Source organism: Periophthalmus magnuspinnatus, chromosome 18 (genome assembly GCF_009829125.3).
Source record: "Periophthalmus magnuspinnatus isolate fPerMag1 chromosome 18, fPerMag1.2.pri, whole genome shotgun sequence".
NCBI lineage: Eukaryota > Metazoa > Chordata > Actinopteri > Gobiiformes > Gobiidae > Periophthalmus > Periophthalmus magnuspinnatus.
In genome coordinates, this window is record NC_047143.1 from 10,328,249 (window position 1) to 10,400,337 (window position 72,089).

The following is a 72,089-nucleotide window of genomic DNA, read 5'->3' on the forward strand; positions in this document are numbered from 1 at the left end:
ATCTAATGGTTAAATAAACATAATAAGATCATAATCCCCAAACATCTTTTAGGGATTAAAGTAAAGACGTATTATCAATCGACAATGGAAGAGCAATTACTCTATAATTAATTAATAAACAATGATGCTAAATGACTCGCTGATATTTTTTTTCCCAAAGATTCAGAATGTGTCTATACACAATTTCTGATAATTGTCAATCAGGATTTATGTAGGAGACATATCATTAACAATATGAGAATTATATATATATATATATATATATATATATATATATATATTTTTTTTTTTTTTTTTTTCCACTGATTACATTGAGTTAATAACTCATTTATAGTTGTATTATCTTTGTAGATATTTACAAAGCCTTTGACACATTATAAAAGCAGTCAAAACTTTACACGGTAACTGTAACAACTCTGTGGCACTACTCATGGATTTGACATCTCCAGAGGGATTACACAGGGCGATCAGACAGCTCCACTTCTGTTTTTGTTGGGCATGCAGCCACGGCATTCACAAAAGAACTAATTTGAAGGTATCAAAATCTCAGACCAAGAAATAAAATGTTGCCAGTTATCTGAGGACAGAGCTATTTTCTTAAAAGATGAAACTCAGATTAAAAAGATCATTGACTGTCTGAAGGCAAGTCTCTAGTCTGTCTTTAAATATAAGAAAATGTTTCCTTTTTCTGTTGAAATATTGCACATCAACAGAATTAGAAGACATTCAAGTAAAAAGTGAAGTTACCTATCTTTGAATTCATCTTTGAATTGTAAAAATCAGAAGAACAGAATGCAATTAAATGTTCAGCCCATTGTAGTAAAGTTCAAAATGGATATAATATGTGGCTTATGAAAGACTTATCTCTCAAAGGACCGATTCTTCTATCAAAAACTGAAGGTCACATCTAGTTTATCAAGCCAAAGTATTAGATGTTCCACAGGTAATTATAAAAGTAATTGATTCTTCACTATTTACTTTTGTAAGGAAAGGAAAGCCTCACTATTTAAAAGGAGACATTGTATTCAATTCGCATGACAAAGGAGGCTTAAATGTTATCAACGTGAAATCATCAAATAGAGCTTTTAAAGTAAATTGGATAAAACATTCCATTTAAAACAAAGATTACTTGGTACATTCAGTTTACCTATCGCCCCATGTGAATATTGTGTGGTATTTGATGCGAAGTGTCCTGCAAGATGACCACATTCCAAGTCCAAAGATGACAAACATAATAACACTTAGACAAATAGTAAAAAATAAAACAACTCCTCAGTGCAAAGTAGGTTATTTATTTTATTTATTTATTTATTGGTGTGAAATTGAAAACTTTTACAATCTTTATGTGGTGTGGGAATTTTGTTTTGATAACAGTCTAAAAAAACATGTTACATATTTTCTCATGTTATATGGAAAGTATTTTATTCATTGTTGTAAGTCGAATAATACTGACCCCATTATCTTTCATTTCAAATACAATCTAAATATTATTTTAAATCTACAGAAAACCTTCTGAGTAAACGAGCTAAAGACATGTTATCTATTTATAAAGAAGTAAAATTATCAATTTGAATCATTTAATTACCCGTCATGTCATGTTTGTGTATATGTTGTTTGTCTGTTTTTCTTGTATGTATATCTATAATTGTTTTTTTTCTAATGATCTGATATATTGCGTTTAGTTCAGAGTTGACACCTTCTGTTGTTTTTGTGTGTATGTGTTGTTAATGTGAATTGCTTTTGAATGTGACACTTGGTTGCTCTGCCGACAAGTTGATGTGAAGGTTCTTTTTGTCTGTTACTGGTCTGTTTTGGAGACTAACTCTAGTGAACTGAGTCGTTTTGCTCTTGTTTTAGCATGGGTTACAGCCTACAGTAGCCCTTATGTTCAGAAAATAAACAACCAGAAGATATTTGCAGTTTTCCTTACACCAGAACACTGCAGTATGATTTAAACTTTCTATTTCCATGGAATCTTACATGTCATGTACCTTCCATCAGATTATGTACACAGCATTGTGCATCTTTATATATATATATATATATATATATATATATATTTTTTTTTTTTATTGCATCTAACATCAACATTTTTTATTATTATTATAAGAAATTATTTTAAATATTTTTAGATCAATTTATTGAAACAGTAAAAATTATAATATTCAAAATAAATATAAATAGTACTATGAAAAACTATAATCACCTGCTTATGCAATCCCATATGAAGCCAGTGCATTCTAATACAAAACACTGGTATCACATCGCCCTCTGTTGGATCATGTGTGTGTTGCACTTTGAATCATACCCTCGGCATACTACAAAATAAATACAAATTTATTTTTTTTTTCAGGATGTAGTGGTTTATTTCATGCTAAAGCTAAAAAATTAATATAAACTTAAGTAATAAATACAGCAGATTATGATGCAAAGAAAACATTTTGCACTGGTTAAAAAATAAGATAAGAAAAGTGAAATAATTCGGTACAAATTGAAATCAGCACTTTTTGAGAATTTGATTACATTCTTTTTGCAGAACTCAGAAATCTGTACACGAGAACGTAAATATGGCAGTAATGAAAAAAGTAGAAACAAGTTGATCAGTAGTAGCATACAGTATAGGATTGATTGGACAGGCTAACTGAAACCAAATTGAAATTACACTCTGAATTGTCGCAGGTAATAGACACCTAATGTGTGTCCCTGTGTGTCAGATGCCCTCCCTGTGTCTCCATAGGGTCTTATTCTGTGTAAAAGCTGCTAACCCTGTAATTTAGGCCTCAACAAACCCGTTCTGAAATGTCCCTGTGTGTCAGATGCCCTCCCTGTGTCCCCATGGGGTCTTTTTCTGTGTAAAAGCTGAAAACCCTGTAGTTTAGAACTCTATAAACATGTTATGAAATGCAATGAATTTGTTTAGCAATTCATATTTCAGTCTTGTCTCAAAAACAATTACATAATTATCAGTCATTTTAAACATTGTGTTTAAAAAAAAAAAAAAAAAAAAAATCAATTTTCATCTGACAAAATAACATTTGCATTAACTTTAATGTACTCAAGTACCATATTTACATATAAAGTGGCAGCCATATTAAAATTAGAGAGTTGAGAACTAAAACCTTTGGGGAAATAACAAAATGTATAAGATCTATTGATTGGTAAAATATGTAAACATGTGCTTTACCAATTTGTCTGCAGTTTTTGTGAACATTTATTTTTAAAAACTAAATCCAAAATCAGAATAGTTTTAATAGTTTTGATTCTGAACTCTCAAATTCATTCATTCCGTTTAGCACAATTCCACTTTGTAAACCAAGGCTGACATTGGTGCTTTGGTTTTCAGTCTCTCAGTAGTATGCACATTCAAACCATTACCTTTTTACCACTCCAAAACAATATGCAAACGTATGTAAACTTGGCTTGTGCTTTTAACCATAGAACTATATCCAATAAGGGTCTCCTGCCTGTGCACTCACAAATGTCAACATTCATGAGTTTGTCCTTCGAAGAAACTCGCAACACTTATATACATTTGAACAGAAAATGAAATACTACAGTAATGAGAAAGAGCTGCAAAAGTAGAGTGTAAACAGATTGTGGAGTACATTTAAGATTCTGTGAGTAACGCCATTCTATGATAATTGAGTAGATTTTACACACAAATATAAACATTGACTTAATGCTATGTTGGATTTCTCTGTTAAAATATATTTTATATTTACTGCAAAAATGAATGTGTCAAAAGGAGTTATTTAGAACATTAATCTTGTATTGAGTAGTTTTTACCTTTTAAAAGATGTATTTAGTAATATAAAAAAATAATAATAATAATGAAAAGTTCAGTTTATCCATTTATATAGGGGGTTCCCCAAAGTGAGGTCTAGTGCCCCCTGTGGGACGAAGCATAAACCATGGTGGAGTACATCTACGTACATCTTTAGGGTAGTTTAACCTATTCAAAGTATAATATTCACAATGCAATTTTAAAGGCACTGTAGCTGATTTTTTATTTACCATTTTAAACTACAGTGTTGAGTTTACAATTACTTTTCACAGCTCTCAGAGACCAAAGACTACAACTAGGCTGCTAACACATACTTCCTGATTCTCCGCCTTCTAATTAGATGCATACAGCACACTTGTAACTTATTTTGACCTCAAGAGCTGCTTATATAATATATCTGTAGTGGGGCAAATTTTGCTCAAATACATGGGGGGGGGGGGGGGGGAATCAGGTACAAGGCCTTTAACTTGCATAGGAATATCTTATTTGCTGTGTTAAGAGAACACCCATTTCAGAGTTACAAGTTATAAAGACTCCTGTCCCTCATGTCCCCACGTCCCCCTGCAGAGACCAGTGTGTCTGCTGAAAGGAGATAGGGGGCAGAACTAACTCACTCCAGTCCACGCTTCACTGGGACACTACAGAACAAGGCATTTCAAACCAGCTACAGCCAGACAATAGCTAACTAGCACACCTAGCATATAGATGCCAACATGGAAGTGATGAGTAAAAAGTGCACTTGCATTTTGATGTTTCACTTAATAAGTCAATATTCATCAAAACATCATGAATCAAATTGTAAAAAAAAAAAATGAATGAGTTTTAAAATGCCAAAATGTTGATTGTGTGTAGGATTTTTTGCAACTTATTCTTACAAAACAATACATTGGCCAGAGTTTTGTGTCAACAATGAAAATTTTCCAAACTGTAAATAGCAATGGCAAGAAAATACAACCTTGAGATCTTCCACCAAAGGTTTACCCAAGCTAAAATTAAAATCTAGCTTTAGTTGTGTTCATTTTGTCTTCATTTTTTACACTGCTTAACTGTACATAAAAATTGCACATTTGTAATCATCAAAATGCAAGTACTTACAACTATGATATATTCAAGACTTTCAGTACATTGCATGGTACCCATCTTTGAGTTATTATTACAAAAACACAAAAAATAAAATAAAAATCAACATTCTACTTCTATATTTTGTACATTAATAGCTCTTTGGTGCGCACTATAGCCCGATTTTGCGAAAGAAATTAACTTTTTTTTTTAAATTCAGCAGCACAAAAAATGACAGTAAAACTTAAAGACTTCTAAGAATACCTGAGAAAGATCAAAACAGTGAAAAACAGATAGCATCAGATGAGCTAAGAGAGAGAGAGAAAGAGAGAGAGAGAGAGAAAGAGGCTTAAACTCGACGTTGTTACAAAAGTCCAAACATTACATTCTGTTTCATCAGCTCACCTAGTCCTGCTCATTTCACCCAATCAGATCTCAGGCAATAAAGGGGACTTCAAAATACATTGTGTTCATGAGATGTTATTGCATTCTGAAGAGCCACAGGATTGAAATTAAGATGGGGGGCAGAATTTTTGGTTAAACATGAATATCAAAAAGTTAATTAAAATACCTGGTTTCTGGTTAAAGGTAGGGTAACATTTTGATTTTGAAATCCATAAACATGACCAATGTTCTGGTTCTCAAAATGATCATCCAAGCAGAAAGCAGAATGAACCTCACATGAGTGTCTCATTTGGGTTGCAAGTTTCAATGTTGAAATCCAGCTGGTGTAAACCTAAAAGGTCTCTCTGATCTGAATCGTCACTACCTAAACCCAAAAGTTGTGGGCTTGTGAGTTTGGTTAAATTATCACGTGTCAAAATCTAGCAGTCTTATTCAATCAAAAAGGTTGACAGTTTGACAAATATCTCTTGACAGGACTTTAAGCCGCTAGATTTAATAGTGTGACCCAGATGTGGAAGATTCAGCATTTGTAGATTTTTTATCAATATAAAAAAAAATAATAATAATATCTGTTGGCTCTTTCATGCCATCTTTGATTTTAACAAATTCTAGAACACTAACCCATTTGCTTCGTACCAGAGCTGATGAGTTTCATTAAGGCCAGTTCATCAGGCAGTGGGGCGTATCCAAGACAACGACCCCTCTTCTTCTCCACCTAATTTGTGCAATATTAGCCCGATTAGACAAGGTTACCAAAAAGTTCATTTGGTTTGTTAAAGTCAGGCTTGCACTTGCACTTGGATTGTTCAGTGTTACAGCAGGGGGCAGCAGAGTTCACCGCCCTGACATGTGTATGAAATGTTCACTTTGTTGCGGCTACATTAGGGAAGTCAGTATTTACCAACTTTACTATTAGTATTATTAGTTGTAGATGTCACAGTACTATAATCGTACAAATCTTAGCAACAATATCTGATTTTGAGGATATATACTGCAAAACATAATAAATACATTTGTAAATATCAAGAAAAATACAGTGTCCCCTTGGTTAAATATTGTAGGTAAGTTTTGGTGCGTTCCAGGCAACTGGTAAGTGAGATATTTCTCACCTACGACTTGAAAAAATGCCTTGCAAGTTCCTTCAACTGGTGAATCACATTTGTAAATTGTTGACTGGAGGACTCCCACTTCACACGAGTTAAACTGTGCTGCATTACAATGATCATGAGCACAAAAAGTGGTTCTGCGTGGATAACCACCACTTAATGTAAACATTTGATACAGGCCAAATCTGTCAATATTCTGCGACATTCATATAACGTTTATATTTCTTTAACCTACAGTTAAGCATTAGCCATATTGTTTACAGTTAATTCTGAGCTACCATGTACATCCATGTCTGGAACGCTCTGAGGTCAAAAGTCAGCTGTTCATTTGGGCAATATCTGACCTCCCAGTTGCCTGAAATGCAGCATTTGTGTACTTTTTGGAGACTATATATAATGCTGCAATGTTAGCAAAAAGTAAAAAATAATAAAATCAAAAAACTCAAAATCATCAAAATTATACTACATCTCTCTTTTGTCAATGGGACTATTTTATACTAAAACATGAATAAACAAATGTTGGATTTTGTTGTTGCTCATGGTATATCATATCAATCATAACAATTGTAGAACATTTTAATATTCATACACTCTATTACTGTACCATTTCTACCATTTCTCTTTAGTAAAACTTATCATCAATTCTGAAATGCGGCCGTGTTACATCATCGGGATTTAGAAACACCGATATGGATTTGCCGGGGTTTTCTGTGACTAGCTGCTGCAGTCTTTGCGCTAGCTTATCCTCCGATGGAGATATGATCCCGTTTGACTGATGCCCTGGTGACCCATGTCCGTTAGCATTAGCCATTAGCTCCTTTTTTAGCTGCCCTGCCTGCTGCGCTGCGCGGAGGTGCTCCAGTGGGTCCGACCTCACGCACGCCAACTTACGTGCTATGAACAATGCCTGACTGTCGGACAGGTGCTCTAGCATGTTGCACTGTGGTAGGAAGTAGTTGGGACAGTTTTTGCTCAGGATGCAGTGGGCCAGGTCATCAAGGAGGCCCAACATGAGGCGCCCGGGGGTGTCGGGGTGGGGGCAGGAGAGATAGGCTGACGGGAGACGGTCACATGCCCAGAAGAGGAGGGTGCGGAGATGGTACAGGCTGAGGCCGGAGCGCGGGCGAGCTAGCACAGGAGCTAAGATGGATTTAGCTGCTTGGAAGGCCTGGGCCATGGGGTAAGGGATGCATTTCTTCAGCTGGACCTGGGGAGAAGGAAAACAAAGTCAAATTTTATGGATGATGATCACACCAGTCAAAAAGTTTGGACACACCTTCTTATTCAATGCTTTGCCTTTATGTGTACTACTTTCTACACTGCAGATAAATATAAACATTGTATATATGAAGAAACGTGGCGAATTTTGCATCAAAGAAAAAATGTCTCAAAATAAGTTTTATATTTCAGATTCTGACTCCTCAAACTTGCCACACTTTGCTTTGTCAATAGTGCTGCAAAACCTTTGGCCTTCTCTCAGTGAGCTTCATGATTAAGTCTCCTATAATAGTTTTCACTTCACAGGTATGCTTTGTCATGGTTCATTGGTGAAATGCCAAGAGTGTGTAAAGCAAAGCAAAGGGTGGGTTATTTTACACTTTTTTGTTTACTACATCCCATGTGTTCATTCATAGTTGTGATGCCTTCAGTGAAAAACCTACAATGTGAAAAATCAATTGAAAAAATATGCCCAAACCACTGACTGGTAGTGTAACTAGACTAAACTCATGGCTCCAGTTGAGGCCAATACTTTCGATGAGCCAAACTAAAGGAAATAAATTAAGCTTTGTATAAAAACTGTAGTGCAGAGATTAACTTAATAGTAATTAAATAAACGATTTGGGAAAAAAACCAAAAAAAACAACAACAAAAAAACATCTGCAGAGATAATTGCCTTTTGGTGCCATGAAAAAAAGCAACATTAATCTTCACAATGGGCTTAGCCAGAATGATCATTTACCGGTAACTGGCTAGAAAATCATCAGATTCCTTTTTTTCTCCCAGAATAATTATAACAAAAATGTGACATCATTTATGAACCTATATTATCCAAAATTGACTCTTGTGAGCTTTAAGCCATGTTATAATGTTATCTCATCAAAAAAATTAATTTGGCACATTTTTGAGTGATATTTTATTCCCTTTATCATTATTCTGTCCACATCTTCAAAGTTCCACCTTGTGATGTCATGACACAGCTTTAATTTAACAGTTAAAAGCTACCTTTTACCTTTTGTTCAGTAAAGATTGCCAATTCCAGGGCAGAAATGATCCAAAAGGTTCTAGTGAAGGTGTATGGAGTTTAAAAACACACAAAAAAACTCTTCCTGTATTACCACATGACATCATTAGGTGGAACAGAGTGTGGGAGAAGAAATTCAGCTTAAATATGCAGGATTTGTGTGTTACATGTTTGAATAGGAGAAAACACAATTGCAGGTTTGTTTGCAATGAGGAAACAACATTATAACATAGATCAGTAAATAGGGCAATATAAGTTAAAAAACAAAACAAAACTAAAAATACCATTTTGGACTATAAGGACTATTTTTTCCCACGCTTTGAACCCTGCAGCTTATACAACGGTGCGACTAATTTATAGATTTTTACTGGGCTGATGGCCACTGGATGCACATCATGCACACACTCTCATCACAGAAAACACACGAAGAAATGTATATGATGCAGCTTTTAAGTTAAAGACAATCGTTTTGGGCTCAAAGAAGGAAATAGAGCCAATGCACTTAAGTTTAGCATCAGTGAATCGATGGTGTAACGTTGGAGGCGACCGCGGAAAGAACTTAGTCAATGTAAAAGGACGACAAAGCTCTCAGAGGAAACCAAAGCAGATCGTGCCATTTTATTTTCTAAACATGCATGCATGTTCATGTTGATGGCATGTTGGTGAAGTACTTCAGATTTTCAGGCACAGTTAGAAAGCGAGCGTGTGTTAAATTAAAAAAAATAAAATAAAATAATAATAATCATCTTTCTGTGTAAATATCTCAAGTTACAACGTATTTGTAACATGCAGCTTATATTCCTATAAGCCTATATATGTACAAAATGAATTATGTTTTAATATTTAGCCGGTGCAGCCTATATGTGTACAAAATGAATTATCTTTTAATATTTTCGCTGGCGTGGCGTATATTCAGGTGCAGTCAATAGTCTGAAATTTACAGAAAATGTACTGAAAAACAAGGATCACAATCACAAATAAATAGGGAAAGGTTTGAATCAGCTACCATCTGGTGGTGGGTATACGGTTAACCCACTGTACCACTGCTACACAAATATTTTTACATCCTAGAGAGCACATATGCATTATTTGTATTGTTATTGGCCTTTAAACACACTCTTGAGTACTTTTGCTTTGGCATCTCATGTTTTAGAACTTAAAATACTTACTATCTTCTGACAATAGACACCTTGCTCCACCACTTGCACTCCCTTTACTGGGAACTGGGGTTACGATGCCATCAACTGGCAGCGGAAGGAATTACATTTGAAAAATTGTAACAACCTAAAAACAACTAGGGTTAGTAACTTTTGGCATGATAACAGAAACACACAGTTGCAATGATTTGTGGACTGAAAAACAGCTCAGGAGACCTACAGATCTTTGCCTGTGACACAGCAATACTGGAAAATTTTAAATGCTTTGTTTTTTACTGGGGTTTAGAAGGAACAGACTTACTAAACAATGATTCATCAAACAAGAGTGAATAAAGCAAAATACAACTCCAAGTATGTTTTTGATGAAGGAACAAAATGGCTAAAAGTTAAATAAGTCAATTTTGCCTAATATAGGGAAATTTGAGTTTTAGTCTGTTGGGATGTAAAACCCAGAGGCAGTAGTCGAGATCAAAACAGAATCAAAGGATGGCTAGTTCCAAAAATGAAAACTAAAAAAAAAAAAAAAAAAAAAAAATGTATCAAGTCTCCATGCTCTGTTTCCCAAAGTGACAAGACCAATACAATATAAAAGGAACAAAATATTACAGTTCTCCAATGAATATACAGTTGCCAATTCCAACATAAAACCAGAGTCGAGGCCAACAAATGAGTTTATTATCTCAATCCCATTTCTATTTCTATTGTTTTGTACCAGCGCATCCAGAGCAGACAAAGACAGTTTGTTTTGACAGTTTAGAAAATATGAAATTGCAAAAACTGAAGAAAATGGCAACTAACTTGGGAGAATACTAGAATAAAAAGATATGCTGCAGAACAGTTATTCCTTTATTTTGATCTTGAAGAAATTACATCTTCTACGTCTTAATCCTTTCTAAATACAACATTTTAAATCAAAGTAGCCTTTTTACCAATACTGTTAGCCTACACGTTGTACTTTAATAATTATAGTATTGGTATGGATAACAACTGTAATGCAGATTTATTCTTAAGTACAAAAAAACTGACATGACATACAATGACAAATCCAATTGGTTTAAATCTAAAATGATTCAATCTGATCCTAAACCCCAGGAGCGGCAGCCAATCAATAATCAGTGCTAGTGCAGCCTTTGCAGATCAGAGAGTGAATGACCTTGTCTTGATGGAGATATTATTGGTGGAATGTGATGATATCATACTCTCAGCCCAGGGGCAAGAGCCAGATTTTCCTATTGGTAACATTGTACTTGTACATTGTACTTCCATGAAAGATCTATATAAGGTAAAAGATTCACAAATATTGAACCTGATAATTTTTATTAGTGACTAGACCCAGTAACATCTTACATATCAGCATTTTAACAATATAAATTTTCTCTACCCAGCGTCTGTATTAAATATTATTGGCTTGTGGAATGTTTTGATGCGAAACCCTGCAATTGGCAAAGCAATTGCAGGGTTTCAATTAGGTGTTTTTGTTTTTTTTTCTTTTTAATTTTAAACGATAAAACATGTGATAAAGTAAATACTAAATACATGAGTTATACTGCTAGTTTTACATAGTTTGATAAAATTAAGGTATGTATAAAAATGTTGCATTCTCCCGCCAAAGCAATTCATCCTCATTGAATACTGTGGAACATTTCAGGCAACACAATATCTTCATCACAGAGACTAAGTAGCAAACCCCTTCCCAGAAAAGTTACATCGTTCATCTTTAACTTTAACATGGTTAGCATTGTATTTGGACTGACCTCGCTGCGGGAGAAGGCCAGTCTCCATTCACGGTCCGCTCTGCCTCCTGCTGGCGCACAGCAGGGCAGCAGGTAGAAGCCCGAGATGGCCTCCTCCTCTGTGATCTTTCCATCCCAGAAGTGGTTTGCCGTGAGCCAACCCTGAGCCACCGCAGGCCAACCCCGAAAAGAGACTACAGGGAGGAGGTCGTACAGGACACGACTGGAGCCCGCCTACCACAAGAGACACACTGTTATCAACTCATGAAAGACATTTGAACAGAATTTAGCTTCTTTGAAGGTTTGGGTGTCAAGTATGAAATGATCATGTTTGCTAGAATTTGGCATATTTACACTGTAAAGCCCGACACACACCAGAGCTCATAGTCAAATGACGTGAGTCAAGTGCATATGTAAACACACACTGAACGCCCATCATGACTCTTAAACAGGATTTAACATAACTTTTGGGGTGGCTTTGAATAGGAGTGCAGTGCCATCTGCATACTGACTTCCTCAGAACTGTATCGCAGGCATGAGAGAGTTGGTACGCCCCCTCTCCCCTCATCAATTACAGTCTGATGAGCACGTTCCCGGATCTCAATGGCCTCCCTGATCCAACAATGGTACTTGTTGCTCTCTGTGCCAATGACCTATGAAGCTTTGTCTCAATCCATGAGATGGGTTTCCCTCTTGCTGTGTTTTAATATTGGGCTCTTAAGCTGTTCAGTGGCTTGGGAGCATTTTTTGGTTGTTTCATTTTTATTCAGTTTTGTGTTTTTTTTTTTTTTTTCTTCCCGTGTTGAAGGCTCTGCCTGCTTCACCTATGTGTGACTTTTATATTTTATATTTCATTTATTACACTGCATTTGCGGTGTATTTTGTCCTCGAGGTGCACCAGTAGCTGTTGTAGTTTTTTGTGAGGCTTGACAGGAGTACATGTTATTTTTGTTTATGGCCCGTTGTTTTTTGTTGTTTTGTTTTTTTTCCCTTTATGCCCCTGATATATTGCAGTGTTGTTGTTTTACTGTGCCTGCGGTTTCCCTTTGTTTATGGTCCATTTTGGATATTTGCAGGTTTTTTTTTTTTGGTTTTTTTTTTAACATAGTGGTGATAAATTCCTGAGTGAATTTGTTGTGGTCTATCTCATGGTCTGTGTGTGTTCTGATTTGATTTATTTCAAGGATGTCATCCATGTATCTCTTCCACAGAGAGAGACTGCAGTGTAGAGATGCCGTTTTGAGGACCCACTCTTCAAGATCTTCCATGAGGAAGCTGCTAATGATGGCAGACAATGGGTCACCAATCACAAATCCCTCCTTTTGCCTGTAGATGGCTTCTTTGTATTAGAGAAGTGGATGTGGATTCAAATTCTAATAACTGTGATGTCCTTGGCTGTGAGTGTGGACCTTCAGTGTAATGCTTTATCTGCTTTAAGGCGGCGTGCACAATGTGGATGGTGTCCAATATGGGACATTTTGTAAATCATGAGACCACATCGTGCAAAAAGGAATATTTCTGCTTTTAGCATTCTGACATATTTTAATTCTTCTGCTTGACATTTGATATCAATTTTGATACTACATTAAGCTTTTGTTAAAATAAAGCTCAGATTAAAGTCTAATACTATCTGATCAGAAAGAACTGACTCTTACTGATTTTTACTGTAAAGTCCCTCTCAAATAACATTAGTCACAAGCTAGCATTCATCATAGGCATGGAAAATGTGTTGTTCAAATCTTGAGTTTTCTTAAAACTTTTTTGGCTGTGTTTTCTAACATATGTGCATTGTATCTCTATGGTAACAGCGGAACATTTCACCGTACACATAAATACAGAACACCCCCAGTGTGATGTCATTGCATAGTATCAACAGTAGTCAGATAATGACTAAAAAGCCTTCTTTAAGATATGGGGGTTGCCTTATTTGAGCCAGTATCTGCACTAAAAAAGAAGGGGAAAAAATCCCTTGAGTATCTAGTTTTGATACAAGTATCACAAATCAGAGGGCAACGATACTAAAACTGGTGACAACCCTAGCAGGATTATGTATTTAGTACCTGTAGGATGATTGTGGTGAGGGGCCCATTGCGCTCCAGTCTCTCCGGGGTGGGTATGCCTCTCTGTGGGCTTCTCCTCAGCTCCTCCACGGCCTCCCGGACAACCCCCCAGAACCAGTCTGTGACCAGGGCGGGCGAGAAGTAACAGCCATCCAGGGCCTGTGGAGAGCCCAGCGAGGGAGGCACGCCTTTACCTGGGACAGAGACACAGCTGGGTCAGATTTGCCATTTTTGTTTGCAACTACGTCTAAAGGTGTATATTTTCGGGTGGGGGTGTGCCACAGTATGGCATTAAACTTATCAATCTTGCATTGGTTAATTAAAAGGTATTTGTATTGCTCATGTTTACTGTGAGTGGGGTTGCCTCTCCACAGATCTGCTCTGTAACTTTGCCTGAGCAGAGAAGGGTGCTTATTCAAGGTAAAGTAGTAAGAAAGAGTGCTCAGATATCATTTGGTACCAAAACAGGTATCAAAACTACATACATTTTAGAATTAGACACTGATAAATGGACATAAATAGGACAAGGTTGAACCTTTCATCAAATTAGATTTTTGGTATTCTGGGCATTTGAATCTTATATATAAATATACAGACATATTTTCATACATTTTAAATGGAACTGTATGCAGCTAGCATTCTTTTTTCTTTTTTTTTATCTTAGAACAATTAGAACTACTGCTTCATGACAAGGAGGAACAGGAGATGTAGACAGACTAATAATAAAGGATTACTCAAACAAAACACAACTCCAGGTATGTTTTTGCTGAGGTAACAACATTATTATACAGCTAAAAGCCAGTTTCGAGCAATACAGGACCTTTAACCTACAGATACAGGAAACATGCAATTTTTTTGTCATTCTCAGTATATATGGACAGGCCATGCCTCATGTGAAAGCTCAGAATGTCCAGAATTCACTCACTGAAGTGCAGAGATCAGTCAAGTTTAAGAAATGTAAAATCAAAACCTTACATGCAGTTCCATTAAAGCAGAGGTGCCCAAACTTTTTTTTATCGAGGGCCACATCTCAAAACATATTCGAAGCGGAGGGCCACAGACCAGTGATCGATGCAGCGCGGTTCTTTAAACACAACTTTGACGGAGCCACTGCATATTAATAAGTCTTGAAATACATTATTTTTGGTTAAAAGTACTGCTTATGATCAATTGGGCCAGTTCAGCAGGAGGCTTGGGGGCTGATAAAAATTGGTCCGAGGGCCGCATTTGGCCCCCGGGCCTTAGTTTGGACACCCCTGCTTTAAAGAAAAAAATATCCAAATTACACACACAAAAATGACTTGATGCTGGCATATCTTTGAAGTTTAAAGTAGAGTCAATATGATGTCAGCTTACATAACACTGCAATATGTCTTTGCAAAATATTTATACCAGATATTGATGAACACATTTTGTAATATTTGTGATACTTGGATAATAGCAGAAGATGACTTGCCTGAGAGGTTCTATTGCCTTTATTGACCCAACCAGCCAAGTCTGAACCTCAAGGAAAAATCTAGCCATATTGTGGCGTAGGGATACAGTTTTAACTCTCGCATCAGGGACTAGCAACACAGAATAACATTTATTTATCAGAACAAAGAGCAGGTTGAAAACAGACCACAAGTAATGTAGCCTGTGAGATGTATTGATTTTCCAGTGTGGCATCTCTACTCCCTTTAAAAGCACCTTTTTCTTTAATGCATGCAATAAAAACAACGAGGAGGAGATACAGGGGATAAAGTTACCTTTTTTTTGTGTTAAAGAACATGTTATATATTCTTGTGGATTTAATACTTTTAAACATGGGATAAGTATTTCACATTTTCTAAATTAAAGAGGGGGTATTTACTTATTTTACATTTTTGGATCAACATGTTATCTTTTAGTATTTAGTATATTGTTTTCTGTGAATATAGAATTTTCTAACATGTTTTATAAGTTTCACTTTAGTTTTTGATGCCTTGAGTCTAGCATGCATCCTGCTAATGAAGCTACTGCACATCGCATCAGGTTTGTGAAGTTGTGTACAGTTTTGCAACTTGTTTTAGTATATCTATGGAGAGTTGTGTGGGAGCGCGGATGACTTGGGCTTAAGGGATGAACATTGGACAGAATGTTCCTTTTTTTGCATAATAATGTCTGCATTTGGAAAATATACACCTCCACATTGGAGCTCTGTCTGTTTAAGAAAGTAAACAACTTAAGTAATTTACTGTGACTGCCTTGCTAATAAAGCGATGCACTCATTGTAAACACAATTTGATTCCAGAAGGAGTCTGGTGATGGTTTATGGGCTTAAAATCTGCATAGGAGAAGCCTGGAGTTTTATCCATGACTCAACTAAACAGGTAAAATGTAAACTGAGCGTTTTTGAGTGCTCAGAAAAGACTGGTTTGGATGAATGAATTACTGAAACAAGCCTGAATGAAACAAAATACAACCCCAGGTATGTTTTTGATGAGGGGACAAACTGTGTTGTAATGTAATGTAGGTATTCAGTACTGGTGAGTAGGACACTAACTAAAGCAGAATAATTTGACCATCTTCCCCAGCTCCCTTACCATTCTGAATTTTCTACAGGACAAATGAACACAAAAGCCGCTCTAATAGGCTCTGTGTGGTTGGTAAGCAGGTAGCATTTTAATCACTCAGATGAATGGTGTATCAGATCCCAGCTCTGTGCATTATATTTCATGCTCCAGTGGGCCCTTGTTTACCTTGGTGCTCTGAGGAACATTTATTATGCATCCAGTCTGCAACCAACTGTTGTTTTGCACCAAAGACAAAAAAAATCACTGAAGAAGATTAAGATTATTAACTGATGTAGTGTTTTAAAAGTTTAAATCACTTCCCAAATGTATCCTTAAAGGCCCTGTACACATTTTTTCCCCATGCATTTGAGCAAAGTACAGACACAGTAAAGATATATTGTATAAGCAGCTCTTAAGGTAAAAATAAGTCAGCTGTGTCGTGTCTGCGTCTAATAAATAATAAATAATAAATAAAGCGTTTTATTGTTCCATAAGCAGAAGTGCGTGCTGGCATTCTAATTGTTAGAACTAATAAATTTTTATGTGCTTGTCACAACTTTCAGGGACCAGAGCAGAGTTTTGTAGCCATGATAATGCTAACAACATGCTAACACACACTTCCTGATTGTTGGACAATAAAATGCTTTGTAATTTGATGCAGACAGTACACGGGATACATGGGGTAAAAAAATCGATGCTACAGTCCGATCATATAAGGAGCTTTTGAACTTTCTCACTGTTGACTCTCACTTGTGAATGTGTCTGCGCTCATTTTCTATACCGGTGTTTCGGCTCTCAGCAATCTCAAAGCTTAAAGCAATGGCCAGTCTCAGCAGAGGGTCGAGACAAAGGAGCTGGTTCAAAATATCACGCATCAAATGTTCTCGAAAATTTTGATGCTTTTTGTCTTTTCTCTCCCTATCCCACTCTCTCTCCCTCTCTTTTGTATTGTATAGTCTGGGGCATCAGCAAAGACAATCACAAACATTTTGGCAATGCTCCGGAAAAGGGAGAATTTTCCTAACAATAAATACATATAGTCCTTGGAAACGTGTACGGTGAATGTAATCTTGTTAGCAGTGTGTAAGACTTTGATTTGATAAACTCGACCTATCCGTGTCCCCAGATACAAGGTAAAGATAACTCTAATGCGGATTTATTCTTAATTACAGAAACATTTTACAGAATGTTCCATTTATTTATGTCATAATTTGGCGTTTCAATTCTCAAGACAATTATGCAATCAGAAAGCAGAATCAGCCTCACATGAGTCATTTGGGTAGCCAGTTTCAATGCTGAAATCCAGTTGGTTTAAACTTGAACATAAAAACTCTGATCTGAATCATCACTACCTAAACCCCAGTACCTGCTGTGAATCATTAATCAGTGCTAGTGCAGCCTCTGCAGCTCACTGAGTGAATTCTGGAGGTTCTGAGCTTTCACATGAAACATGGTCTATCCGTATACTGAGTATTAGAAAAACTTGTATGTGTCCTCTATCTGCAGATTGAAAGGATAGTATGTAACATTATGTGGGTGGAACGTCAACTGCAAGATTCCATGGAAATAGAAAAATAAAACATACTTTATAACATTCTCCATGGCAATAGATAAGTTTAATGCCGTACTGTGGAATATTTTAGACAAAGAAACAGTTAAAACTTAACACAAATAAGCGTCAGGTTTGTGGAGATGCAAGCATATGTCACAGTAAGGACACATGTTTCCCTATGTTTTTCAGTGGAACAAAGACATCCATGATGAAAAAATAAAACTTACTTTTATTTTTTGTCTATTTCTTGGCAAAAAAAAAGTTACATGCTGGAGCTTGTTGTGTTGTAGTAGTTGTTTTTTTTTTGTTTCTTTTTTTTAACCATATGGGTGCAGACAACATGCAGTTCCTTACAAACACTGTTAATGTCAATAATCTGGATTAAAATTGAAACTGAAATTAAATGCACGTTCCTCACATACCTCCTTCCTCCTCCTCCTCCCCCTGCTCTTCCTCCTCCTGGCTCTGCCCCCCCTCTTCCTCGCAGCACACGCTCCAGCGGGACAGCACAGCATTGTCACAGAGGCGCAGGCTAAGCCAGGAGTGGCAGGGTGGGGAGTGGCGCATGTCCAGGGTGACGGGCTGGTTGCGGTCGTGGAGCTTGAGCGCAGGCACGAGCAGGGTAAAGTCCAGGTGGAAGTCGGCTCCTTTGGCATAGTTGCCCAGGTCCGAGGGGTTGAGATCGAGCACGCCGTCACGCGCCCCACCGGACAGCAGCAGGTACTCGTTGGCCACCGGGAGGCGCTGGTCAATTTTCTGGACAAGACCTAGAACGCAAAAAAACCCCAGATTGTTATAATTACCATGAGTTGAATATACTGTCAAAACCAGCCTTGGAGAGATTTATCCATGCATTTATCTCCAGTAGGTTAGACTACTGCAATGGCCTGCTCACTGGCCTCTCCAAATGTGCATTAAGACAGCAGTACATCCAGAACACTGCTGCTTGGGTCCTGATTAAAACTAGGAAGTACGAGCACATAAATCCTGTGCTCAGGTCTCTGCACTGGCTTCCTGTGGCTCAGAGAACAGACTTTAAAGCAGCTCTGCTTGTGTACAAGTCTCTCCATGGCCTAGCACCAAAGTAAATCTCCAACATGTTAGTGCCATATCAACCATCTCGCACTTTGACTTCAGGGACCGGCCTGCTACTGGTGCCCAGAGTCAGGACTAAACATGGGGAATCAGCATTTTGGTTTTATGCAGCTAAAACCTGGAACAATCTTCCTGAAGATGTGAGACAGGCCTCTACTTTGACAAAGTTTAAACCCAGGCTCAAAACAGTTCTGTTTAGCTGTGTATGACTGAAAGGTTTTTATTCTGCACTTTTCCCCTTTAATATTAATCTTATGATTATTTGTGATTATGTATGTTTTGATTTGTTGTATTGTGATTTTAATGTCTTTTTTTTATTCTGTAAAGCACTTTGAATCACCTTGTGTACGAATTGTGCTACACAAACTTGCCTTGCCTTACCTTGAATGGTTTTGAAAACGTATCCAATTGTGAGTACAATGCTGCAATTCAGATGACACCACAGCATTCCATTAGGGCTGTAGGCCTTTAGTCATTTAGTCGATTTATTGATCAGTGGAGTCTTAGTTGAGTTGACAACTTTTATTTACATTATAAAGATGTTTATGGAACTACAGCAGAAAGGAGGACTGAGAAAGTTGGCTGAAGGTTTGGGATTTTTTGCTATCTATATGAAAAAAAAAACAGATTAAACTCACATAAACATATCAAAATTTAAAAAAAAAACTCATGGAGGTCTAGTCTTGTGAGTCCAGTTTGGATCAGGCATACAGAGATACATAATCACTTCTTTGCCATGCCCCCTTTTTAGTTGACTAATTGACTAAAAGACATGTCTTTAGTCAACCGAGAATGTCTTTAGTCAAATACAGCCCTACATTCTATTGACCAATAATATTCAAAACATATGGGGTGCAGGTAAAATGCATTCATTAAAAAGGTACCGTATGTAACTTTCTGGAGGTGGCAAGTCACCTGCATCACTTGCCATGGAAATGGAAAGTTAAAACCATACTTCGGAACATTGTCCATGATAGACAGGTTTATGTCATACTGTGGAATTTCCATGGAAATAAGCATAAAGAGGCCGTCTCCCAGGACAAGTAATAGGTTTGTGGAAGCCCACTCAAGAGTAAGGACGTATGTTTTTCTGTTTTCAAATCTCATTTAAAAATTGGCAAAAGTGGCAATGAAAATGTTTTATTTTGCTTGTGATTAATACTGCAACTCTTAATTACAATTTCAGGTTGCTGTGTTCTGTTTCATATTTCATAATGGTTCAGGCTTTATAAAAAGTAATACAAGGCCCCTAAAGTGCATCCACTTGTGCACATAAGGTCATAGTACAAGACAAACCTTGTCTTGTACAACCAGATTTTTTTTTTTTTTAAGATATTCATGTGAGGTGCCAACAAATTCCCAGACGTTAAAGACTTTAGTCCATCAGAGCTGCTTAGTATTTGCATTAAAGATATTCATTTGAGTAATAAGATGACTCGCACCCCTGGACACCTCTCTCTCCCCTTTTTTTCCTCAGTCTACATTGCTCAATAGTTATAATAATTACACTAATGCGCACCTTAATTTTGTTAAATGAAGGTTTAAACTCCCTTGTGTGTAAAATGTTTTGGATGGAATTTTCCATGATGAGATAGGTAGGGGTATTCTGTTTCAGAAGCACACCTTCTGGTATTTTTGTACTTTTCTTCTTAACTTTATTCACAAACCACATAACTGATGTAAAACTATGATAAATAATTACCACGAGTACTTTTCCAGCAAACCAAGTCATAATTAGACAAACATGAACACCTGACATATGCACTTTTAATTTTTAACCAAAATAAAATGCAGTGGTTCTAAATGTTGAAAAGAAAACTTAAAAGCCTGTTTTATGAATCCCCAGAAAAGTTCCCTGTCAATATTTTATCAGTGCTCCAGCTCCAGCTTCATTATCACACGTAGTGGCCAGCTGCTGCTCTCTTTGTTTGGAATGAGCAATAACAGTAGTCTGCCTGTCACACTGCTATTACCCATATGGTGTCTCTGCTGTAAATTATTAAAGCGGACCTATTATGCAAAATCGACTTTTCAGAGCTTTTAACCATGTTATAGCCGTTTCCTGTTCTCATTTACCCTCTCAAAGGTGTATTTGGAGTGATTCATGCAAGTTAATTGCTTATTATCAAGACTCCATATTGTCAATCAACTCCCAACATGGCCACCAGCATACACCCACTGCTCTGTACTTACTTCCTTCTCTAATTTTAGTTTCTTAATCAGTGATATGCGTAGGATTTGGCAGCATCACGTAGTCAATTTTGTACAAATGAAAAAAACTAAATCCACAGTTTTCTAGCATGATGGGCAGCTATCCATAGGATCCAGATGTACAACTTTGTTGTCTCTTTGTTCTGATGTCTGCTCCCATTGAGCACCACAGTTTTCTAATGTGGAAGTTATTATCTATGACACCCATAGATCATTTATAACTACAGCAGACAGAAGAAGAGTATGTCTTCTTAAAGTGTTCTTTCACAATCAAAATAACCTTGCACACTTACATTTTACTGTAACGTACCCCAAAAACGCCTGCTTAAGACCTGATTCATATTTAATTTTGTGTTTCAGTCTGTGTTAAATTAACTTTAACCCTTTTTTTTTGTTTTAATAAAGTTGGTTGAAAAGTTCAAAAGTTAGTCCAAATTAAGTTAATGTTAAAGCAACATGCTGGACGGTGCCTGGTGGAGGTTCTGGGTTTGATTCCGGGGCAGCGCGGGACCTTTCTGTGTGGAGTTTACATGTTCTGCTCGTGCCTGCGAAGGTTTTCTCCCATTTCCCCTACCACTATACTGGTTGAATAAAAGCCAATAAACAGTATGTAACTTTCTGAAGGTGGCAGGTCACCTGCATGATTCAATAAAAATAGAAAGTTAAAAACATACTTTGGAACATTCTCCGTGGAGATAGATAGGTTTTATAGTTGCTAAGTGATGCTGTCACCTCCGGGTCCAACCACAGACATCACAGCTGATTTCTAATTTTGTTTATATTCCTTATTCATCAAACAAGAGACAATTACCTTTTGTGTGTTTACCCTCAAATTGTATCAAATATGTAAATATTGATGTCATAATCTATCATAACATAAGATTACCAGTGTATATCTCATGCTATTTTACCTTAGTCTAACTTCTTACCTCAGCCTCCCTCATACACCTTCTGTCAGAGGTATAACCATAAAGACATACCCATAAATGTGTTAGTTTTAAATGACTGCAATCTCTCTTTAATGTCAGATGTGTTGTCACTCAAAAAGACTTTTCAATCAACTAATGGATAACTCTAGCCAAAGGAACAACATTTCTATGGAAAGAAGCAGGAGGAGCTGTGTACTGCCTGCACCTAATTGCAAAGCATCTTATTGTCATCAAGAAGTATATGTTAGTATGTTGTTAGCTTCACCATCACAGCAAAACTCTGCTGTGAAAGCTGTTAAAAGTGCTTCTAAACTTGTTGCAGTGAATAATTGCTCGGAATGCATTAAAGTAAGTGAGAAATATCTTTGAACCACTGCAAACTGGTTAAAATGAACTAGTTCTGTTTTCACATTTTCGCAACAGTTAAAATCAGGTACAGTTCCTTTAATTCTATTTTAGCGAGCGTACTCTTCCAATTCCCTTCCCACACTACAATTCTAAACATGCGATTACCTTAAAAGCTGACATTTCAAATCACAGGTCACGTGCCGCTCTTTTTCCAATTCCGCTCAGCGCCGGTATGAAATGTGTTTTTGCTTGTGAAAGTAGCATCTGTAAATAAAAAAGCTGTTCTGAAACGTGCCTCCCTGCATATGCACATTTAAAGAGGCAATTCATATTCAAATCTGCACATGAACTTAGCATATGCCGCGCCGTGGCTCACTGGGACTGCAAGCAGGGGGTCAGTGCTCAGAGATGAGGGAATGTATCCACAACACGACAGGTTGGTTTGGAGACGTAATGCATTTATTTATGAGAGCGGATGGTGGAATATTGATAGAAACAGTGTGAATTTAAGTGCACGGCAGCAGAAGGATATGGTAAAGATGGGATTGGTTCCAAGTAAGTACAAGAGGCTCATTGGTATCCACTTGGCGAGATACACTGTAAGACTGAGGATATATATGATAAATCCTGAGTACGATATTAGGTTTCCTGTAAAGAAGAGACTAGCCAAAGGAATTGGCTCTGTGCCCAAGAGCGCACAGCTATTATATCTCAATGGGATTTTTGCAGAGTCGTGCCAAAATCAATCAATACCGGTGACGCAGTGGACAGTGAGTTGCAGGTGGATGACAACTTGATAAAAGACTTTACAAATGTCTTTGTGTCTCGAAGCTAATGCCAACTTTAAGCAATACATATTAATATTAAGTTTTAATATTAAAATAATGCCACAAATAAGAGGAATGTACATATAAAAATGATTGGGTAATCTTTATATTGGTTTGGTTATATTTCACCTTTTAAACAAAGTCAGGACTGTCATCTACCTTTATAATATTTATAATTAATTATAATTTAAATTATACTCAAGTTTTTTTGTTTTTGTTTTTTTTTTAATACTGTGCATCTCTCCATATTATAGATATATAATGTGGAAGTAATATAATTGATGACTGAGCTAACCGTGCGCGGTTGTGCAGAGAGCCTATTCACTTCCACTTTTCATGACTTAGTTTACAAAAGTTAATGTGAAATCTTTACTTCAACTTAAGATAAATTTGTGGGCCTTACTATGGATTTTAAAAGCTAAATAACATAATGACAGATATCAATAATCGGGCACAGCAACAGGTCAAATATTGGATATTGTATCGGCTCAAAAACTCCATATAGGCCCATCCCTAATTCTTGTGTTAGTTCATATTTCAGTCTTGTCTGTTTGGGCAATGGGCCGACAGTGTTTATTGGTTTTCATTTGTGAAAACATTGGTTTCCATTGAGGGAGGACACAGAATTCAATATATATGTAGAATATGTGTTTATAGATTAGTTTAAGAGTTCCTAAAATGACGCCATTACAACATACATTCACACACTGACTATCCTGTTGGTTTCTTTCTTTGGAACAGTGGTTACAGTGTAGATCCAAGGTAGAGACTATAGACTGTGTAAAGAAGTAGGCTAAATGAGTGTGGCATCACCCATAGTGTTTGGCTCCAGTCAAATGAAGCTCATCGAGACTAGGGGTGAATTTGGAGCCAAGTTGCATATTAGGAATTCCGACTGCAAGTATCATAGACTATTTCCTCAGGGAAAGAAGGTGCCTTTTTTTCTCTTATTAATGGTCAAATCATGAGTTACAGAGACAACAGCAAAATAAAATTACCAGAATTTTGTAGAGCGAACATATGAACATTTTAAGACCATTTGTAATAGCTAACTTGCTAGCCACCGCATTCCAAATAGGAAGTAATCATGTGTGCACTTCCAGCTCCATTGACTCTAGCTCCAATTTGCTTTACATTAGAAAACTGTAGCCCACTCCATAACTACTACTGTCAGGCTCGTCATTTTTGTCTTAAAATGTTCATATTAACCTGCTCTACATGATCCTGGAATTTTTATTTCACTATTGTGTCTATAACTCAAGATAGGAACATTAATAACAGACAAATCAGCTGCCTCCTTTCCCCGAGGTCGCTCCCGCTAGCATCAGCAACAGGTTAGATTGACAGCGTTGCTAAGAGCTCGCCCTCTGCCAAAACAGTGGTGCGGACAGGAAGGGACGTTTCCTTCAACAGCTTCACTCCAGATTGGCTGTTTGGTTGCTATGATACTCACGGCTGGAATTCCGAATATGGAACTTGGCTGTGTAGTGGAACTTCTACAAGTAAAATAACTAAAGAATAAAATGAAAGAAGAAGTTGTCTTGAATCAAAGAGTCCGACTTATTAACGCAATTGTGCTACAATTGTAAAGAGCTGCTTGTCCCTTACAAAGTGTCATCTTGCCCTAAACTGTGTCAGTGCATACAGCATATTTATACCATACAGATAAGAACTGCATGAACCAGAAAACCAGTTTTCCCCTCGTGCTGCTTTAATGAGTCTAAACACTTCTTGCGGCATAGGATAAGATTTTTGTCTAATATGCATCAGACAGAGGACAAAAGAGCACATTGTACTGGATCTTGAGGTCAAATGGATAAGATATAGTTGAAGTAAGAGTTAAGAAACAGGGACTAAGGTCTGCATACCAGAAACCAGTCCATATAACAAAGTACAAATTAGGTAAAATGGTGTAAGTAAAGGCTCCAAATTCACCCCTATATAGCCTCGACAGGCTTTATTTGACGGGAGACAAATGCTATGGGCAAGGTCACATTCACTTAGTCCACTTCTTTATACAGTCTATGATACATACCTTGCTACATACCTTTAGCAAACATCCTCTGTGCTAAGGCTGTCAATGTTTTTTCTTTAAACTACTGTCCCTTGGTTGTTTACTAAATACACACTATGGGGCTGTCCTTATCCTCTAGTATCCCCCTGGTGGCCGAGTCAGTCCTCTCCAAAGAGCTTAAGTCTTTCACCTCTCAAACCTCAGGCCTGCAGCTACCATAGCATCAACACCAGTCTACCCCAAGGACCTGACACGATTTCTTTATAAGCTAGCAAAACCCAATTTAGCTTATGTACTGTAGTTCTGTGAGTCTAGCTGGGAGAGTTTGCAACAGTGAAATAGCCATACAGGAATTTGGGGACATGTTTTTCTTCCTCAGACTGTTAAAAAGATTGCCACGCTTTTAGCACTGGGGTGACGAGTGTGCAGACAGCCCTCAATTATGGTTTGGTATAATTAGATAATTGTCTGACAGCGTGCGGGCTTCTTGGGCGATTTTCTTTTGTAAAAGGATTGAACTGACATTTGGAGTTGGCAGCTTTTACTTGTTTCTTGTAAATTCGATTTGGCAATTTTCTTTTTTCTATTGTGTCTATTGTGAATGTAAAATTGCCCAACCAAATGCAGAATTATCACTTTGTACTGTGATACTTAAATGTCAACTGGATTTAAAGACATCTTTTAACATATTTCTCTTGGACTGACATACCATCATCTAAATAATATTATCAGGTATCAGATTAAGTGTAAATACTTAGCAGTAAGCAAAATGTACTTTTCATATGATCTGAGGGGTTATTTTTACCATGTTCATGATAACACCCTTACGTTTTTGAGTTCAAAGCTTCGGCGAAAATACGTATACAAGATTAATGAGAAAAAAAAAGATTCATATGGATACTGTTGTCTCATTTTTAATAAACCACTACATTTACTACTTAAAGAGAAAAAAGTAAAAGTATTTCAGTGTTGTGTTCATTTGTTAAGTGCATTTTTATACGGGTGCTTAAAAAACTTTTACTTAAATACATTTTTTCATGTGATACATTTACTTGAGTAACTTTTTACCACTCTATCTGCACTTTTACTAAGTAACAAAACTGAGTAGTTCATTCACCACTGATAATTCGTAGGCTAATTAATTTTGTCAATATTACCCACCTCCTAAGGATCAATACTGTTACTAGCATACACATGGTGCAAAGTAAATGTAAATTATGATATATTTTGGAGGGAAACATAACAGCCAAGTGTGTGTTCTTTGTAAAGCCTAAAGTCTCCTGTGCTTCAGATGCTCTCACGCTGTACCTCCAACAGACAGAATCAAGTGTGCTGCAATCAGAGGCAATCATGGCTGTGCTCTGTGTGCTGAGCTAGCTCCAAAATGAGTCTACCTACAGGAAAACTGCTACTGGGTTTAGCATCAATAATTGCACTGGTTTAAACAGGCTGTAAACACACACAAGTTATTAGAAAAAAAACCTTAAAGGACCTTTTTTAGCATGTATTCAAGCAAAATTTGTTCCGCCCCAGTGCAGATATAGAGACAGTAGTTCAATTGGTAGAATGTTTGCCTACTGATCCGAAGGTTGGCCCACTCTCAGCATAAACATTATTGGTTGAGTGGTCAGATCCACTGACCAACAGGTTGACGGTGCAATTCTAGCGCTTTGAATGCCTTGAAGATGGAAAAGCCATGACAATTTATCAATGTATAAGCAGCTCTTGAGGTCCAAATATGTCTGATGTGTACTGTCCACATACAATGATAAACTTTCAGCTTTATAGTCTGACAACCAGGAAGAGTAATGTTAGCATGCTAGTTGTTTTAGCTTTACTGCAACAGCAAAACGCTTCACCTAACACAGCCTTCCTGATTGATAATTATATAATTATGTGCAGTCACTGCGCAGTCCCTATTTTGACCTTGTACAATACATCTGTACTGAGGAAAGACACATTTTACCTAAATACATTGATTAAAATGAGGTACTTGCATATACAGTAACTTTCCTTGTGTCCTTTGCAGAGGTGAAGTGCAGAGGCTAAGACAGAACAAGCTACAGCACAAGTGGGACTAAGACAAATGAGGTTTATAAGCAGCTCACCCTTCACTTAAATCCAAGGTCCCCAAACTTTTATGATTACATTATTACACTGCCATATAATACAAGGTAAAGTTACTGCTAGTCCAGAATCGATCGTAAATGTATATGTATGCTAGCTCTCGTCTGTCATGTGCTCTACAACCCCAATGTTAGGCTGCTGACAACCTTCTTTCATCAATTCCAGTGCATGAATAACTAAACCTTCATCAAAAGTACAGCACATGCATTCAAAATTGCATTAAGTACTTTGAATATAATTTCATTGGAAACATCTGTGCTGAGATCCATCTTTAGCAGAACAGTTTCAAAAGGTGCAAGTGCAGAGGTGAAAATGAGCTAACATTTTCATCACCTCCACAAATAGTTCTGAGGAAAATGGCATTCCTTTAAATAAACTGAGGACCTAGAAGTGTCAAGAAGAGAGATAGGCAACAGCTGACTCGCACGTTTAGAATCATCATAAAAAAATGTAACATGTACCAAATAGGTGCCGAAAAACACTGCAGAATATGAAAGTTGTGTAACCTCAAATCCATCTAAAGGTTGTTGGAATAAGAAGGCAGCAGCAGACATGCTGGCCTTTACGGTTTACTAATCATGAACTATGTGTGGAATTTATGGGCAGATTAGAGTGTTTACGTAGGTCTAATACCTGATCAGTCCAAGAACCAGACTATTCTAAGCTCAAACCTGTGAATGTTACACCCCTAACGTATACTTGAGGGAAACTGCACTATGCAACAGTTCTGGTGAAGGGTCTGCTTGTCTCCACACACAAATAGCATGGGAATAAAATTATCCAAGTAGGTAACGCCACATGGCCAAGTTACAGGTTAGTGTGTATTTTAGATTCCAGGGTCACCTGTCCACAGATCTACTTCAATATTTTACAAAGATGTGAGCCTGATCATCAGTGAATCTCCCAGAGTTTAGATGGGCATGATTAACAGGTGGATTAGCCAATTGGAGACCCACATTGTCGGCCTGTATCAAAAGAAATGCTGCTCACAAGGAAAAGAAAAAAAAAAAAAAATCACAGGAGACGATTTTTTTTTTATACTTTTTTTTTTTTTTTATCAGATTTTTGAAAAATCAATGCGAAGCACTATAGAGAGTGTAGTACACACTGTGTGAAAATGATGGGTGACCAATGCCTTCATTTGCTTCACATACATCACTGAGAAAAACAAATCTGATTGCATGATCATGTTCGGTTCTGGTTCAAGACGTGATGGAGGGTGTGAGGACCTGACTGATATTTGTTTGTATAAGAAATACAGAGATATTTTCTGGATTTGCCAGGAAAGTGACACTGCTCACATTAAGGTACCTTTAGCAAGAGTACACCAGTCATTGAATAAATATAAGATGCCATAGCAGATGCCATACTGTGGAATCTTCCAGGCAAAGACATAACATCTCCATGAAGACAAACCGGTTGCTAACCCCCAGAGAATTTACAATGTGTACTTTAATTACACGTCTTAGCTTAAAAGTATTGATGCAAACACAACTTGTCTGAGCTTATTTGATGGATTTCAGTTTCCTGTTTATTGGCAGGATTTTTGTTCAAGATAGAACAATTGTTTGAAATAGTTAATTGCTATGAAAACTGTGCTAATTTGTCCACACTCTGATACCTATGGATAATTATAGCATTTCTTCATCAAAAACTCGTTTGTGCAAAAATTCCCCCCTATTTTTATTCAGTAAATGTGTCTGCATCTTCATGTTAAGTCATTTTAGCCTAAACTTTCCCGCCCACTACTTCCTAAAATATTAAGCATATTATTATCATCGACATATATTATGTTATTTGGTCTTGACATGGTTACAAATGCCTACTGTACTGTAGAAAACTGTGCTGTTAATAGTAATGGACAGCTGTATGAAGATAAAGGAAGTGATGTGTTTTGCTGACAAAGCTTTCCATTTCCTGTTTGGTTCATAGAATTCCATTGACCAAAACAGACACGGGAAGTAGCTTATCATTCCAACTCTGGAACAAAACTTTGAGGATTACTTTCACTCTAAGGTCAAACAAAGAATTACTTTACTAGAAACGGTAGCAGAACAAGGTACACGGGCCTTCAAAAATGACTTATCCCAAATGTAGTGTGAGGTGAGTATTATCAGAGGTGCTCTTTATAGAAGGATTAATCCCTGGATCCCCAAGGTGAAGGCACCCACCACCCGCATACTCTTCAGAAATTCATATGAGAAGATTAGAATAGGAGAGGGGTGCTCAAGTTATCTGATAGAAGAGTGAGGAGGTGTATGAGGGGAGGGAAATGAGATGACAGAAAAGCTAGGTGCATGTTAATGGTCTGAATACTCAAAACAATTTGGGTTTCATAACATATTTACTTTTTGATAATATAAAGTTACACAATTGATCCCTTTCAGTGATATCATAGGAGGAGAAAGGGGGGAGGCACACTGTATATATAAATGGATATAGCTAACACACTAGCTGCCACGTTCCAAATGGGAAGTGAGCATGGGCACCCTTCCAGCTCCATCGACTCTTGCTCCAAATCACTTTACATTGAAAAATTGTCACCCCTCGCTCTGTAACTGCTGCTGCCAGGCTTGTCATTTTGGTCTTAAAATGTTGGTTTTCATCCTATTTATGTAGCTATTTTGTCCATGAATCAAGATATGAACATTAATAACAGACAAATCAGACGCCTTCTTTACCTGAGGTCGTTCCTGCTAGTGTTACCAACAGGTTTGATTGACAGCGTTGCTAAATGCCCATTACCTGCTAAATCAGCAGTATGGGCGGGAAGGACCTTGAGCAGCCTTGGTCTGGATTGACTCTTTGGTTACTTTTGGTTGCTACTCATGGTCGGGATTCCAAATGTGGAACTTGGCTCCAAATTCGCCCCTGTAAGTGATAGTCTCCACGAGTTTCATTTGACTGGAGTCGAACACAATGGGTGACATCGCACTCACTTAGTCCACTTCTTTATACAGTCTATGGGAGGAGGGCAGTTCCATGGTTACCACTGTGACACAATGCCCACATTAGGAAACGAGGCCAAAAATGTATTCACTTGACTAAACTGAAAATCGTTGGCTAATGCTACTTTGTGGCTTGTGGTCAGCTTATGTTAAAACAAAGTCAGATTAAACTCTAACTCGAGTAACAGAGCTTCAGACACTGCAGTACAGCTATTTAGCTTTGTTCTTCCAAGAAACGCTGATGACATCACTTAAAAGGTATTAATATTTATACAGGAAAAAATGTCTCCATTCTCCATTACTGACAATACACAGTCCCACAGCACCTTGTGACATAATTGGTGGCACTCCTCAGTGTTTTTAAAGTTCATTCACCTACTCCAGATTTGTTATAGTCATTAAAGGACTCCAATTACAATCTATCTCTACTTTTCAGAAGGCAGCCTCATTTAAACTGCTTCATTGTCAATGCAACAGTCCTTATACCCTAAACTTGCAACCATGGAGCTTTGTTTATGTTCAGAAATCTCGACTGTATAACTTTAATTCCTAAGATAAGATAAAGACAAAGACAAATTTCATGACTATTAATGAATTTGGAATATGTCAATCTGGCACTCCAAAGGTTTGATGTACATGATGCTTTATCTGCGCATTTATTAAACCCACTGACAGACACAAGGAAATTATGCCTTCAGATGATCCTCTGAATATTTAATTGCTTTTGTAGCGAGGGGAGAGCAATGCTGACTGTCACTTCAGGTTATTTAAAGCGAAAAGGGGTTGCCAGATATACGCCACATGTCAAAACATATTTTGCTAACGCGACAAATTCATTTTCAGTTAGACATTATCACAATGAGACAAAACAGAAATTTGAGGCTTTCAAGATATAACTAGAATGCATTATTGTGTTTATGTTAAGCATCATTTTTTAGATTAAATGATAGAAAATGGTTATTAGTTTACAACAGGTGGTGCTCATGCGACATCTCAACATCCTAGAATCCCTATAGTTTAAACTGAGTTGGAGGACAGGTCAAAATTATATTGTGGAATTTGCTGTGGAATTGTCAGATTGCAGATCTGCAATTGTTGTCCTGATTGATTGCCAACATCTCTCTAATTACTGGGCCTATCCACATGAAACAAAAACTGGTACAAAGTTCAATGTCTTCTCTGTCAGTACAAATAAACAAAAATGAAATAATTTTCTCAAACTAACTTCAGAAAGTAATGCCATTATTTAATTCATGATTGGAAGTTTAAGATATGAACTTAATATGGCAAGTTTGTGGATCCAGTCCCCAAAAAAACTGGTCTATATTGATTGTTCTTTGTCGATATTGTATTGGCCACTACTGATATTCAATACATTTATTTATATATATATATATATATATATATATATATATATATATATATATATATATATATATATATAATTTTTTATTTTTTTTATTTTTATTTTTTTCTGCACTGCTCCAATCTGTGATCCTTACTTGTATATAAGATATATTTGTGGGCCTTGCTATGGGCCACAGCAGCAGGCCAAATATTACATAGGGGTATTGGGTCAAAAAATACATATTGGCCCATCCTAAAAAAATATGACATCATCACTTTCTAGAATGTGAATGCAACCAAATGACTATCCACTCATCTCCTACTTGGCTCAAGCTCTGATCACATCCCAACTAAAAAGCTTAATAAGGAAAATATTGCATTCTCGCCGGGCTGCCAGACTATCATCTAAAATAGCAGATATTTTTAGCTAAAAGGATCCGTGCGGGCCGGTGGTTAAAAGCCTGGCCCTAAATCAGGGTCTCTGGTGGAGAGAGAGTGTTTTTCAGTGAGGCATGGAGGAGCAGAAGGGGTGAAAAAAACATCGGCTTGTGAATGATTGAGGACAGCCATGGGCACGCCACTTAATGAGGCAGTGAGCAGGCGCTGTAGTGGGCCAGAGGGGCATAGGGTGGTTTAAGGTAATCTCTCCGCCGGGTCTGTTCTGAAATGGATGGAATGGCCAGCAGAGGGCAGTAGAATGTGGCAATATTTCCTCATTCAACTTTCAAACATTTTGTATATGGCTAGAAAGGTAAGTTCAGACTGGAATTAGCGGGTCTCCTGATTGGTCAGTGCTTCTTAGAGTGGGAGGGACTGGGAAACGAAGGTGGAAGCAAGAACAATAACAATAACAAACAACAATAAATAAGATTTTAAGATTTTCTTAGTTGTAAGTCTGTGCAATGCTCAATGATTTAATTTAGTGCAGAGAACAAAGGGAGGGGAGTGCGTCAAAAAGTAAAACTTATAAAACATGTTAATAGATTGTTTTAGACAAATAGAGCTTTTCCAGAATAAAAGGTAACATGGTGATCTAAATATAAATGTGTGTTAGCAGTTAATATCCCAAAATACACCATTTCTGCAGCATCTGTACTTTCTATATTACACAGAGAAATAGTTGCCTGCCATCCTCTTTGGCACCAGTGGGTGGGAATCAAAATTAGCAGCATAGCTAATGTTTACATGACTGTAACAGACATTTGGTTCATGAGGCAAGTTTCGACTTCCAAGTTTGTGGCGCTGTGAGACATGGCTAAAGCTAGAGTAAACACGAAACGACTGGGTTATTATTAGCTTTTTCTGCATATATTATATATATTCATATATTATATATATATATCACTTCTCTGAGCCTCTATGCCATTTAATGTCTCTTTTAACATTGATGTAATACATTGGGTTTGTGTCATGTTAGATGCATTTTGCCCTGGAAAAATAATACTTTCACTCTTGGCATGGATGTCATGCTTCGATAAACAAGAAGCGACTCTTGCTAATGTGCAACGGTTTTGCTAAACATGTTGGCACAACATTTAAGTTCAGTTCACTGGAAATACAGCCTATCCATATTATCCTATACACACATTATATATATACATATATACATATACATATATACACACACATATATATACATATATACACACACATAAATGGACATATCTAACCTTCTAGCCGCCACGTTCCAAATAAGAAGTTAGCATAGGCACGATTCCAGCTCCATTGGCTCTAGCTCCAATTCAGTTTACATTGGAAAGCTGTCACCTCTCTCCATAACTGCTTCTTTCAGGCTAGTCATTTTGGTCTTAAAAATGTTCGTATTGGACTGGTCTGGATCGACCCTTTGTTGGTTGCTATCTGATGTTGGAATTCCTAAAATACAACTTGGCTCTAACTTCCCTCCTTTAAATGCCTCGATGAGCTTCATTTTACTAGACCCGAAAGCTATGGGTCACACTCACTTCTTTATACAGTGTGTGGATTTATCACAAATTCAAGTCAGCATTTGGTGACAAATAATTATTTTTTCGCAAACCAATTCAACAGAGAACTCAAGTGTTGTGATTGGGGATAAAAAGGACTCCAAAATAACCCTAACAATGATTAAAATTGCCTAAAAGCATGGGTGGAGTTGACAAAAATTAGTTTTGTTTCTTATCTTAGTTCAAGGTAGGCCTGTCACAATAATTATTATATAGACTTACTGTTCAATATATGAAAGCTAGAACAATATATTTTGGGGCTCAATATTTATCATGGGTAATTTTTCTTTGTAAAAATTGGGGAGAGTATTGTTATTTTTGTTGTAATGTGTTAATAGTTGAGCTGTAGAGGGTTGAAATAGTAACTTCTGTGGCTAATTATTGCTTTATTTGGCCATTTATATCTATTTAAAAAGTTTTACTGGCATTATCCAGCTTTATTATTATTGCATTAGTGGTATAAATTTGTTTTAATATTATCATTTATCGCAGTATATCTCTATAGCAATAAATCGTTCCTCAAAATGTGTTATCGTGACAGGCCTAGTTCAAGGTGACCTAGACTACAGAACTGATCCTCCTTTGTGTCTCTACTGTCTCTACTTGTCACCGTTTGGGCTTTAAGTGCAGACAGCTCAGAGTCCTAAGTGTGAGAGATATACCAGGAACACAGCATCATTATTTTTTAAATGGCAAAGTATTTTAAAAAGAAATCACCCATCCACTGAGACACAAATCTTGCAATAAAACCAGTAACAAACTGAGGAAGGTGGATAAGAATAAGCACGCCTTTCACTCAATATTTAATGAAGCAGGACGTTTAAACCAAATGCTAAAAATCAATGTGATGTATTGTGTTATATTATGTGGTGATAAATTGAGGTAGACAGTACAGAAAGAAGAGTACTTTTTCCACAAAAGACTGTCCAAATGAACCTCTTGTGCAATCATTCACACAACGTGCAAAGTAAGACTCATTCTTTGTCGGATGCACATGAATGAAGCAAAGGATTGTGGTCGATGCAGTTTTCTAAGCATTTTTATTTTACCACGTTACTGTATTTTAGGCCAAGGAACTTCTAGGCCTTTTGTATTATATCTATGTTTTATCCTTACTAGTGTTGTCACAAAATTTCAAACTCAATTTCAATACAGAGGAGGAATAGACTCGATACTTACCAATTCCCATACTACAAAGATAATGAAAACATGCTTTCTTTAGACAATAGAACATCATTTTCTACATTAAATGGTAGTACTTTCTTTTATATCATGTGATCTTATCAAGATAGGTTCCATAGTGGTCCATGGGCATATACTAGTCGATGTGGTCTTGTTCTGATACAGCTCAAGTATACCAAATATCACTTTTAAGTAAAGCTATTAAATTATCATTTTAAAATTTTAACCAAAAAACTACTTAACAATGCATTAGGTGCTTGAGTTTTGAAATAAAATTTCAAGAAAATTTCAAAGGATATTACAAATTTTAAAGATTTTCACATCATGGCAGGAGGAATGTATTTAAATCTTATCTCACCTACTTGCACAAACTGTATACATAAATGGACATTGCTAACGCGTTAGCCACCGCATTCCAAATAGGAAGTGCTCTTAGGCTAGCTTTTGGCTCCATTGACTCCGGCTCGAATTCACTTTACATTGAAAAATTGTCACCCCTCTTTCTCTAACTGCTGCTGTCAGGCTCGTCCTTTTAGTCTTAAAATGTTCGTATTAACCCATTCTGCATGCTATGTCAGTAAATCAAGATATGAACAATAAGAGACAAATAAGAAAGAAGTGCCTGCCTCCTGCTCATTCAGCAGTGCAGGGAGGAAGGGGCATTCCCTTCAACAGCTTTGCTTCAGATTGGCGCTTTGGTTGCCATGATACTCATGGTTGGAGGTCCAAATATGAAACTCTGCTCTAAATGCGTGACTTAAGATTGTTGTTAACAATATGAAATTATTTGAACATTTGCGTTTCTTGCACCACTCCTTCAGATATGATTTAGTTTCATTTTCTCATTTTTGTGTCCATCCTTTGAAAATACTAAATTTTGCATTATTTTAGGGTTTGTTTTGTCACATTATACACCAGATGCTCCTAAAGTTACTCTTACTTGAGTAGTTATTTTCCCAAGTACCTTTTTACTCTTACTTGAGCACAATTCTTGGCTACTTTACCCACCTCTGGGCAGCACACAGTGGTTTAATTTTGTCTGTGCTGCTTTTACAATATCCTCTTTGGGGGAAAACACAAAATTATGAATTATTATGGTTGTCACAATATTGGCATTACACATTTTGTATTCTTCACTACCTTGTAAGAACAAGCTAGTCCACAATTTCTTGCAAAGTGAACAAGCCATCCCTACCTGACCAATCGTTATTTCCGTTCTTGCATAAGACAAACTTTGCCCTCCTGCTAGCTAACAGGCCTCCAGATCTGATGCACCAGGCTGGGGGTCTTCGGCTACATCCTTTTGTCTCTCTCATCCCACTTTTGTTTTTGCCGAGATTCGGGTCTGTACAGTGCCCCTGCCAACTCGCCCCAGGCAAAGACAACTGTTTACTCCGAGGCAGTGTAAATAAGGCACCCGTCTCGGATCTGTCAGCCAGCGAGGAGCAACTGAATATATAAATACATTTTTAAAAATCGGTAGAGGTTTAATCTTGCTCTGGTTTCTGGGGCCGGTCTGACAGTGTGTGGAAAGCCCAGTGTGGAACTTGACGAGCACCAACTTCGAAATGCTGTGTACCCAATTTTTCTCCATATATTTGAGCAAAATGTGTCTTGCCCCAGTACAGATGTATTGTATAAGCAGCTCATGAGATCAAAATATGCATCCAATTAGAATAATCAGGAAGTGCATGTTAGTATGTGTTACCGAGACTAGGGCAGTTGTCAAAAGCGCTAATAAACTCATCACACTTTCAAATTTGGATATTCAAAATGCATAAGGTAAGTGAGGAATAACTTTGGACCACTGCATCCCATTTAAATGAACTCGTTCTGTTTTTCACACTTTTAAGACAGTAATAATGTGGTTTAAAAAAATTGAAGCTTTCTGAAATTTGATTGGCTGCATCCTCACCCAATGGAGGTTTTCTTGTGTACATCTTTCTGTCTGATTTCCCCTGATTTTTAAAAACAGAACTAGCAAATTTTAAATGATTAGCTCACTTACCCTATGCATTCCAAGCATCCCAATTATTCACCGTGACGGGTTTATAAGCACTTCACAACTTTCAGCACTGACACTGACAAGCTTGAATGTGTTTGTCAGCTCATGTTTAGATATTTTTGTCAATTCTTGCTGTGTTTAACATTTCCACTCACAATTGTATTATTTTTTTAAACAAATCTTTCAGCCCTAATTGGGCATATAAAAATTGCTGGCTTTGCAGTCAGAGCAAACAAACTGCCAACTTGGAGTCCTCAAGTGGAATTAAGTGGTTTAGCTAGTTTTCATTGAGTCATCATTAGCTTGAGCTCAGAACAGTAGCACCATTACAACTGAACTGTTAATCTCCATATTAGCTGGAGAAATCTATATTTAGTTACACTACACGAAACTGGGAATGAATAGTAAAGATGTAAATACCACTTTGAGCAGCTGTGGGTGACGTACATGGAATTACTTACACAAATGCAATCACTTCAAATCCACTCACTTTCAAAATAACTCTTCCATAAAGACTTTCTAGAGCCAATATTAGAAATGTGAACACACAGAGAGTAGGAAAAACATTGGTATGGGCGTCATATCAGTTTGAATATCGGCCTGGTGATATAATAAGAGGCTTTCATTTATATTTTTATTATTTTTCCTTTTTTTATTTTATTTTACATTCTCTATATTTTCTTTTCACACTTATGAATTACTAGAACTAGAATTCCCCTCTGCTGTCCACACCTCACCTCCAAAACCACGTAAATATCACATTTCACACACGCACACTTGTCACGTCTAGGCCTGTCACAATAATTACTGTATCTCGAATCATTGAAGACATGAAAGCTGAAACATTTTTGGGCTCAGTATTTAATGTGGGGACTTTTTCTTTGCAATAATGGGGAGATTTTGGTTATTTTTGTTGTAATACGACAAGACTGGAGCTGTAGAGTACTGAATAAGTAATTTCTAGGGCTATTATTAGTTCATTCTGCTGTTTATTTGTTGCAACTTTTTAATGATACTGTATATTTTAAAACTGGTTTACAGGAATTATTCTGCTATTCTTTGTGTCAGTGGTATAAAGTAGGTTCAATACTATTGTTTATCATGATATTTCTCTGTAGCAATATTTTGTGCTTTGTTATCGTGACAAGCCTAGCTATTGATCCTCAAAACTAGATGGTCTTTTCAACAAGAATCAACACTGATCATAACAATCAAATGGCTTGCATCAAATTGGATATTTACTGAATAGTTTTAGAACAATCTTTTTGCATTTGAAAACTAGCATAGGACTACATGGTAAAATAAACTACCGGTAAGTAATTTTGAGCTGACATTATACTCTCTTAGAAAGGAGTGTTTTATTAACATTGTGGTATCGTGACGACACTAGCACAGTACACTGCCTATTTTTGAAAACACAGATATTTCTTGATAATACCAGTGCCAGCTCAGCGGAGTTCAGGTCTCCACATGTACATGGGCCGACAGACGAGAGAGCAGGTGTGGGCAGAGTGCTCAAACAAAACCACCTTCAGCAAATAAGAACTAGCACGCAAATCTCAGACACTGCACTTATTAGGAAGAAGACACAGTAGAATTTTAAAGCAATATTACTAATAACAAATAACTGTCAAGTAAACAGGGCAATAGTTGACTGAACAAATTCTTAGTTGACTAAAAAGATCTCCTGTTGATCAATTAGTTGACTAAAAAGTGAGCATGGCAAAACAACTAATAACTGGCAACACGTGACAATATTTTCTGCTAAACTCATTTCAGATTTGATCAAATGCTTCCAGGTTTAATTCTGATAAAGGTACCTGATTTTTGCAAGCTTAAAAATAGAAAAGCAGAACTAGTACATTACAGTTGGCAGCTGACCAAACTTATTCCTCACTTTCCTAACACATTCCTAGCATCCTAGTACTTGAGGAAGATAAATCACATGATTGAGGTTTGAGGCCATATTGAAAGGACCACACATGTGACTAAAAAAAAATGACTTCAGTACCTAGCATGTTGAAGATGAAGTCCTTGGCGGTGTGGACCTCTAAGGCAATCTGGTCTCCAAACTCTCCCTGCTCCTGGTGCACCAGCTCAGTCACCTGTGCAGAGAGCTGCTCCAAGGGAGCCCCAGATCTGAAGTCCACCTCCGAGGGTCTGTTGGCAGGGGCCGGGGAGCGCGGGGCCACTGCACTCATCAGTGTCTCCATCTCTGAAACATACAAAACATTTACTTTAATTTTGGTAATTTATTTAATCTTAAACCCGTTTCTGACATTTAAATTGAATCTTGACATTTAAAAACCCAAATCTCAAAGCAGCAAACTAGCTAGCTCACTGTGTCTCAAAGCTAATGTCAACATTTCCAAAAGTGTAAAATATAAAACAAACAACCTATTAAAATTATAAATTTAGAACTGAGCAGCGATTACATTTTTAACCGTGATTACTTGCATGCTTAAATTGTAGTTAATCAAATTTATATCAAAAGCTCTACTTCTGTGGCTGTTTTGTGTAGTCTGCTGCTCTTTTCTGCTCACTATGGGCCTAATAAAAGGCTGGCAAAAACCTGGTCTCGTCTTGTTTTAGTCCTGATTCAGATGTGGTCATCAGTCCTCCTATTTAGTCCCTGTTTAGTCCTGGTTGAGTTCTGTTGAAGTCCTAGATTAAACCAGGTCACTGGTTACTCAACATGTGGGATGTTAATATCTCTGTAGATTTCAAAGTACACATGATTGACACATGCAGTAAACATGACATGGAATTATCTACAGGCTCTTTCCAGATTTTGGTCCACATGAGGTAAAGAAAACAACTTTCAGATATATCAAATCTTGCTGTTTTCCTTTATAATGCAACTTAAAAAATGGATTTCATAAATCAGATACTGTACTTCAGTCTTAATTATTTACTCAAATCACTGTCAAATAATCCTGACATCCTTACATGTAGCATTAAGAATAAACGAGCAAAATAATGTTAGGATTTTTTTATGACCTTAGGACAGGGGTGTCCAAACTTTTTGCACAGAGGGCCAGATTTGGTGAGGTGAAAAGCTGCAGGGGCCGAACATTCACCCTGATCTTTCTTTGAACCATTAATATTAAAAGCACATGAACTATTTCATTATTTTTTACCTTTTATTGCAAATGGCTTTCACCTTTCAAAAACAAAATTAATTATACACAGATTCTAAATATGAACAAGTGAACTTTTAATCTGTGGTTTTAATTATCACAATAAAATAAATTCAATGAGATTTTCCAATTTTTTCACCTCAGAAGGCGACAAATAAAAAACTGAGACTGAAACTGAGATCTGGACTGTAGTGACGGCGGTTTGGACGCACAAAAAGTCACGCAGGTGAGTCAGGCTTGTCCTCGCATGGTTCTTGTTAAAGTTCATAACCGAGAACCAAACAAACTCAGCATTTTCTTAGCAAATGTTCGAATTTTTTTAAAACCTGTCTTTATCTAGTTGGCGATAAAAGTCAGCGAGAGCACGACCTCGGAACACAGCCCGGATCTGCTGCCATCTTCTGGTGAAATATAATATTGCTTGTACATGTGTATTTTACATTGGTCAACACTGCAACGGGCCACACATAATTATTTTCATTCCTGAGGCTGTGGGCCAGTCGAAATTTGTACATGGGCCGCAATTGGCCCCCGGGCCGGACTTTGGGTATGCCTGCCTTAGGAGGTAAGCCAGAACAACTGGGCTTAGACAACAAAAATGACTATTTTTGCCACTGTAGCTTAAGTAGAATTAACTTGGCAGGCACTGTAAAATCACATAATCTGTGACAAGTTCTCAGTAGCCATGTGTTAATCATGAGACTAAAGGACAGTTGTTTTTAATGGAAATATGACGTCAGAAGCGCAAAGCTGCAATTGATGTGTCTGGAATTACAGTCATGCATGAGCTATTTTAGTACAAGAGGCTTCCCACAGGTCTATAGTTATATCCCTTTACATTTTTAGAAGAAAATGTCTGCATTTAATATTTAAGCTATACCACTACTACAAGTAAAGCAAAAATATAAAACACTATGCAAATTCTATTGTTCAGTTTGTTTCCATTATACATTGAAAAAGTGAATGTATTTTGAGCAAAAACTACAAACTTTCCCTTATTCCACATTCTATTATGGCTGAGAAGATTACAGCTTGCTAAAATAAACTTGGCAAATAGTTAGCATACCAAAAGGATCAGCGTTATATATGGCAGTCAGTCACTTAGCAAGTAGCTTACAAACAATTTAGCGACAAATTTAGGCAATAGTAAGCTATTTAGCAACAGCTGTAAGAAAGGCTTTAATCACAATGGAAACAAGTCAAGTTGCTTACAATATGTAAGCTCGTGACGTTTGATTGATACAAGGATAGGTACCAAGGGCCTATTAAATGTTAATCTGCACATTCTGAGGCATGGCAATATAAAGATGGGCATGATTAACAAGTAGATTAGATAATCAGGGACACTCCTTGTGCGTCTGTAAACAAATATGGCTACGTAAGAGGGAAAAAACTAAAATGATACAGGTGACTGAAAAACATTGCGGATTTCTGCAGAACCAATGAGCGGCGGACTAAACTCTGAAGTGAGAGAAGTTTAATTTTGCTCTAAATGATGGACAACCAATGAGCTCCTTTGTTTCACATATGTCACTGAAATAAACCCATTTCAAACTAAATAGGCCTATACTACAGCTATAATTTATCTTATGGAGACCTAATTCACCCTCATTTTAGTCTTTAGTCTTTACTACAGCAGACATTTTTGTTCCAATTTTAATTAACTGAATGTGTCAAATAGTATATTGCAAATGGCATAACTTGCACCGCAATCATGTTCAGCATTTGTTGATTTTTCATAAGAATGTTTTCTTTGAAAATACCATAAAACATAGAAATACTGGCTTAGGGTGACCAGACATCCCTATTTACCCAGGACAGTCTCAGTTTTGAGCCCTGTGTGTCCCCTGTTCCAGCAGGTTTATCCAAAACCACTGATTTGTCCCAGTTTTATTCTAAAAATCTTTCTGTTTTTGACTAATCTGATCCCTGCCAACAGTAATGGGGGAAATATATTGTAATTTCTTAGCCAAAATACAGAAAACTGTGCTTGAAAGAGATCATAAGGCAAGATTATATACTAGCCCACAAGTGAGTTGAAAATGGACAATGTTACATGATTTTTTTTTTTTTTTTTTCACAATTTTATTTATGCCAAACATCCAAACCCAGTACAGGAATCTAGCCCTATACTAGCCTATATTGGCTCTTTCGTTATTTGAGAGGGGGCATTTTACAATATGACAGTTACTTATAATTAAATATCGCTACAGATTTCGAGTTTGTAGACTGCATAGTATAGTTACAAAGGGTTTATCAACACATTTGGACAATAGTTCAGCAGACAACACGAGTGGAAACCGTTTAAATCCTCCATGTAAACAAATCTCAGTCAGGTGGCATGTCAATATGGCTTCTGTCCAACTCAACTGGGTCAATCTAGCTGCTAAGCTAATAGCCGTGCTAATTAGCCACCCTGCTGTCTGGGGATAAAAGCTAGCTAATGCATACTTTTAACAGTCTTTAAAAAAAATACCAAAACAGTACAGCTTAGCATTGTACCACTTGAGTAACCACAGCCCTATAGTACGAGGTATTAGTCACGTAGAAGAGCTAAGTCGCCCGTAAAACGAGTTCATTTATCGGGTAATTAGCTAGCCTAATCATTAGCAAGCCGGGATAACGACCGGTGGCTACAGCACGGCAGGTGCAGCGACACAACTTAGCTCGCACGCAAATATTCCCATGAATACCCCATTGCTATCCGGCTGTACACCCGCGCCAGCCTGAATGCTAGCTCCCAAGCGTTCCCAACTAGCCCCACAACTACGAGCTAACATGCTGCGCTCATAACATGTACAACGCGCATTGAAGGTTTGTCCCAGGCATGCCCAGAAAATTAATTCAAGTACAGACACGTTTATACCTGTACGTTTGTCAATTTCCGTGCATTTGTGTAGTGCAACGCAAAATCACCATTACGCGTCAAGCTATTTCCAAAGCAGACCTGTGCCAAGAAGCAGACGCTAACGCACAACTTGCACGTATTTCTTTCGCTGCCTTTGCAAACATGTGCCACGATATGCTATAAATAAGATGCCACACATGGTTCCATTTGAGTCCGATCATTCTAAAAACACGCACCGACATACGTACCCTTTCCACGGCGAGGCGAGGTAGACCTTTAACCGCTATCTTGTCTGTTTACTATTTCGTAGATCCCCGTGGTGTTTCTTCGTCCATGCAGCTGTCATCTCCAAACACAAGTCTCCGACGGTGCCACCTTCCCCCTGGCAACACGATCCTAGATATCATGGTCCTACTCCTCCTCCTCCCAGTTCCAGGATGCGTGCAGGAAAAGGGATTAGCGGCTGTTGGAGTCAGTGGAGAGGGTAGTAGGGAGTGGTGGTGGTGGCACGGTTACGCATTACGCACGCCCCTTGTTACCAGCGAAGCGCGCACGGATGGATTTGTGAGGTCAGGTTTATGATTAAAATCTCCTGCCCTCGGTAAAATAATGGCTGGTGGAGGTGAGGTTTTAGTGAACAGGTGGGCGGTTTCACTAAGCACTTTACAGAGATGGAATGGTCTAATGGGCTATTGGCCAGTGGTCTACAGATGGTTCGCTCTCTAGCTCAATATGCAGGCCTGATAAATCGAAGATTAATTGTATAAATTAAGCTTCATACATTTTAATAATACAATAATGACACAATCTATAGCAAAAATAGATGTGAATACTCTATTATTCAACTAAGAAAACATGTAAAGGCCAGAGTGACTTTACATCTAGTTATTTTTTATTATAAGCCTACTGATACTGTTCTGCAGACAAAACATTCAACTAGTTAACTAGTTACTTAACTAGTTAATTTTCAACTGCAAAACTATTATTATACTTTATTCAGGCTATTTAACTACTGTTGAACTATGCTGCATTTACTTTGCCAAGAATGTTGCACCGTATGGTTTTAAACATATCCTAGTGACAAAGAGTTGATATCGCTTGGCCAAGTTATAGGTCAGATCTGGGAAAGGGAGACCTATTCACAGTTAAAATGCCTGTTTTTTAAGGTATTCTTGAAAGGAAAAAGCATGTGTACTTGAATAAACATATCACACTGTGGAACATTTCAGGCAAAGCAATAACCCCCACCAAAAACCAGTGAGTAAGCAAGTAAGTAAGAAACAGTTAATAATAATACGAACATGATTGCAGCACGCTCAGTGGAGGCTAAATGCAAAACCCAAGACATGACACATTGCTTACTCAGACAATTGTAACATTAGAATGGTGCCTCTAGACATACTGCAATAGAATTACACACCATAGCAGCATGAGCTGGAGGGAACGAATACAATGACATCACACTTTGTTCAGTATCTCCTGACTTGCAAGTGATAATCTGTAGTCCTAGAACATGGAAAGAATGACAACAACTTTAGCTATTTACTCACCTCTTCTACTTAAAAAAAAAAAAAGTTAAATAAAAAAAAAATAATAATAATAAAAAAAGATGGGCCTATAAGCGATATTTGCCAATAATGATATTTAACTTTTAAAATTCATAGGAAGGCCCACAAATGTATCTTTTGTAAAAAAAAAAAAAAAAAAAAAAAAAAAAAAAAAAAGTAAAATATATTTATCTAAAATGTAAAATAATTTGTTGCACCCATATAAGGCTTTTCTGTTTCAATTTTGTCTCATTCAAAAAGGGCACTGTCTCATTCAAAAAGGGCACTTAGAGAATATGGCAGTGAAAAAAAAACTGTATCGAATATAGATATTGTAACAAATAACACAACAAATAATTGTTGTGGAAAAATTACAGTTCTAGATGAAAGGTAATCCATTTGCGAAGCTCGGTGAGTTTTGAAATACAGAAAAAAGGTTTATTATTTTGTTATAGCAGATACAGACAGGACAGGGCCCAGGCCTGCCCTGGCCAAAAACTTGCAGCCTTTCGGTGTCTCCCCCAGTCTCTCTCCAAGTTCCCATCTACCCCCAGTCTCAGTTCCAGTCTCCACCCCCCTGAGCATCTGTGGTCCGACCAATTTATATCAGAATGACAATGCTACATACATTTCAAAGCAGAGTGATTTTTGTTTCACACCGTTATGATAATGAACTTTTACACTTAGACAGGTAGAACAACAACAAGTTTCCTGTGGGATGGAGACAGAGCCTTCACACATGTTACTGTCTAGTCTGGGTCTGACACACTGATGTGACGTCACTCCTGTAATCATATGCATTTAAAGACACAACATGAATATACTTAAATTTCCATCACATAACTACTGATACGGCCAGTACTAGAATTTCCATCTGAACCAGTGAAGTGTCAATCATCATGTACAAAAAATGCAAATTAATGCACTGGTTCCTTGTACAGTTGAAGTAGAAATATAAATATATTTAATAAATGCTTAAGAAGTCACACAGTAAGTTCATGTAAAGTTTGCTGTATGTTCAAAAGTAGTAGCTTTGCATGTGAAATCAAGGGGTAACAATGGACTCAGACTTGAACTTTAACAGCCACATCAAATCAGCAACATCTCCAGCTTTTTACCACCTAAAAAAACATTGCAAAAATCAAAGGTATAATGTTAAAACCAGACTTAGAGAGACTTATCCATGCGTTTGTCTCCAGTAGGTTAGACTACTGTAACAGCCTGCCCACTGGCCTCTCCAAACGAGCCTTAACCCTCTCAGGCTCAAATTAAGTTTTAGTAACAGGAAAAATCTGATATTTGGGGAAAATTATCATATGGGGTAGTAATATACAATCCTGACTTTTTTTTGAGAGAAATCTTCACATGCAATGCATTCTGGGATGTTGCAAATTTGCAACATTGGCCCGGTGTGGTAAATTAACACAAGACTGAATATGATAATAACACTAAATTTATTTGTATACCACTTTTCAAAACAATGTTTCAAAGTGCTTTACAGTGGCAGAACAACAGTCAAAGCAACTTGGTATATATAACTTTTTTGTGTGATACTCCAAGAAACTTTTTTTTTTCTTTTGTATAGCACAAAAGTAATTTGCACTTCAGGCAGGCCATTTGTGTGTAACCATTCTTGCACAGTCTGCATCGTCCACATTTATCAGCAAGGATGAGAAAATGATTGAATCTGTATAGACTGATGACATCCCATGGCGCAATCATCCTTCGAAGTGGAGGTGGAGGTGGGGCAGCTTGATGGGGTTCTGGAGCATCTTCCAATGATGGTTGTCCTCTTTTTCTGCTGTTCAAGTCAGCCTGGTTTCCAACTTGGATGAGGGCATCTACAACTTGTGCATGGAAGTCAAGAAGCGGAATATACTTCTCCTGCTTCTGCATGAGATGACGGTGGTAGACGTCCCATGACTGTTGCAATTGGGTTGTATCGTGTTGCCGCCTGCCAGTACAGGCGGTACAATGGCATACATACTACGGTCATCAAGATGTGTAAACCAATGACTTGGGACAGGGAACCATTACTCCATTTCAGATGGGGCTGTTTTGAGTTCCGGCCCATTCTTCATAACTGCATACAGGTTAGATTGGTGAAAAATAATGTTCGAACACGGATTTGTCCATGAAAATACCAGGGTATTGGTGATCAAAATACCACTTTGGACTTGGTATTTCGTCTGGTGGAGGTGAGAACGAAGGTCCTTGGAATGAAGAGTCTATGTCAGCTGCTGGGGGGTACCTCTGCCTCCAAGAAAAATCTTTGTTTACTGGAGCTGGGCCTGGCTGAGGTTTATCGTCATCTGGTAACTCAGTGTCACTGTCTGCATGTACGTTATGAATTTCAATATCAAGGTGGTTGGGATTAGCTCTTGCTATTGCTGCCACTGGGTCATCATCATCATGGTCAGACTCGTATACTTCAGGAGCAAAATCTGGATCGCCAATTTTCGTCTGAATTGGATTCTGTGTCAGATAAGGCCCCACGTAGAAGGCAAACTCAGTGGCTTCCCTGACTGAAAATCTTCATCGGCCTGCCATAACGCACTGCAAATCCTGCAAAAAGAGTATTCTGTAAGATTGTTTGCCAAAAAAAGCTCAAACAAAGAACTATACTATTAAATGTGCCATGGAATTTAGGCTACATCAGTTTTCCTCATTGCACAGTCAAATGAACAACATATATGCCATTGCTTTTGATCAAATCTGCTTCTGATAGTTTGTAAATTCACTCAAAATTATTTCATTTTCCATAGGATATACCCTCAATGACACCTCAAAGTAACAAGTAAACAATGGTGATAGGAAAATAACTCTAGTATAAACTGTTGCTCAAAATATGGGCAAACTAGTAGATAAAGCATGTGGCAGCCATTGGTACCTGTCCGGGAATATGTTGCAAATCTACAACGTTGAAATAGAGCTGCCCCTGGGAAAAAACCTGGAAGACATAAAATCTACTAATTGGCATGCACTGCATCTATATTTATTCATAATTTATCTTATGCATTTTTGGTTTCAAAATAATGGAGGTTGGTAGTGATACTTACATGTAATTGATGCCTAGAAAATCCGTTTCAGTAAAACCATGCAGACAGACATGTTGGAAGAGAGACAGTGCTGACATCTGGTGAGCAATTGGGAAACTGTTTGTTGCTAATGCACAACTAAGTCCTGCAGTGCAACTTCTGAGTAAAAAAGGCTCAAAAAATATAAATGTGGAGTAATTAGGTAATTGGCAATTAGTGGTTGCAAATTTGCAACGCCTGCCTGGAGAGGGTTAACACAGCTGCAGTACATCCAGAACGCTGCTGCTCGGGTCCTGACTAGAATCAGGAAGTACGAGCACATAAGTCCTGTACTGAGGTCTCTGCACTGGCTTCCTGTAGCTCAAAGAATAGACTTTAAAGCAGCTCTGCTTGTGTATAAGTCTCTCCATGGCCTAGGTCCAAAGTACACCTCCGACATGTTAGTGCCACATGAACCATCTCGCAATTTGAGGACTTCAGGGACCGGCCTCCTGCTGGTGCCCAGAGTCAGGACTAAACATGGGGAATCAGCGTTTAAGTTTTATGCAGCTAAAACTTGGAACAGTCTTCCTGAAGATGTGAGACAGGCCTCTACTTTGACAATGTTTAAATCCAGGCTCAAAACGGTTCTGTTTAGCTGTGAATATGACTGAAAGGTTTTTATTCTGCACTCTTCTCTTTTAATGTTAATTTTATGATGATTATTTGTGATTATTTATGTTTTGATTTGTGTGAATTTAATGTCTTTCTTATTCTGTAAAGCACTTTGAATTACCTTGTGTACGAATTGTGCTATACAAATAAACTTGCCTTGCCTTGCCTTGAAATGGGTTTGGATATTCAGACAATTTTATAGGTCCTTCAACAAGACAAATGCTTATAGGCAAAATACAGTGAAAGCACATCTAATTTAGTTTACATATAAATTCAAATGTACAAATTGCACAGAGAATAGTTAAATGTGGTTTGTCATAACAGATTGGACATGTGTAAGATTTGGGTGTCACAGCTCATGTCTTCTGTAGACCATGTAACTTTTCAACCAAAAAATACAATAAAACACCTGTTATTGACTCCCTGTACACAACGGCAAATGGCTAGCTGACTGTTACTTCTTGCTCAACTATATCTCTATGGCAGTTTTGCAGAGTCAAGCTAAAATTAGGCTAATAAATACTTAATGATCAGGCAGTGGACAGGGAGTTGTGGGTGGGTATCCCTGACTACGTGTTAAACACTTTACAAATGAGGTGAATATTTCACCGGAGGCTACTTCTGAGTTAATAGCCTCTCAATGCTTAATGCTGCTAATGCTAATGCTACTTTTGAAGGACTGTAAATGTAAAAATTATGCAAAAAAATTGGCCTACACATAAAAACAACTGGGTGGTCTTATTTTTTTTTTTAACCGGTTGGCTGTTTATTATTTCATGTTTTAAAAGAAATACAAAATCTGCATTATATTTGAGACAGTGAGCTTGCTAGTGTGCTCCTGTGCACAGATCCTAATGAATAAATACAAGAGAGATAGGCCTATTTTAAATCCCATACCAAGGAACATCACAGAAATCATCTCCATGGAGACAAGCAGGTGGCCGGACCAGGAAAGCTCCATACTGCTACCTTTATACTAAATGCAAACCTTTGCTTGGATGGTTTGGAAAATGAAACTTTGAATATTTATGTGAACACTGCGTACATATCCAAATAAGGTGCTCAGGATTAATCTGATAAAATACAACCTCTCTCATGTCAATTTGTTTATTCACTTGCTTTTTTCTATTTTCACTTGGAGTTTGAGCGCATAAATAGTGAAGAGTTTGGGCTTTTGGGCGCAGTGATACAGCAGTGCCTCAGGGGAAAAGCAGACATGTACTGTGGACTAATACTGTTGACTCTACTGCTCTGTGGTAAGTCATCAGTTACCTCAACTGAGTACATTTCCTTTGTATTCTGGTCATTATAAAGCACTTTTTTCTGTATTTTCCACTTTTTATTCTGTATTTTGCACTTTTTATTCTGTATTTTGCCTAATGCCTCTTTACTGTTGGTGGGTATCAAATTGATCAAAACTAGGATCACCTGGGCCATTTTCTGGATAAAACTGGGACAAATCAATGCTGTCCCGGTAAATAGGGACATCTGGTCACCGTAATCCATGTAGCATCTCAGTTACTTACATATCAGGAATAGTGTTGTCATGCTACTAAAATTTCAAACTCAATTTCGATAGCAAGGAAAAGGTTTGATAGGCTACTCAATATCAATTTCGATACTAGAATGATGGAAAAAAAACACTTTCCCTATGTGGTGCTATACTGGTGTTGATACATTTCAAGATTACTCTCAAAATGTTCAAGAAAGGTCAAATTTTGTCTTGTTTGTGGGATTTTGTTCAGTGTTGATACTTAAATTGAGTATCTATTTTTCGATAGTGGTTTTAGTATTGATTAATTTCTGATTTTCAATACTTTTGACAACCTTAACTGGAAATATCTTAAAACGTATATGACAGTTTAGACTACTAATTTCAACAAACCCTTGGCAGTAGTCTTATAATGATAACATAATTTAAAGTGTGATATATTTCTGACATAAATATAAACAATAAACAGTAATATTGAAACTAATTCATGCCACTGACATAAAACCCAAAAGCCAGATTTAAACTACAAAAGCTATTCTAAATCTACAATATTTGTCTTATCCTATTGACAAAAAATAACAAACAAAATCCCCAGTAGTACAAAGGAAACCGCAAAAATATGCTGTTCCAGATTTCATATACTGAACGATATATTGATATAGTAATTATGGTGACCGGCCTACTGAGCAGTAAACATAATTATTTTCAAGATTTCACAAACAAATCTGGTTTATTTTACTTTATGAACAACATGAAAACCTGTCACTTCAACTTTATGGTGTGTCATTGAGTAAACACAATTAGGGTTAGATAGGGTCAAAAGTATATCAGACCTATTCTGCAAAATCAACTTTTTAGAGTTTTTAGCCATGTTATAGTTGTTTCCCCTCACCATTGACTCATTTGTATTTGGAGTGATTTGTGCTTGTTTTTTCTGATTTTCAAGATGCCATATTGTGATCAATCCCCATTTTCACCGCCACTGGTATATGCCCACTGCTCTGTACTTCGTTCTCCAGTTTAATTTTCTTAATTGGTGATACACGTAGGATTCAGCAGCGCCGTGAGGTCATTTTGATCCAAATGAAAAAAAAATCTGTTACTAGCTTGATCTGAAGCTATCCATCAGAGGTGCCGACAGTTGCATGGCTCTTTGGGCACCACATTTTTCTAACATGGAAATCAGCAGACTTATTTCTTTTATTAATTTGTTTTAGATGAATATTGTGATTTAAAATGTGCAAAATATAACATAATCCATGGGTGTGATAGATTATAAATATATAGTAAACACAAGCACAATCGGTATTCTTTAAAACTAGCTCATTTGAGCAGGTACTAAAAAAAAGTCATACTTACAGGACAGAAATGAACCTTTCCTGAGCTTTAGAGTGATACACTCAGGGACCACTATGGAACCTACCTAGACAACTGAGGGAGTACACAGATATAAGGCCACATGGCAATATAAAAGAAATTACTATTATTTAATGTTGATATTGTAATCAAGTCTATACCTTAGTGTGAAAATCAAGTTTGGAATTTTTGTTACCTGACAACACTAGTTAAAACCCAATTGTTGTACTAACCCCCCTAGCACTCCCAGCAGTCATGTTTTAAGAAGCACAAGTCGATTGCATAATAATCTGTGAGCTACTGAGGCCATTCCAAAATTGCTTTGGGGCACCCAAGCAGATATGTGGCAGCTATTTTCCAACAATTGTTCATCATAAATCACTACTGTTGCCTGGGATCCAGAATACACACTTCTACCATACTTTATGAAGATGTGAGTCTGGTAACCGGTGGGCGGGTGATTGACAGGTGGATTAGGCAATCAGGCACACGTATCACAACAAACATGGCTGCTTGGGAACCAGACTTATGTCCCTCCGTATAAAAAATACAGAGAGATATCATTCTGGACTTTATTGCCTGACCAGCCACTCCCTTCTACATCCCATTCAAATGAAGAAGAGTCTTGAATTGGACCATGGAGCGTGACAAACCTTTGTCCTAACTTTGGACCGTCCAACCACAGCTGCTAATTTGTATCATATGTCTCTCTCAAATACAGAAGAGGTCTCCTCTCTAAAATTCTCACATCACATTTTTTTTTTTTTTTTTACAATAACAGAACATGTGTCTCTCTGATTGGTTAATCCCCCTGTCAATCACACCCTCTGGAATCAGGAGGCAGTATACAGTTCCAGACCCTCTTTGTAAAGTTTTGTCAAAGCGTTTGGTTCTGACTTGACTTGCCAGGAAATAACTACCAGTGTTTTTTAAATGAAATCTCTTGATGTGTTTTAGGCCTCTGCTTTCCTCCCTGCACTGATGGCCAAACTCGAGAATACTTCTTTGTGAATGAGAATGTGAACTGGGGAGTGGCGCAGGAGTACTGCAGAGTGCACTACCACAACCTGGCCACAGTGAGCAGCATAGAAGACATAGGCCGATTGCCCCGCCCACCAGACTACTCTGGGCTCATCTGGATTGGCCTGTTGAATAATGCCACAAACATGAGCTGGTGGAGCTGGTCGGGCTCTAACTTGAATGATGGGTATGGGAAGTGGGCCAACGCTGGCTATAAGCACCCTTACTCGCTACAGTGTGTGATGATGAATAACAACGGCTGGTACAACAAACCCTGTTATAAACTCTTCAAAGCCCTTTGCTTCTCTGGTGAGTCTTTAAAGAGAAGGTATAATACTTATATGGAGTGTTAATATATATAATTGTTAACACAGAACATAGATCACCATGTTACCTTGATATATTTGCTGAAAGTCCTACTCACTGCCACTGATAGTAATGCTGTTACAGAGCATACTATTTTAACTGTAAATGGTCATGGTCACATTTTTATATAGCACTTTTCCACCTTCAAGGCACTCAGAGTGCTTTAAACTACTACACATTGCATCAGGTTTGTGAAGCTGTTGTGCACTGTTTTGTATCTTACTTGTGAATATTTTTGGAAAATTGTGGTGTGGGAAAATAGATGATGTAGGCTTGTTGGCTGAGAATTTGAACAAATCTTACAGCTAACTGTAAGGAGGGCTCAAATAGGGCCCAGGAAAGCATTTGGGCATGTTTTTTTATGAGGGAACCACATTATAATACGGGAGAATGCTCCAAAAAGTTGACGTTTGCATAAAACTCACTTTAATGGAAGAATGCAGAGCGCCACCTCTTCATTGTTCCTTTTGCAGATGCGTTTTTGTTGTTGCTACACAATTTTTAAACCAAATTTTTAAAAATACATTTTCAGAGCACTCGAGCCACAAATGCAGAACAATACAAGATTACGCAAACATGCATCAAAATATAACTATGAGTAAGCTAATAAGGGAACATAGTTAAAATATGCCTAATAGCTCATCAAAGTTGATTTCACATAAAATGTCCCCTCTAAACACAAAATTTCATTAATCTCAGGCATTGCATTTTCTATCATATCTTCCTTAAACTAAACACCTAAACTCTGCCCACAACCTCATTTCAAATAGAGCTGCTAAACTAGGCAGTACTGGAGGACTAAAGGGGAAAGTGAGGGGGAGGAGGGGCGGGGTCTAGCTCACTTCAAACTCTGCCCATGCAGCCAATCAGGGCAGTCTTCCATGATATCATCAGCTACTGGATCAGAAAGCTGTAAATTTACCTATTGTGGCAAGTGAGGTGAACTAAAAAAAAAACAAAAAAAAAAAAAGAAAGGAACAAGCAATGCCAGCAGAATTTAAGCTGAAAATAAAATGTAATAAACTTAAAATATAAGGCATTCGGGTTTGTTCATGGAATGAGGCAGGTATGTGCCATTTTACTTATTTTATTTTTTTAATCATTTTTAAATTCCCTTCAGGAATAATTGCATCACATTGATTTCATTCATAGACTCTATAAAGAAGTGGACTAAGTGACTGTGACATCACCCATAGAGTTTGGCTCCAGTGAAATGAAACTCATCAAGGCTAGGAGCTATAGGGGCAAGTTTGAAGCCGAGTTCCATATTTGGGATTCCAAATGTGAGTATCATATCTCACGTCTGTTAACATATTGGTCTGTTATTAATGTCCATATATTGGTTTACAGACAAAATAGTGAAATAAAAGGATATAGAACGGGTTAATATGAACATTTTAAGACCAAAATGACAAGCCAAACAGCATCAGTTACAGAGAGAGGGGTGACGTTTTTTCAATAGAAACTGGAGCCAATGGAATTGATGGAGCTGGAAGTGCACCCATTCTCACTTCTTATTTGGAACGTGGCTGCTAGTGGGTTTACATATCCCGTCTTTGGTTTCCTGACATTTATATTTTAGTTAATTCTTTCATCACATTTGTTCTGTCATAAATGACCATATTACACGAGTTTTGTTGGCCTGATGGCATTTACATTTAAAACAAAGGTGTCATTTGTAGGACTGCAAAAATGTACAATTTGAAGAACCTGATGTGATGAGCAGTAGTTTAATTAGTGAGATGCACGCTGATTGTGTTGTGAGGGTGCTTTGAAGGGGTTTTGTTTTCAGCAAATATAGCATTTTCAAAACAATAAAAGGTAACGTGGTGATCTAAATATGTTATGTGTTAGCAGTGTTACCATACCCCATGGGAGTAAAATGCCCCCTCTTTAACTTGTACTGCATGGCTAAAACAAATGTGTTTTTTCAGGTTCAAATCCCAAAGTGTTCAATATCTCCACCACTTCTCAGAGCTGGGAGGAAGCTCAGAGCTACTGCAGAACAAACTACATAGACCTGGCTATGATTAAGAGCAAGGAGGAGAACCTCCAGGCTTTACAGGTGATAGGTTCCAATGAGGTGTGGATTGGCCTCAGCAGAACCTCCTGGAAGTGGTCTGATGGTACCTCAGCCTCCTTCACAAACTGGAACAGCACCATAGAAGACGAGTACCCCGAGTTTGCCTTCTGTGCTGCAGAGATGAACGATCGATCCTGGGATGTGCTTACATGTCTCTCAATGGAGTATCCATTCTACTGTCAAAAAAAAGTTATTGATTCGAATGGTAGTCTTCTTTGTTTTCCATCTTCTGCTTTCCCTTTCCTCAACTGGTGATTCTAGGCTTATGTCTAAACTATTTGAATAATTGTTGTCTGCTTATCTGGCTCTGTACTTCTAGCTCTGCTCCTCTGGATCTGCTGTTTGCTCCCCTGGCTCTACGCCTTTGGCTTTTCTCCCGTCTGGCTCTGCTCTTCTAGATCTGCTCTTCTGGCTCTGCTCTTCTAGCTTTGCTCTTCTGGCTCTGCTCCGTTTACTCTCCTGGCTCTTCTTCTCTGGCTTTGCTCTTTTGGCTCTCCTCCTGTCTGTTCCTCTGGCTCTGCTCCTCCAGCCCTGCTTCTGTCTGTTCCTCTGGCTCTTCTCCTCTGACTCTGCTCCTCTGGCTCTGCTCCTCTGGCTCTGCTACTCTGGCTTTCCTCTTCTTGCTCTGCTCCTCTGACTCTGCTCCTGTCTGCTCTTCTGGCTCTGCTCATATCTGTTCCTCTGCTCCTCTGGCTCCGCACCTGTCTGCTCTCTTGGTTCTTCTACTCTAGCTCTGTTCCTGTCTGCTCCTCTGGCTCTGCTCCTGTCTACTCCTCTGGCTCTGCTCCTGTCTGCTTCTCTGGTTCTTCTCCTCTAGCTTTGCTCCTGTCTGTTCCTCTGGCTCTGCTCTTGTCCCTCTGCTCCTGTCTGATCTCCTGATTCCAAAGTTAAGCTTTTGAGTGAATTAAAAATGCAAAATATTTCTCCATTGACAGAAAACAAAAAAAGCAGCAACGTGAAGATCCAGCTCTCCTCCAACCTTGACCAGTCTGATCCAACCATCTACAATCTGGTTTTGGAACAGGTTAGACTGGATTTTGAACAGGACAAACTATGTACTGATATATTGCATAGCCTATTGTGTTTTGTCTACTAACCTTTCTTTTTAGATAAGTAAACAATTCAAAGAAGCAGGACATGCTGATGTCAAGCTCAAATGGATGACTCCTCCTAAGAAACAGGAACAGAAGGAAAAAAATGTCTAAAGAGAGTTGTGTATAGAGAGTTTTTTTGATACTAAAATGTAACTATATGTGGTACCACTTTAAATGTCCTACTGTACATATGGAGAAAAGGTTCCAAAGGTAGTCATCTGTACAATGTTTTGGAAATCATATTTTTAGTAGGTCCACCATGCATTGTTTGAACTAGCATTTAAGGCTTGTGCTGTTGGAATTATGTTAGCTTTAAAGCAGCCCTATTATGCAAAACTGATTTTTCAGAGCTTTTAAACATGTTATAGTTGTTTTCACAGTTTACTCGCCTGGTGTTGTATTTGGAGTGATTAGTGCATGAGCAATCTTTCATCGCTTATTTTCAAGACACCATATTGCAAATCAACCCACGTTTTCACCCTGTCAACGCCCACTGTGCTGTACTTGCTTCATTCCATTTTTCTTTTTTAAATAAGTGACACACATAGGATTCAGCAGCAGTGTGTAGTCATTTTGGTACAAATGAAAAAAATAAAATAAATCAGCTACGCGCTAGCTTGATCTGCAGCCATTGGAGGTACTGACAGCTGCACAGCGCTTTGTTGTGATGACGTTTAGAGCGACGTCAGCTCCCATTGGGCACTGCAGTTTTCTAACACGGACGTCAGCAGACTTGTTTCTTTTATCAAGTCATTTAAGATTAATATTGCACTTTAAAATGTGCAAATTATAACATAATGATCCATGGGTGTCATAGATTATAATTATGTAACAGTCATAAGCAGAATAGGTCTTCTTTAATCATTAACTGTAGGTCTGTTTCTTTGTGAACATTTGTGAACTTTTTCTTTTTCTCTCTCTGTCTAATTTTGACTTTCGTGCTGTGTTTTGCATAGGTAGATTGAGCAAACATTTTACAAAGGTTTGAAAATGTTGTATATCTAATTTCTTGGAATGGTGGTTTCATTAAAGTTTGACTGGAACAATAAATAAATAATTATGTAAACACTTTCTTATGCCTGCAGATGTTACATTATTGCTGGTCAAATGAGCTTGGATTAGCCACCAATTCCCAAGATAGGGAATCTGTTACTGATTAGTGATCCATACCTAATATGTATGAAAATACCTTCTACCAGCAGGGGGAAGTAGATCTGCATGACCTGTGCAGTGAAGAGGGAAGCAGTGTGTAAAAATACTACTAACTATTATATCTACTAATGCTACACTAATACTACGCATACTTTGAGGTCAGGTAGTATAATATTTTGCCCAAGAATTTATTTAGTTGACTACAAGCCTGACGCCATTAGCTAAAATTTACTATGCAAAATGTATTATTTTTGCTTTTAATTACAGACCCTATACCCGCTTTTGTCCGAAGCATTAGAATAAAATACAATAAAATTAAGTCTGCTGCATACTGCCTGCATCCAATTATAAAGTGTTTTATTGTGCGATAATCAGGAAATGCATATTAGCATGCTAGTTGTTATTAGCTTTACTGTATGTATTCTGGATCCCAGGCAAGTTATGTACAATTTAATAATGAAAAACAGACCAACAAATGGATGATAAAACTGTTTGGTGTGCACATAGCCAATTCACTGTAGTCCATATTTTATTTTTAAAGGTCCTATATCACGCAAAATGGATTCTTGTGAGCTTTTAGCCATGTTGTAATGTTGTTACTCGGTCAAAAACATACCCAGAGTTGTGTTTTGTTTCATTCACACATGTTTGAGTAATCGTTTATTATTACTAGTCTATCTACATCTCCAAAGCTCAAAATCCTCTGTTCCACCTTGAGAGACTGGTAGTTTTCAGGTTAACAGCTACCTTTTACCTTTTGTTCATTAAAGACTGGACGATTTCAGCCCTAGATTTGCCAAACCATCTAGTGGTGTATGTAGTCTAAAAGCACAGGAGAGCACTTCCTGTATTACCACATGACATCACAAGGGGGAACAGAGATTTTAGTTTGAGAGAAGAACTCAGCCTAAATATCTAGGATTAGTTTTTAACATGTGTGAATGAAACAAAAGACAACTCCAGGTACATTTTTATGAGAAAAACATTATAACATAGCTCATAAAATAACGTAATATGGACCCTTTAACATCTTGTTGTGTTGCTGTGCCTTTATACCTTTTCTGAAGACATGAGCAGTGCCACTCGTCTTCATGTAGGACCAAAACTGCACCAGAGTGAAAATCAATGGAACACAGCGATCCCCCTCTGCACAGGGCTGGTGTAATTGAACATGTCTGCTGCGGAGAGGTAGAAGAATGGGTTAGGGACACAGCATTACTTAACAGAGGGTGAAGGAACATGTAGGACCAATAGGGAGTCAGCTGTATCAACCACACTAGAAAAAATGAATGTCTTCTCTTGATTAGAATGACTTCGATAGAACTCCTGCAGTTGCCGTCACTCAATCCCAACATGCACCTCCAAACCCCATACTGGCAGGGGTAGTGGTGAAGAATTTCCATAGAAACTAATGGTGGTCATGATAAACAAACTTTATGGAAATTTTGGAGATTGTGGATTATTGTTGCGCACCGGGATGTACATGTTATCAAGGGTAGAAGAAAGCCTGCACCTTTTTACCAGATTTACAAAGCTCCAGATTTGTTAACTGTAAGTGTGTGTACTGTTGTTTAGCATTACAGTCTATTAATAAGGCAGAGAGAAAGTAGTTTGAAGAGAAACAATCCCAAATGCTTTCACTCATTAATTTGCTTAATGTTAACTGGCTGCACAGAAATGACGACTGTAGAAAATAAAATCACAAACTTAAGTTAAAATCGATGTTTTTTGTGTGTTTATAATGTGGGTGCTTTCTCCCGAAAGAAGCCGAGTCCAGAAATAGGTTCCACAGATTTATTGAAGTTTTGAGTACGAACAGAAATTACTTGAGTTTACAGATTAGGTGTCTCATTCACTAGACCCAACTGAGAGAACCCAGACCAGTTCAGTGAGAAACAAGTGGCTCTGAATCTAAAGATGCCCAAGATACCCCGAAACCCCAGTAAAGCCCCAGATTTGGGTGTGACTATTACTTTTATTAGATCTACTTGAATCGAGGTTCCACCCCTTCCTTGGACCGTCCACCCATCTGATGTAATTTGGTACAACTCTAACACCGGACCTAACTCTGACCATAGAAGGGAGTGAGATGGGATCTGAGTTCACTCTGGCATCTGGTTCCTCTCGAAAAGGTCACCTTGACATTCATTTATCAAAACATTTCCCAACATCCTTGTCCCAAGTCCATTTCTGGTAAACAGTGTGAACAGTATGAACGTCCAAGAGTTATGAAACATTTCAAAACACCCACACAACACCCCTTTCAGGCATTCTCTGCCTGACCTAAAAGACCCTTTAAACAGTGTACAGTGCACAACATCATCAACGTGAACACATCAAACTGCTGACTGTCATAGAGACCCCACATGCAGTGGAGGCGAAAAAACCCAATGTCAATTAGGGAAAAATTCCTCCACGACTCTCAATTCTTGAGCAGTCACTGCCAGATGTCGTCCATCATTCATCACGTTCCAGTTGCATGAGAGGTCCTGACATTACACCTTAATAGAAGTATACCATATGAATAAATGCTGATACTAAATTATGAGTAATGGAGTAATAACCGAGTACAAATGACTGTAAGCTGTTGCAGATCATGTTGGCACTTTAATGCCAAGATGTCCAAACTAAGGAGATGGTGGCGATTAAAATAATCAAGGACCCTAATGCCATCAGAAAAACTGCCAAAGAAGTGTCCATGCTGGAAGCTCTCCGTGTTCTGGACTCACACTGCTACAACCTGGTGAAATTCTTCGGCAGGTTTGAATACAGAGGCCTCACCTGTCTGGCATTTGAAATGCTGGAGATGAACGTTTTCGACCTGATCAGAAGCCGACAATGGGAGCCTCTTACCCCAAGCGAGATACGACCAATTGCTAAACAGCTCCTCGTGACTTTGGAAGGTCTGAAACGTCTTGGTGTCATCCATACAGACCTGAAAATGGATAATATGATGCTGACCAATGTTAAGGAGAAGCCGTTTAGACTGAAGGTGATTGACTTTGGTGAAGCCAGGTACTCTCATGAGGTCAGACCTGGCATGCGGTGCCAGCCCTGTGGATTTAGGGCTCCTGAAGTTTCACTCGGCAGCATGTTTAATGAAGCCATCGATGTCTTCTCCTTGGGCTGCAACCTGGCCTTCCTCTATCTGGGCTACTACTTATTCCCCATCAACTGTAAATATCAGATGGTCAAGCGAATGGTGGAGATTCTGGGATATCCACCCGAGCACTTACTATCAAATGGAGTCTACACCGAGTTCTGTTTTAAGGAGGTGATAGACTATGAAACGTGGTCATCAACGTGGACTCTACGGACACAAGAGGAATACGAGGAGGTTACGAAGACCAAAACGGAGGAGTATGATGGCTATGGCTGCGAGATGAAGTCTCTGGATGACCTGGTGGACGCCTTTCCCAAATGGGAGGATGCAGAGCACGAGGACCGGAAAGCTCTGGTAGATCTTCTCAAGGGATTGCTCCATCCAGACCCTTGTTGGAGACTGACTCCTCAACAAGCTCTGCAGCATTGTTTCATTACGATGTCCCATCTGCACAACCTGGACAGCTTGGAGTATCTGAGGCAGTCAGAAGAAGTAATGCAAGTGTGTCCAACTGGTGGTTCTTATCATGAGGTACCATTTGAGGACATATCTACTGTTCCTGGGGAACAGACAAAAACTATGGAACTAAAGAATGAGCACACTCAGCACATTGGTTCTGGTTCACCTGCCTCTCAGCTGTCAAGTTCAAGCTGGTGTGAAACAGTTTCCCTGGAGTACCTTGAAGGTCCTAACTCAAATGTATGGGATCATGGATTATCCAATGATGAAAGTTATGACGTCTTAGCTAGTCTGGGTAATGAAACGGTTAGTCTTTGGGAACCAAAGAATGAGCACACTCAGCACATTGGTTCTGGTTCATCTGCCCCTCAGTTATCAAATTCAAGCTGGATTTCCCTAGAGAACCTCAAAGAAGGTCTTGACTCAAATATATGGGATGAACATGAATTACCTGATGCTGAAAGATACAACTGCGACTTGCCTGGTCCTGATACCCGGTCTCTTGAAGATCTGAAAATTGAAAGCTCAGACATCCCAGTCCCATTTGACAGTTGGTTGTCAAATGATGGTCAAATTCCATTACAAAATTCCAAAGATGGGACTGTGAGCTTCAGCTCCTTTGACATTAGGTTTTCAGATGATGCAGTTTGGTCTGATGGAGATGTAGAAGCCAACAGACCAGGCCAATCTCAACAAACTGAACATAATCCTAGCAGTAGCTCCACAACTTCAAGCAATGGCGACCATGCATAATTTAACAAAACCAAAAGACCAGAGAAGAGGGTCTGACCTAGAGACAGATTTGTAAAATATACTACAATATGCATTTGGTCAATGCACAGAGAAGAGTTTCTCCACAACCTACCATCTAAGGCTCCAGTGGAGGTTCTTGGCTTTGTCCAACTTGTCTGGGATCCTGGAGGGGAGGGGGAGAGGGGGGTACACCGGGTGGGGTGGGGTGGGGGGAGGGGTGTGGGGTTGGAGTGGTACCAGCAGAGGCTGGTACCCACAGGCAATACCTGCAAGGGAATGCCTTACAGGGATTGCCTCCACCCATGCTAAACTTCTTAATTTTGGAGCATATCATTGCTTCAAGATTTTGAAGGTTTACTGCCCACAAAAAAAAATATAAAAATAAATAATAATTATGTAGAGTGTGTGACTTTTTGTTTGGTGATTGTGTTTTTTAACCTGAATACTGTCCGTGTAACACCCAGCTATATGTGTGACAGACACAAAAAGCCCTGTTGCATCTTTTTGAGAAACCAGTTTCTAATCCATAATGGCAATCACCTGGTTCTTGCCAAACTCTTCAAAAAATTCCAACTTCCACAGATATGGCCTCCTAAAGCTGTCTGAAAGTAATATATATCACAATGCTTGTATAATGTATAGAGTGGTCTACAAACTAAACAGTCGATTGTGTGACCTTATCCCACTGCACTCATCCTCTCATCAGCACAATACAAGGTAAAAGTCCCTGTTAAAAGAGAAATTTTGAAAATTAAAATGTACCAGCTTCAGTGTCTGCAATAGAGGTCCACAAATATGGAATGAACATTGATATTGTCTGTTATTAATGTTCATATCTTGATTTACGGACATAATAGCTAAATCAAAACACCAGGACCATGTACAGTTGTCCCTCACTATAACACGGTTCACCTTTCACGACTTCGCTGTTTCGTGGATTTTTTTAGAGCAATTTTGCATGCTTTTTTTACAGCGTCTGAACGTGTATTGTGTTCTGTGTCCTCCTGTACAGTACAGAATGCGTTTAGTCAAATTTACATAAATGTTCAATCACAGTGTGACTCTGAAGTGCTGTATGTTTGTAAGGTTTCTCCACAACAAAGGCGCCTACGAAGGTTTGAACTTTGAGAGTGTTTAAACAAGAGAGAAATGTGAGACAATGTTAATGCCTGTATATAAAGTGTAGAATATTGAAAGTACACTGAAATCTCTTGAATGAGACACCCATAATGATGTGTTGATTATGTACTTATGTAATACAACCGTGTAATCAAATTAAAGGAACCACAATCAAAATTACATGCAAAACATCACAATGACTGGCCTAAACAAGATGAGTGAGTGAACGTGAGTAAATATCAGAGTCCATGCCCTAAGTTATTTATTTCTGGAGTGATGTCTTCTCTCTTCACCTCATGTGTCTTACACACAGTCGAAAGAGAGGTCTTAGGCGGGAGATCTGCTCAGAGGTTACCAGCACATAAGCAGACCTCCAATCCGGGAATTAGTCATCGTTAGGCCCTCAGTCCCTGTATGTCAAATCGAGACCATTCCTCAGAGTCCTGTCATCACCCATAGTCTCCAACACGTGATTCGGAACTGGACTCAGCATCTCTGCGTCTGCACCCGTGCGTACAGTGGTCGTATTACTCGTCGTTACGGCACTTGTAGTAGTAGTACTTGGGGCTTTCGGGGCTTTTGGGGCTTTGGGGATTCGGGGCTTTACTGGGGTTTCGGGGTATCCTGTTTGTGATGCCAAAATTTATGTGGGTGCTTTCTCCCGAAAGAAGCCAAGTCCAGAAATAGGTTCCACAGATTTATTGAAGTTTTGAGTACGAACAGAAATTACTTGAGTTTACAGATTAGGTGTCTCATTCACTAGACCCAATTGAGAGAACCCAGACCAGTTCAGTGAGAAACAAGTGGCTCTGAATCTAAAGATGCCCAAGATACCCCGAAACCCCAGTAAAGCCCCAGATTTGGGTGTGACTATTATTTTTATTAGATCTACTTGAATCGAGGTTCCACCCCTTCCTTGGACCGTCCACCCATCTGATGTAATTTGGTACAACTCTAACACCGGACCTAACTCTGACCATAGAAGGGAGTGAGATGGGATCTGAGTTCACTCTGGCATCTGGTTCCTCTCGAAAAGGTCACCTTGACATTCATTTATCAAAACATTTCCCAACATCCTTGTCCCAAGTCCATTTCTGGTAAACAGTGTGAACAGTATGAATGTCCAAGAGTTATGAAACATTTCAAAACACCCACAATAATATTGATGAGAATGAGTTAGCCTGCTACGTATGCTACAACATCTGCACATTAATTAGAGCACATAGAGTTTTCACTATTTCAGCAATTTTTCATCATTTAAACTGTAAAATATTAGTAAACGTTAAAGGTACAGGGCTTTATATAAAGTGCATTTTTCACAAACATCTCCAGGCACCCTTTTTGATGACATAAAAAGGTGAAAAGTAAACCAGATGTCCAGATATTGCAGAGTTAAGGCGAAATCTAAGTGATCTATACTCTTTAAAATAAGAGCTGTGCAAGGCAAGGTTCACTAATGTTTAAGTTTTAAGATAAATCATTGTCTATGATTTCATTTTATGACAAAAAAACTCCACTAATTCACCCCTACCCAGGCGTCCCTATCAAATTTAGTCACGTGCGTGTGAGAGTTCTATAGGTTGTGTTTACCTGACATTGCAACATTTTTGAATCCCTATATTTTAAAGAGGTTGTATTTTACTTACACATAACACATAAGATATTTAGATCCCCATGTTACCTTAGCTTACATATTAACAGGTTTTAAAAGTTTCACTGTTGTTTTTGATGCTCTGAGTCTTCCCTCCCTTTACTCTCCATACTAAGTCACTCCCCCCTTCAGAGCGCAATCACAACACTCATCATCAGCAAGCATCCCACTAATTTTATTTATTTATTCATTTGATTGGGATAATAATGCATGTTAATGAACAGACATGATTCAACATGAAAATAAACAAACCGGCTAATTTCCATCCTTTGCCCCAAGGCCTGGGGTCACAAAAGGGTCAAAATAAAAATTGCACACTACACTCATTGCACAATTCCCATAGTTGCACCATACAAAATATTACACATTCCACTCATTGCATAGTTCCTATAATTGCACCTTACACTCATTGCACAGTTCCCATTATTTCAGTCAGTTTGGCTATGCATTCAAGATAATTACATTTTATACCCACCCCCTTCATAATTTCCCAAACATGCAAATATGTCTCTATGGAAAAGTTAAAATCACAATGCCACTATAGATGAGTGCATGTTTGGTTTGACCATAGCCACTTTTATCATTTGAGCTTTAAAAGAACTGTATGTGGGACCTAAAACTACAGCACTAGGTTCGCTAGTCGCTCTGTAGAGTTTTGTATCATGTTTTGGTATTTTTATGGAGAACTGTCATATGGGAACATGGATAACGTAGACTTGTGGGCTGAGCTTTGCATAGAATTTTGCAGCTAATGGTAAGAGGGTTTGAATAGGGCCTGAGAGAGATCACAATATTACTGAAACATGCTTGGATGACATCTAAAACGTCTCCAGGCATGATTTTGACGAGGGTAGACAGCTAGGTAGAAAGTTAAAACAAAATAATCGATTTTGCATAATACCCCCCCCCCCCTTTAAAACTGAGCTGAAGGACAGGTCAAAAGTCTATGGTGGAATTTGCTGTCAAACTTTGTAGATCTGTTTTCCTGGGCTTATGCACATGAAACAAATACTTGCACAACATCCTCTCTGTCAGTATAAATGAACAAAACATTTTTTTCCACAATAGTTTCAAAAAGTGGTGTCATTTTTCAACCCCAAAAGACGTGAATGTTGTCAGTTGAAACAGTGGTAAACCATAAGATGAATATGATATATTGTTTGTGGAGTCAATTCAAATAATAACATTTGTGGATAATGTTTTGTATATTTTTCATTCAAAAACAGTGAATCTCCCAATCTTACAAGCCAAACTATACACTACAACTTCACAAACCTGATTCAATGTGCAGTAGTTTCATTAGTGAAATGGACGCTGATTGTGTTATGATAGCTCTGAAGGGAGAATCATTTAGACAACAGAGAGCAAAGGGAGGGGAGACAAAGAGTGTCAAAAATGAATGTGAAACTTTAAAAACATGTTCTTTTGGCAAATATGGCATTTTCAAAACAATAAAAGGTAACATGGTGATCTAAATGTGTTAGTAGTTACTACCCCACAGAAGTGTATTAGCCCCTTTTTAATGGGCATATTTTATGCTGTTTTTGATCTATGTTATGTTTCTTCATGACATAGCTAGAGTTGTGTTTTGTTTCATTCACACATTTGACACACATCCCTTCATATTACGGCTGAGTTCTTATCTCTTCCACCTTGTGATGTCATGTGGTAATACAGGAAGTGCTCCACTGTGTTTTTAAGCTTCATACACCTTCACTAGAATCATTTAGATCATTTCACCCATGGAACTGCCCATCTCTGCTGAACAAAATATAAAAGGTAGCTGTTAACTTGAAATCTACCATTTCATAACATCAGGATGTGGAACAGAGCATTTTGAGCTTTAGAGATGTAGACAGACTAATGCGAGTTTCCTCATATATGTGTGAATGGAATAAAACACAATTCGGGGTATGTTTTTGATTAGATAACACCATTACAAAATGGCTTAAAGTTCACAAGAATACATTTTGTGTAATATACGACCTTTAAAAGTTATGCAAGTGACAACCATAACAAATATAAAGTGTAGTGTGTTTTGTTTTTTTGTTGTGTACTTGCTAAGAACCACCCACATAAGTTAGAAGTACTCAAACTATGACAGCAAACAAGTTTCGAGCATACTTTATATACTTTGTCAGCACTCGTACATCTCCCCCCTCCCTTCTGCTCTTGTGTGCGTTAGATGGTCTACTGACAGGGAAGCTAAATTAAACCTGGACTGTCTCATCTCCACAAGCTGACGAACTGTAAACATGCTGTCAGCCCCATCATCGACACAGGCACCTTGGAACTTTTCTGTAAGCCAAAGTGTCTTGTGTAAATTTGAGTGAGAAAAGTGTGATTGCGCTGTTGGGAGTTCCCGGAATAACGCAGCGCTTTGCAGACTTGATGATGAGGATGTGAGGAGTAGTCGTGACCATAGACTGTATAAAGAAGAGGACTAAGTGAGTGTGACGTCGCCAAAAACTTTCGGCTCCAGTCAAATGAAGCTCATCGAGGCTAGAGGCTATGGGGAGAAATTGGGTACGAGTTTCATATTTGGAAATCTGAGCATGAGTATCATAGCAACCAAAGAGCCAATCTGGAACAAAGCTGTTGAATGCCTCTTTTCACCTGCACTGCATGGTTTAGGGCGAAGTGGGCCCTTAGAAACGCTGTCAATCAAACTTGTTGCTAACGCTAGTGGGAGTGACCTCGGGGAAACGCAGCACCTCATTTGGCTGTTATTAATGTTCATATCTTCATTTACGAGCAAAAATAAAAATACCAGGGTCATACAGAGCAGGTTAATGCAATTTTAAGACCAAAATGCTCCCTTCAGCAGTTACAGAGAGGGGCGACAATTTTTCAAAGTAAAATGAATTGGAGCCAGATTCGATGGAGCCATAAGCGTGCCCATGATCACTTCCCATTTGGAACATGGCAGTTAGTGCAGTAGCTTTGTCCATTTATATATACAGTCTATGATTGTGAGTGTGCAAAGTTGATTCTAGTGATGTGACGTCCCTGAATGAGTCAGCTCTTTTGAACGAGTCAGCTCTTTTGAACGATTCCTTAGCATGAACAGTTAGGATGTCATTTTTTTAAAACATTTTTCAAATATTTATGCATTTTTACACTGATTAACACTGAAGTAACACAAGAATCAGCCCCACGCAACCAGTGTATATATGTACTCATTCTGAGTAACTGTATTCCTGCACAGTTACCCTTTATTTTGCTTTTTCCCAGTATAGTTACTTTCCTAAAATCAAAGGCATACATTATAGTATTTGATCCTGTAGTTTTGCTACTGACTGAACACCTTGCCAACTTAGTTTCAACTTTGCTAGAGGTCACTGACACTCTAAACTTTCTAGGTCTATGCAATTAAATTTGTTATGGAAGTGAAGTCAATGGAGTCAGACCTATTCTGCAAAATTTACTTTTAAGTGCTTTTGACCATGTTAAAGTTGTTTCCCCTCAAGATTTACCCACTTGAAACTGTATGTGTGACTTGTTTCTTTTATTAAGTTGATTTAGAACAGTGGTTCTTAGCCTGGGTTCGATCGAACCCTAGGGTTTCGGTGAGTCAGTCTCAGGGGTTCGGTGGAGGTCAAGGCACATTGGTGAATTGAGACACAGCCAGAGTGATGCCCTGGCATTGACTGGGAGGATCCCGGCGACAACTGCGCTCTGATTGGACATCTTCGAGGGACCATGGAAGCACATTAGCGTAATGACAGTAACATATTTAAAGAGCCCCATGCCTCTGCTTTGACATACAGTTTGAATTTACATGAGAGCACAATTGGTTGCGGAGTTACCGTGTGTGTTAAAATGTTAAAAATAATAAATACAATAAGTTCATTATTGGAATACATAAAGTTAAAAATTAAAATAATTTCAGTGTGGTAGTATTAAAAAAGGTCATGTCTTTGTGAAAAGGTATGTATGTAATTTGTTGTGAGTTCCTGCATTGTATTGGTTTTATTCTTTGAACACAGTGATGTTAATGCACAATTCATTTTGTGTATCAGTAAAACATACATGTCTTGAATTTGAAAAAAATATATATATATATTTTTCAATAAAGAAGGGTTCGGTTAATGTGCATATGAAACTGGTGGGGTACAGTACCTCCAACAAGGTTAAGAACCACTGATTTATTTGAATAGTGTGATTTAAAATGTGCAAATGACAACATAATGATCCACGTCATAAATTATAACTATATAGCAGACACAAGCACAATCTGTCGTAATCAAACTAAGTCAGTTAAGTTGGAAATTTTTAGAAAAGATCTTCTTTGGCCTTTACATAGAGTGTCTGTACAATGTAATAAGGAATATCCAAGTTAAAGGCGCTGCAGCTGATTTTTATTGTCTTAAAAACATGAAAAACAGAACTAGTTCATTTGAAACAGTTTGCAGTGGTCCAAAGTTAATCCTCACTTATTTTATGTATTACTAATTAGTGTATAAGTACTTTTCACAACTTTCAGAGCGGAGTTTGCCCATCATGGTAACACTGACAACAATTAGCATGCTAACCGTGCACTTCCTGATTCTCAGACAATACAATGCTTTATAATTAAATGCAGTCAGTACACAGTATGGTCAAAAGTATCGAAAATCAGATAATAATCAAAATTAACTATTACCATCAAAACTACATACTCAAATGAGCAGGTATCGATAGTAAAAAAAAAAAAAAAAAAGGCACAAAAAAAGGGACATTCACAGGACAGAAATAAACTTCTCCTGAATAGCTTTAGAATGGTCTTGAGCTGTATCAGAACAAGTATAATGTTAATATATGCCCTTGGATCACTATGGAACCTACCTGGACGACTGAAGGATTACACAGATATAAGGCCACATGGTAATATGTAAGAAAGAAATATGATTAAATTGAATTGATTTCAACTTCTGTCTGTTTTTTATTATTATTATTTTTTTTTTATTGTGGTATTGGAATTGGTGTTGAGTATCCAATCTATTCCTTAGTATCCAAGTAGAGTTTCAAATTGTTGTATCGTGACACCACAGTGGTGTCATTTTTACCTTAAGAGTTTCTTACAATATATCTGTACTGGGATAAAACACATTTTGCTCAACTACACAGAAAAAATTGGGTACAGCCAATTGGTATGGATTCAAAATAGTAATTCTGTTTTAACCTTAAAGTTACACTATGCTACATTTCAGGTGGAATGCCCATCACCTAGTTTGTCTCCACGGAGATGCCTAGAATGTTCCACAATATGACATTACTTTAATTATGCAGACATTATGCATTATACACATACTTATATTTATTTGAGACTTTATTACAATAGATTTGTTTTTTCAGACCAAGGTATAGTTTGTTTCCATACCTACCTACCTTTCGAGTGGTGTTCCTCAGAGTGGTCACATGATGTTCTGTGACGTGTCCAGTCAGCTGATTTAAACAGGTTTTGGCACCATCTTCCTACCCGTGGAGGCAGGACAACAGCACCATCTGTGGTCCAACTTCTTCATAACAGTATTCCAGGTGTGTAAGAGTAAAAGAGCCCCCTCATCCCGGTTTAAAGTCTCATGAGCATGTTTCCATATTTGAAATGCCTCCTTAAATCAGCCTCTGTCTCCATGTTTGTGATTGTTTGCTCCATCCTAGTCCATAATATGGCTCTCTCTTCTACTGAGAGTCATCTATTCTTCCATTCATTTATTTTTTAGAACAAGGTTTAGTTTGTTTTCACACCTGACATTTTCGACTGCTCACTAGCAGTCTTTCTCAAAGAGGTCAAAGGAAGACTGCTAGTGAGCAGGTGAAACAGTCAGGTTACCCTTTACTTCTGAAAATAAGAATATACTAAATGAAATTAACAGAAGACCAGATAATCCTCACTGGACTATTCATTTGAGACTGTCATACAATCTGGCTGTCGCCACTAATTTGATCAACTATTAGTACATTATAATATGCAAATTTAACAATATATAGTATTATTTTTGTAGTTAATTTGCAACCATAAAAAACAATTCTTCATCTTTAAAGTATTTGTCCCTTTATTGTAACTTCTTCAAAAAACATACAGATGTACTCAAATTGTACATGTGTTTTGGCATATCTCAAGCTATTGGATCTTAGTGCAAACATTCTCATCACAAAACTATTAGCAGTATTCCAAATGTGGTAAGAGAAATTAATTACATAACTGATAAATCTGTATCATGATTATAGACAAAAACAATACAAGTATACATTTTAGCAACAATGGTACCAGATAGCCTTTAAATGTCCTATATTACACAAAACAGATTCTTGTAAATGTTTAAGTCATATAATGTTGTTAGCTCATCAAAAACAAACTAAACGTATAGAGTTTAAAAAGACAGCAGAGCACTTCCTGTATTACCACATGGCAAAGTGGAACAGTGTTTTATTTGAGGGAAAAATTCATGCCAAATATGCAGGATTTGTGTGTTTAACATGTGTGAATGAAACGAAACACAACTCCAGGTCTGTTTCTGATGAGGAAACAACATTGTAACAGATCAGAAAATAGTCTACTATAGGCCCATTAAAATCAAATGGGGCCATATTCTCTAGAATGCTTATATGAATAGCTTTTTAAGGCATGCCAAGAAAAAAAATAATCTAGCAATTTCATTATTCAAATTTTTAAAAAGTTAATTTCAGCTTTAATGTGATATTCAAAAAAATACATTTCTTCTCACAACAGTGCCATAGCATTTTGACTCCCTATTATCCTTCTCTTCAACTGCCCCTCAAGCTGAACATTGAGTACAAGTATTGATAAAGTCAAGGTGACCTTATCTCTCGATGACACCCATGGGAGTGGTTTGGGTGCTATTCAAACAGTTCCAGTCATTTAGCTTGAGCAGTATGGCTTCGCACAGTGGTTCACAGCGGTTCACAGCAGTATAGCCAGCCACCCTGCAATCATGGCCATACCACCCATGGGTGCTACTTTCTTGGGTGCCACCTCCCCGGTCAGTGCCTGGCGGTACAGAGCTCCACAGAACAAGCCCATCCCGGCGACGAGGAGAGTGCCAGCCTGGGGAGGAAAAGGAAGAAAAAGAACAATAAAAAAAAAAAAAAAAATGCATTTGTAGCTCTCTATAGGGATTTTACACTACTTTTATAAAGTTTTTTTTTTTTTTTTGTAAGAACAGTATATGCTTTATATTTGTCACAGTTGTTATTAAATGCTAATACATAACATATTTAGATCACTATCTCAACTTTTATTGTTTTAAAAATTCTAAAACAATGTATTAGCAAGTTTACACAGCACAAACCAAAGTTTTCACTTTGGTTTGTGCTGTGAACAGTTTTATGTCATGCTTTTGTATATTTAAGGAGAACGGTCCTGTGGGAGCATGGGTGATGTAAGCTTGCGTTCTCTGTAGAGAACGCTAAATAACTGATACATGCATGGCATTTCAAACCTCTTCAGGCATGGTTTTAATGAGGGAACAATGTTATAACATGGTAGAAAGCTATTGATTTAGCATAATACCCCTCTTTAAAGGTGTAGTTTTCCTTAAAATGTCTTTTCTGACACTTGTAAGGGTTAAAGTAAGTGTTACTTCTTCCCACTCCGTTTTCAGAATCAATGTTTCATTTGTACAAGTCAAATCTTGGGCTTAACCTGTACAGATCACATTACTCTCTGTAATATAGCATAGCTCGAAGTAAGGATTATATAATACTGAAAAAAAATAAAATCATTTTAAGACAATGGTGATCCATACCTCAAATAGTATAAGACAGATAAGATGAGATTTAAAGAAACTATAATTATTATGTGCGGAAAATATGTGATGATATTGAAACATTGCATTGCAACAAACAAACCATATAATTTTCTATTTATCAGATTTTTCTTTTAGCATTTTGATGAATTGAATGGGTATGACAATATAGATTTATCTAACTGTTGGGAGTATAGAATTGCCATATTAGAACCAGAATCTGCCTGTGTTTTGCTCAAGGGCTCTCCTTCTCTCTTTCTTTCCCACAGCACAGATCTATAGGAGTGGGGACATAACAGCTTGATTATATATTAATGAGCATGATCTATATTCCATTTCATCTGCACACCTTTGAACCTTTGTGCTATGAGTGGATCAAAGTGCATTTGTCCACCGAGGGTCTCTGACCGATCCACTTTGTTTAAATCTCACATTATTAAAAATGAAGTCTACAAAGGGGTTTGATTCTGGATTAGTGCAAAGGAGAAGGAGGACAAGCTAACCAGCCAATATTTCTGATGAGAAAAAAAAGGCATAATGCTTTGGTATCCATTATAGTTATGTATGACGTACATGGATCCCTGATTGAGAGATAGCATTTCTGTGCTGTGTCAGCCCCACACTGCTAGCTCAGTCCTTGTTATCTTGGATTATGTCATCAGAGGTATAATACTCCCTACAATAGAAGCATAGCCAGACTAGACTGGACTATACTGGAATGGACAACACTAATGCTGTACTGATGTTTAAAAAAAAAAAAAAAAAAAAAAAAAAATCAATGTATTAATTAATTTATTTTTGCATCAGTCTTCT

General features: G+C 37.8%; 2 protein-coding genes across 2 annotated transcripts in view; both read right to left on the reverse strand.

Annotated features, from left to right (window-relative positions):
- Positions 1 to 2,414: 2,414 nt before the first annotated feature.
- tmem102 (transmembrane protein 102) lies at positions 2,415 to 43,096 on the reverse strand. The gene is made up of 6 exons (XM_033984005.2): positions 42,887 to 43,096; positions 38,662 to 38,865; positions 18,055 to 18,399; positions 13,547 to 13,740; positions 11,508 to 11,720; positions 2,415 to 7,561 (listed from the first exon to the last, which is right to left on the reverse strand). The coding sequence occupies exons 2-6, from the start codon at positions 38,861 to 38,863 to the stop codon at positions 6,977 to 6,979; spliced, it is 1,539 nt and encodes a 512-aa protein (XP_033839896.1). The 5' UTR covers positions 38,864 to 38,865; positions 42,887 to 43,096; the 3' UTR covers positions 2,415 to 6,976.
- Positions 43,097 to 69,545: 26,449 nt separating this feature from the next.
- tmem256 (transmembrane protein 256) overlaps positions 69,546 to 72,089 on the reverse strand; it is a 6,915-nt gene continuing 4,371 nt past the window's right edge. The window contains exon 4 of the mRNA XM_033983694.2: positions 69,546 to 70,576. Coding sequence (XP_033839585.1) covers positions 70,433 to 70,576 — 144 coding nt within the window. The 3' untranslated portion in view covers positions 69,546 to 70,432. The remainder of the gene's footprint in view (positions 70,577 to 72,089) is intronic.

Bases quoted from the DNA above. Each gene is read 5' to 3' on its own strand.
- tmem102 (XM_033984005.2), bottom strand. From the start codon at position 38,863: ATGGAGACACTGATGAGTGCAGTGGCCCCGCGCTCCCCGGCCCCTGCC. The intron at 18,400-38,661 runs GTACTGAAGTCA...TTTGCGTTCTAG, and splicing joins CTTCATCTTCAACATGCTAG to GTCTTGTCCAGAAAATTGAC. The intron at 13,741-18,054 runs GTATGTGAGGAA...TCTCTGTCCCAG, and splicing joins GGAGGAGGAGGAGGAAGGAG to GTAAAGGCGTGCCTCCCTCG.